Genomic DNA, 72,089 nt, shown 5'->3' with positions numbered 1-72,089 from the left:
GTAAATAAGGCTCAGGAAGACAGAAATTATTAATAATTTATGAGGGTTTGACCTGTGTTAACTCTGCAGACTAGAGACACTCAGAATCCTTTCAGCCAGATTCTGATTTGGCATTTCTGGTGATCAGAGGTCTTGTGGAAGTGTCAGAGGTACAATCTTTATGATGTGTAGTGGTCTTGTAGAAAATTCCTTGTCATACGTAATTAAGAATTGGTTCTTCCAGGGACAGACACGTCAGGGTCAGTCACTCAGTGCTTTGAGTCCCCATAATTGCTTTAGACGACCAGGTGGAGGAGCTGAAACATGTAATGGGAGTGATAGCCATTGGCAACACTCAAAAGAGGACATTTGATCTGCTACATTTCTCACTAGTATTCTCGCTTTGCTGACATTTCACCATGGGAAATAAATCATCCCAAACTGAAATAATAGGGGTACCGAAAAACTAATTTCTAGTCAACATTCCTGCAGGCTTCATGTATAACTCACACACAGCCTATTCTTGCAAGTACCTCCCTAGATGGAAGGGTTTAACTAAAAGAGATTTAATACTAAATTTACAAAAAATTGAATTCTTAAACATTAAAACATGCTGGGTTGGCTAGGCTTCCAGAAGCCTACATATTGTGGTCTGTTCTTATGCATATTTTAAATTGATGGTCAAATTACATCAAGAAAAACTTAGAGCTCCAATGATCAACCTGCAACTATAGAGCTAATATGTAGAGTCAGCCAGGTTCTCTGTCTAGCTATGTTTTCCCACTTCCTTTGATCTATTCACGTTTCTAATGGTGTTGAGTTAAAACTCATTGTTTACAGTATCACTAATTCAAGGCTCCTTGGAGATTTTTTGTTTTTCATACAATTCAGCCAGTTCTAGCTACAATGTAAACATTAAAAATTTAAACATAAGCTCATTTAAAATTGAATAAAAAAAGTAAAAGGGGTTTTAAAAATCAAATTTTTGTAGGAACAGTTTTAGCCAAAATTTTGATTCATGGCATTCAATAAATTTTCCATATGAGCAAGAAGAGTTTAGCCACATGAACAGTTCTCAATTTTATCAGACATAATTTGGATCCAACTGTTATTTATAAACAAATGAATTTATATTACTATTTTATGTCTGAAGCTCTAAAGTGAAAACTATTAGATCTTTGAGTGTGAGGGCATATGTGTTTACATGTTTACATACATGTACATATTTTGTGTTACATGCTGTTTTTACATGGTATCAAATTGACTTATACATTGTATTAGTCCATTTTCACACTGCTGATAAAAACATACCTGAGACTGGGCAATTTACCAACAAAGAGGTTTAATGGATTTACAGTTCCACAGAGCTAGGAATGCCTCATAATGATGGTGGAAGGTTAAAGGCACGTCTTACATGGCAGCAGACAAGAGAAGAGAGCTTGTTTGGGGCAACTCCCCTTTTTAAAACTATCAGATCTTATGAGACTTTTTTACTATCATGAGAACAGCACAGGAAAGACCTGTCCCCGTGATTCAGTTACCTCCCACTGAACCCATCCTATAACATATGAGAATTCAAGATGAGATTTGGGTGGGAACACAGCCAAACTGTATCTTACATAATGAGTATCTTACATAAATGAGTACTCATAAATAAGCGCAAATATTTCCTAGTTCTCATGACTTAAGTAAATTACTAATAAGTAATTTGGTTATAAAATTACTGGTAAAATAAAATAGAAGTGTCTTCAAACTTGTCAGCATGCATTTTTGCCTGTGTTTACTGTGTTTACTGGTCAGACAGTTTTATATGTCTGACACCTCAAAATATTTTGAGGTGTCAGGATTTGGCGCAAAATACCTAAAACTATAAGCCCAGCCCCAAACAAAATAAATTTTGTTAGTGTAATTTTTGATAAACATGACTAATTTATTATTGTTGATTTAATAAAAACAACAGTTGTATTTCTGAGTTACTGGCAAAATACCCATATATTTTACTTTAATTTTCTCATGTATGTAAACACCTGATATTCACCAGTTATAAAAACTGTTAAGGAAAATTTGAAATGATGACTAGGTTTGTCTAATATCACAGTTTTCATAACTAATGTAAGGAAATTGTTTAAAATAAAGTAGGGAAGTGTAAATGGAATAAATGCTTATAAATATAATTTTTATAGAATTTTAAATCTTAAGTTATGATAAATTAAATAATAGATAATAAATGTCCAAGTCATCGTCAATTTAGAAAAAGTTATGTTATAAGGAAAAGTGTTTTTAAAAATTATGAAATGGTTCTCGTCTGTAAAACATTGATATATGACAAATAATTCAATATCTTGCTTTTTAGGCTTTCACTAAAATTTAAGGTTACTAAGAGTTAAAATGTTTTAATTAATATATGTAATTCTATGTATAATGTGTACCCAAATTGATGTGTTTTTAGTGTAAAAAATTGTAATCATGATATAAAAATTTGTTCTTTATTGAGAAAATAATATTTTTGTCTAATTCAGAGGTTATTTAAGGGGTGTTTATTAAATAACAGAAATAATTCAGTAAGTAGGAGAAAGAGACGTAAAGAAAATTATGAATATGAAGATGCATTATTTATAAGATGTAAGCCACCCAGGTGCCGAGGCAGGAGATTGAAGGCACAAGCTGTTCCAGTATAATAAAGAAAATAATAAGAATGAGAATAGTTATACTAGAAATAGAATATATATGATTATATATGAATATCTCCAATCATTAGTTTGTAGCATAATTGTTTATTATATTAATCTTTGTTCTACATTTATTACCTGTTCCATAATTATTACCTAGGAAAAACCAGGCCGTACAGAGTTAGGAGCTGAAAGGACACAGTGAGAAGTGACCAGAAGGCAAGAGTATGAGCCCTCTGTTACGCCCGGGTAAGGACCACTAGAGGGCTCCTTGGTCTAGCGGTAATGCCAGTGCCTGGGAAGGCACCCGTTGCTTAGCAGACCGGAAAGGTAATCTCCCTTTCCCCGGGGGAGTTAGAGAACTCTCTGCTCCACCACCTCTTGTGGGAGGCCTGCCATCAGTCAGGCCTGCCCGCAGCCATCGGAGGCTTAATCGTCTCCCTGTGATGCTGTGCTTCAGCAGTCACGCTCCTGGTCCACTTTCGTGTTCCACTCTGCACACCTGGCTCCGCCTTCTAGATAGCAGTAGCAGAGTTAGTGAAAGTATTAAAGTCTTTGATCTATCTGATAACTGCATAGAAGAAATAGTGACGTAAGCTGTCCTGCCTCTCTCCAGCTTTGCCACCTCAAAGGGGAAGGACCCCTGTCCGGTGGCCCGGTGACTTGTGTGACTCTGTCGCTCATTGGAGATGACTCATATTCCTTACCCTGCCCCCCTGCCTTGTATACAATGAATAGCAGCGCTATTATATATATAATCTATATAATCTATATAATTATATATATCTAATTCATCTATATATTATACGATATATAATATATAATCTATCTCTATATTATATATGTTATATAGATTATATATAGTATATATATTATATAGATTATATAGATATATGTAGATTATCTAAAAGGGCTTCGAGAAAGTAGAAAAATTACACTTCAGGTTTTTCTTTTCCTCTTGGTAACTGGCCTAAAAACAAAGATTTCATGTTTTATCAAAATAATTTCCTCTGTTGTCTTTATTAGGTTTTTGATTAATTAGAAAACTGAGCTTTAAAGGGCTTGAGGTTTTCACATCTTTTACATCTATGTAACTTTCTCAATTGCTTTTGAAGTATTTTGATTACCACTCTGGACTCTGTTTAAATAATTGACTTTTTTTTTATACTGTGACATGTGATTGTGTTGGATCAAACATTTTAAACCTTTTGGCATCTTTTGAAGGTTTCCCCAGCATCAAAATTCTAAAGTATGTCTTTTTGGATTAAATGATTAGACTAACTTCGTAAATTGTATGAGAAATATTATCAAATAATAAATTATACTAGGTCTTTCAGTTAGATTTATGGGTATGTTATTGATATAAATGTCCCAAAATTATATAAATTCATAAAAATCAAATGTTAATTATAATTTTAATGGCTATGCTAAACTGTTTCTAAAATTATAGTTATATAGATATGCTATTAATGTAAATATTCTAAAAATTTTATAAAACATAAACATGTGTTGGTCTTAATGTGATGCTCTCAGTCATGATTCTGGTTATCTTAAAATGCTGCATGTGATAGAAATAACCAATTTCCTTGTCAATTGAAAACTTTCATCAAATTTTAACTGTGGCTATTGTAAGGTTTTGTCATCCAGAGTTTTGGTTAGAATTTTTCTCTAAAAATATTTACAATTTGTTTTAGCCCAAATCTATTTTTATGGGGAAGTCTCTCATAAGTATGGATATAAAAAGGGGTAAACAGTACAACTAATAAAAAATACAAATATATGTTCCAGTTATCATGTATTTTTTCCAATATGTAATTTTGATGATATTAAATATGTACTTCTATGTATAATCTATAGTATCGTTGCAATAGTCCTGTTGAGGTGTCATTTTGGGTGCAGAAATGACAACATCGGGGGGAAGAAAAGGTCATTCTAATAAAAATGGATGTGTAATTCAATGCATGTTTTCCAATGAATAGGCAAATATGCACCTGGTCCTCCTTCCTTACATCCGCAACTGAAGACTATGAACCTTCCTAGAAAACATCCTTCCTAGCTAATCAATGTTGGCTTTGTAAATATAACTGGGGGATTAATTCATGAGCAAAAGGAGAAACTTGTGAGACAAAGTAAGAAATGTAAAAAGCCATATTTGCTTATTGCTGCTTGCGAACAAAATTTTGTAGATCTCCTGAATTTGAGACAATGTGCAGCTCTCTGAAAATATGCTTTGAAGACAAAACAGGATTCAACACACAGTTCCGTGCATCTCTTGCCTTAATCAATATATTCCATATAACATAAGTAACCCTAGTCCTTGCCTTTTCCTACACATAACATAATGTCTGATTTGGTGAGTGGTTATGTCTCTGTAATCTATAACAGACCCAAACCTTGCTGTGATTCTGCTATATTGTAACTTCAGAGCAAGTTCTGTATCATATTGCATTTACTGAGCAAGTTCTGTATCATATTGCATTTACTGAGCAAGTTCTGTATTATATTGCATTTACTGAACTTCCACCACCTGCATATATGCAGGAGGCTGAAACACTGTGGCAGAACAGTCTGGAAGAACCTCTTGAAAGGGCTGTTGCCAGGCTAGAAACTTCAGTCTACAGTCCTCAGTAACACTTCCAATAAAACTTATTTTAATTACTTACAAATTTGATTTTTTCTTTAGTTGGTATTATTTACCAAATTTTTGGTGAATAAGTGAGTGATGGAGGTTGTAGTGGCTATCAGTTAGATCAAGGAATAAATATTTGCTAAGGAAAATTATAAGGAATACCTCCTATCACTGGGCAGTTCAAAAACAACAAGGACAAATATGGTGGGCTTGTGGAGAGCTTTTATACCACATTGTTTATTATGCATTTGTATAAGTATTGTGTATTAGTCAGGGTTCTCTAGAAGAACAGAACTAATAGGATATACATATATATATATATATATATGGGTTTATTAAGTGTTTATTAAGGAGTATTAACTCACACGATCACAAAGTCCCATAATGGGCCAACTGCAAGAAGCCAGTCCAAGTCCCAAAGCTGAAGAACTTGGAGTCTGATGTTTGAAGGCAGGAAACATCCAGCACAGGAGAAAGATGTAGGTTGGGAAGCTAAGCCAGTCTAGTCTTTTCACATTCTTCGTTTTATTCTTCTTTTTATTCTGCCTGCATGGGCAGCTGATTAGATTTTGCCCACCCAGATTAAGGGTGGATCTGCCTTCCCCAGCCTGCGGACTCAAATGTTAATCTCCTTTGGCAACACCCTGAAGATACACCCAGGATCAATACTTTGCATCCTTCAATCCAATCAAGTTGACACTCATATTAACCATCACATATTGTATGCCTTAAAAATACTTATTTGGAAATAAATTGTATTCGTCCATTCTATTCTTTTTTTCATATGATTATTCCAGTTTAGGGTGGCAAATTGCTGGAGCCTATCATGACTGCTCTGGGAAAAAGGCAGGAACCAACGCTGGCCATTCCATTTCCGGGCACACTCACACACCCACTCACACACTCAGAGGGGGAAAATTTAAACAAATTAATTTGCCTAAAAAGCACATCTTTTTGATGTATGAGGAAACTGGAAAATCCAGAGAAAACTTACACAGACATAAAGAAAACATGCAAACTCCACACAGATAGTAACCTTAGCCATCAGGAATCAAGTTGTTTCTTATCAATGTTATAATTAAACAATGTTGAATGAAACCACATTATTGGAAGATCTTATATATGTAAGTAATGGGGTTAAAAATTCAAATAAAATTCTCAGTGGGTATCTAATCAAAATATTTCGTGTGCCCCATAAATATGTACAACCATTATGTATCCATAATAATTAAAAATAAAAACTGTTTAAAAAGAAAATAAATAAATACGTTATATTTTATGAAATAAATGTATAAATAATTGATTCAAGAAAACTGGACAGGCTACTACAATGTGGTGTTTCTCTAACATGTTTTCAGCTTTATAATATGTGTGTTAAGATTCTATGGGTATTAAAGTTAGCCTCTCTTATGTCATTATGATACTAAGGTGTGAGACTGAGAAAAAGTTCCCACAGAGAAGATTTGAATTTCCAGGAAGTGCAAGCTCATGTGCCTTCTTATCTGCCTGTCTATATGTGGAGCCACAGGAGAACAGAGGTGAGGCCCAAAAAGAAGTCAGTGATATACATCAAAATAGAGGTCAGACTTTATTTTCTGGCATAAATAACTAAATGGGTATTGATATGGTTTGGCAGTGTCCCCACCCAAATCTCACCTTAAATTGTAATAATCTCCAAGTGTCAAGGGTGGGGCCAGGTGGAGATAATTGAATCATGGGGCCAGTTTCCCCCATATTGTTCTTGTAGCAGTAAATAACTCTCACAAGATCTGATGGTTTTATAAATGGGAGCTCCCATACACAAGCTCTCTCTTGCCTGCCACCATGTAAGGCATTTCTTGCTTTTCCATGATTGTGAGGCCTCCCAAGCCATGTGGAACTGTGAGTCAATGAAGCCTCTTTTCTTTATAAATCACCCAGTCTCGGGTATGTCTTTATTAGCAGCATGAGAATAGAAAAAATATAGGTATAAAGAAGGTTTTTTTGTCTTTGTTTGTTTGTTTTACAGAATAATTTCAGCTAATCAATGTAGAAGAGATGAGGGAAAAATAGAATCACCACTAGGTGAACATCAATAGTAGTAATAGTTATAAGGCAAAATGTAGCAATAGATCTAAAATCAGTGGGTAAAACTTTAAGAAGGAATAGAATATTGCATTCTTTCAAAGTACAAAAGCCAGAATAATATATTTAGGATGAAGAAATCTAGCAGTCACTATCAACCAAGCAATATGGGTTACCACAGATAAGGCATATCGAAATCAGGTACCATCTGATATGATACGCTAAGAGGAGAAGAATAAACATTATTTGCCAAAAATGAATAACCTCAAACTAATGATAATAAAATATCACACAAATAAAAAATGAGAGATATTCCAAACTTACCTGAACAGTATTTTTTAAATGTGTCAAAGTAATAAAAAAAAACTATCACAAGTTGAAGAAAATGAGAGACATTACCATTAAATGTATTGTGTGATCCTGGATTAAATTCTGGGTCAGAAAATCATATTAGTGAAAATCGTAATGGAATCCAAATATAAGTTTGTGGTTTAGAGGATAGTATTTTACCATTGCTCATTTCTTAGGTTTACAATTCTTACATGTGATATTAACATGAGAGGAAGAGGGATGAATGCCATTCAAGCACTTTCTGTAAAATTACTATAACTTTGCTATAAGTCTAAAATCCTTTCAAAATAAAATGGTAAAATATTTTTTAAAAAGCTGTACTAGCAATGTGTCCTTAAGTTAGTGCATAAACTTTATGTAGTAATAATGGTTAGGTTAGTAATAACTGATGATCAGGTTAGTAATAACTAACCTAATTTCCAATTCACTTAGTAAACAAAAATTATGTGAAAACTCACATACCCAAAGTACCAGTGATGCAAAGATTTGATTTTAGAAATGTTAACACTAAGGATTTTCATTTTCATCTTTGATTAACTATAACTTTCAGCTTTATTCTTCCTCAGGGAACTTGTCCCAATCCTTCAAACTGTGTTTTCCATATAAGCCTCCAATCCCACTACTTATCTGGACAATCTGGAGCATGAATGCCTATTTTATGATTCTATTTGAAAATAATGCCTGAGTGTGCTGAATGGTGCAGCTGATGTTACGGGGTCCTCTGTTACCAGTGTGGTGGGATCGACAAAACACTTACTTAAATATCTCTTTTCATAAATGGAAAAAATGAGAGTAGGGGGTTGCGACAGTCAGATAGAAAAATTACCATTCCTAAAAATTACTCAAATGAGTCATATTTACCAAGCACCTAGGATAAAAAAAAAAACTCATTGTGCTAACTGCTGTTTGAACAACCTAAGAACGTAAGAAAAGTTAAAAGTTGAATCTAGTAGTAATAACAAAATATATGTAGAAAGTGAATTATTATACACACACATACACACTCACACACACACACACACACAGAGCCAGCTTGAAATTTTATGTACTGTGAAGCTTACTAAGCAGTGAAGGTGACAAAGGGTTTAGAAGAATAAGTATTTGCAGATAAAGATGCTTAGGGAAGATTTCTCTCTCTCCCACTCTCTCTGTTCATCTTACCCACCTCCAACCCCGTACACACAGCACACACACATGTAAACAGAGGAGATTCACCGGACCCTTGAAGAATGTCAAGCAGGGCCTGTGACTCAAGAGAAAATGTTCAAAATGAGGAGTATCTTCTTATCATTCTGTAAGAGTTTGGGAAAGGTAGGCATTTCTTTGATAATGAAAGTCAGAGAACAATGGCATCTTAAAACACTAAGAAAGAAAATTAAATGGCATGGAGTGCTCTGCGAAAGCACTGGACTATTTGATTAGAAGAAATTAGAGTTTAAAGTAATTTCCACTCCAAAATAATTTAGTCACGTAATATGAGTCACATTGTTTCTAATTTCATCTCTTAACATGCAGGTATAAATGATGCTTGAGTTTGTTCTCTAAATGAAGAATTTGGGGAACATGTTTGAAGTAAATTTTGAAATACCGGATAGTTAGAAATCTGGCTCTTTATGTCTATTAGAAGTCTATTTATCAGATAAAATGTTTGCTTTTTAAAGGTAGTAAAATTAAAAATTAAGGACTTAACAGTATCCAGAATAAAAGAAAAGTTGCTACTTTCTTCGAGCTCCACTCTGATTGTGGCTGTTTCTTTCTCTCCAGACATGTTTTGCGACATATGGGAAAGATAAATAAATGGGTGACAAGAACACATATAATTTTATTGTTTATAAAAGTCAGAAATGTTGTGGGATACTAAATTGATAACAGCAACTTAAGTTACTCTTTCTATTTAAAAAGAAAAATTTGTGAAATGGATAAATTTTGTGTGAAATAACTATTCTTCCTTGTGCTAATGAACAATATATATCCAATAATACTAGTCTCTAACATTGTTATTTATTTTCTGAAAGCACCAATACAAATTAAACAGACCTATTTTAATTTCTGCAATAGGGTTTAGTCAACAGGAAAAATAAATGCTGCAGATAATTGCCTTTTCTTGTATAGTTTTGAAGGCGTTGAACTATATTATTGGGATCTGCATTGTTTTTAAAGTAACCCTCCATTTTGTGTATCCGTTTTCATGTGCTTAGACCACAGTGAGTCATTGACTTACTGACTTGTTACCTTAGACTTTCGTGAATAATTATGTTCATATTAACCTTTCTGTGGACTCTCATTTCTTAATTTATAAATCTGGCTTATTTCTGACCTGGTAATTGTTTGCAATTTCTGCCAGATTCATTCTGGGATGAGTAGACAAAAAGAACACGATCTTGACTATTACTCTCTAGCAAAGATTTAAAGCCTTTGCTTAACCATAATCACTATCACATACGTGAAATAACAATTTATGAATGTAGACATACGGGATTGTTAATAAATTTGACCCTTCCTCTTGGCAAGGGCAGTGATATTCTCTTGTACAAACAGTTAGATTTGCCAATGTGATTAGAAAACAGGCATAGTAAAAATATCCCTGGATAATTCTTCTGAGGTACAGAATGTCCATGGGGATTTGCTAATTGAATTGTTACAGGCATGATTGAACAAGGTAACTGCTGTGGTTCCATGTGTTCATGGATTAACTGTATTTCATTATGTCAGCCAAAACTGATTGCCAGAAGAGGAGTACGTGTCAGAGTGTAAAATATTTGGTCTCTCTGGGGGTTGGTCCAATGTTGGTGTACTGATAATTGAAGTTTACAGGCAAGGCCACTATGCTCTTGTCTTATTGGATAAATTCTACAATGATTGGGAAGCAAGAATGCTGCCATTTGTTTCTCTGACTGTTTAACTTTCCAAACAAACAAAACCAATTTATCATGAATAATATGTAATATTTTTGGTCCGTATTCATAAAGCAAACCCAGTACCTGAGGACCTAATACTAGAGAATAATCTTCTGTAGGAAACATAGGCCATTTTTGGTGAAAGTGGATCATATACAAGGAGTTTGAAAGTCACTAATTGAGTACCACTGGATACTTGGATTTAAACAAGCTGCTATACATCAGAACAAATATTTCTGGAAGAGACAACAGCAACTGGCAAACTACCATTCTGTAAATCGTACAACTGTTTTTATAATACTACATTTTTCAAGTAATCTAGGATTGAGTTCTTGTCTATGATGCTCAGTCTTCCTATAATATTAATCTATTTTTACTCGGTTTTATGTTACGTTGAGATTATATTTCTAAAATGAGTCAACAGTGTTTGGGCGTTGATATGTATTTACGTACCTGTGTGCATATAATAGTTGAGGTTTTATGTGCTATTTAGTTAAGATTCTTTGTTGTTTGTTGCTTATCTATATTTAAAGTCATTTTCCTTTTTGCTGTTCATCAGATAGCAATGTACTTGATCCTCCTTAATAATAATGTGTGCAACAATATTGATTAAGTCACATTTAAAATAAACTTCAATTATTATATTTTTATAAGATAGAATAATGGGGTAGAAACTTTATTTAAGAACCACTTTTATACATAAAAGTGAGTGGGTTTGAATGACTAATCTTACAGTATAACAACTGAATATGCCACTGGGCCTGGATGAAATATCTCAACATAAGACCTGATACTATGAAACTATGAGAAGAGAACATAGAAGAAAGGGTCCTGGATATTAGTCTTGACGATGGTTGTTGTTTTTTTTTTTTAATATCACACCAAAAAGTAAGACTAAAAAAGCAAACATAAATACATGAGACTACTAAATCAAACTAAAAATCTTCTGCACATCAAAGGAAACTATCATCAAAATGAAACTTCAGCCTATGGATTGGGAAAAAATGTTTGCAAACCATATATATTTGCTAAGGGGTTAACATCCAAAATATAGAAATAACTCATACATTTCAGTAGTGGAAAAACAAATTATCAATTAAAAATAGGCAAAAGACTATAATAAACATTTCTCCAAAGAAACATAAAAAGAATCCACTAGTATATGAAAAGGTACTCAACATCATTAATCACCAGAGAAATGTAAATCAAACTACTATGGAATACTACCTTGCACTTGTTAGGACGGATATTATCAAAGAGTCAAAAGATAACAAATGTTTCTTATGGTGTGGAGAAAAGGGACTCGTACACTTTTAATGGGAATATAGATCGGTGTCACCATTATAGAAAACAGTATGGAGGTTCTTGAAGATATTGAAAATAGAACTAACATGTGACCCAGTAATCCCTCTTCTGGGTCTATATCCAAAGAAAATAAAATTTAATTTAATTTTCATAAAAATTTCTGCCATCTTGTGCCCATTGCATCATTACTCGTAATAGCTAACATACAAAAACAACAGAAAAGTCTCTAGATGCATGAATTGATAAAAACATTTTGGTATACGGATACTATGGAATACATTGAAAACAAAAAAAAAGATATCCTGCTATTTGCCCTAACAAAGATGAATCAAATAGGCCAAACACAGAAAGAAAAATATTGTATGCTCTCATTTATCTATGGAATATTTAAAAAAGGTCAAATATACAGATATAGAGAATAAAATTGGTTACCAGGAGTAGGTGAAAGGTGCGGGAAATAGGGAAATGTAGATTAGAGGATGAAGGTAGCAGATACGTATAATGAACAAATATACAGATTTAATGTACAATATGAGGACTATAGTTTTTTTGTTTGTTTGTTTTTTGTTTTTTGAGATAGGGCCACACTCTGTCACCCAGGCTGGAGTGCAGTGGTGTGATCTCGGCTCACTGCAACCTCCACCTCTTGGGTTCAAGTGATTCTCCCACCTCAGCCTCCCGGGCAGTGGGGATTATAGGCATGTGCCACCATGCCCTGCTGATTTTTGTAATTTTAGTAGACAATGGAGTTTCACCATGTTGGCCAGGTTGTTCTCGAACTCCTGGCTTCAAGCAATCCACACGCCTCGGCCTCCCAAAGTGCTGGGACTACAAGAGTGAGCCACGGCGGCCAGCCAGGACTATAGATTTTTTAAAAACTGTACTATATTTGGGATTCCTGCTAAATAAGTAGATTTTAGTTGCTCTTGACACAAAAAACAAGCCAAAAAATGGGTAATGGTAACTATGTAAATGATGGATATGTTAATTTGTTTCACTGTAGTAACCATTTTAGTATCTATCTATTATCTATCTGTTACATAGCAACATGTATGTCTTAAATATACACAATAAAATTTATTTTAAAAAAAGTAAAAGAAGAAAAAGCTCTTTGTAGAAAGTTTCCTTGTTTGTTACAATTAAATTATCCTTCTCCATTACATCACAACGTATATTCCCAGCTGGAGATAGGTAGATGTGGGAGAATCAGGTGATGGGAGGGAAAAGGTGACAGTCTCTGTGGCAGATGCTGTTGGGGTCCTGCTTGTGTTGATCATAGGAAAATTGATGAATCAAATTGTGGCTCTCAAAGTTATGGAGAGTGAGAATGTATAAGTCCCCCAAATCCCTTGCCTTTCTAGTAAGATAAGTGAGGCATATTCTACACAGACTCCAGTGACGTCCAGAAGGATGAAGCCACAGCTGCTCTCACGAGGACCCTGCTTATTACCACATCTCATATTTCATCCCTTCCCTCTGCTACTTCCCATTCTTCTACCAGTGCTTCCCGGGATCCCTTCCTGAGCAAGCTACTTCCATATCATCATGAAGTAGCTTGAGTGTTGCATTTCCTAATGGGAATCAGGTCTTGAACAACACATTTACATTTAGTATTTTTTTTACAATAAATATCAGGAAAGAGCCTAGAATACTTGACACTTAGTGAGGAGCAAAATCACACTTTGGCATTACTTATTTTTATAACCAGTCCTCCTCCTGCTCTTTCTCTGCCCTCCACCCCCAAGCATATTATGTTTAGCTACATGGATTTAATATTTTCTGCTTCTTCTTTTCTGACTATCTTGTGTAGTCAGCAAAGAGAAGAGACTATAACATTAGGTTTCAGAGTCTCCGTTAGTTTTAGGGCAAGTTAGTGTTTCCTACTTTCCCTTTGACAGAGGAACAGTTTACGACTTAAAGGAAAAATCTAATTGCTTAATGTCTTTTTTATCACATGAGGTTTTATGTTACTTTGATTCTCAATGCCTTGAAGAGGAGCCCTATATATTTTAATACTCATTTTATATACATACCCATATACCTTTTATATATATATAAAATGTATATAGCTTACTCAGGAAGGGATCCCAGGAAGCACTTGTAGAAGAGTGGGAAGTAGCAGAGGGAAGGGATGAAATATGAGATGTGGTAATAAGCAGGGTCCTCGTGAGAGCAGCTGTGGCTTCATCCCTCTGGGCGCCACTGAGAGTCTGTGTAGAATATGCCTCAGTTATTTTACCAGAAAGGCAAGGGATTTGGGGGACTTATACATTCTCACTCTCCGTAACTTTGAGAGCCACAGTTTCATTCACCGGTTTTCCTATGAGATACACACACACACACACACACACACACACACACACACGTATTATGAATAGATCAATTTTTGACCTATCAACTATAACATTTTAATATATGCATTATGGCAGATATACCCTAAAATAAAATAAAAATTGTGTCTACTCAGTTTTTATTTTGCTAGCAACAATATGATGTAGAATTTATGTGTGTTAGCATGTAAGCCTGCTTGTCTAGTTTCAGAAACCTGGCAAGCTACTTAGTTACTAGATGAACTTAGGTAACTCTTAATTATTCTTAACCTGTATTTTTATTGCTGTTTATCTCACCTTTACCTACTAAGTTTTTTTTCTTGTACCAGAGGAAATTATTAATGAAAGTGGCAAAGCACCAATGAACCAAAATTTTGAATATGTTGAAATATAATGAAAAACAGAAAAAAGAAGTTAAAACTCCCAGATTTCAATTTCCATATGAATTAACATAATGCTATGTGAAAATGTCAATAGCAATCTACATTTTTATGTGAAAATAAAATTATGCGAAAATGTAGATTAAAATGCTAGCTAATTCATATGTTAGAAAGATTAAAGGAAATCCGCTGTGTAAAGTGATCACTTTTCTCTAAAATCTCTTGCTTGTTCATCTATTAAAATCATTTCATTGTTCTCAATAAAATTGTAGGCAGCATAATTACTGCTATTTGTTAAACTGAAAATACCAATGAGACCTACCTTTCCCTCACACATACACACCCTGGAAAGAACTTGCAGAAAGAATAAATGGTTTGTCATCTAATCACTTAAAATACTGAATTTTCATTTATTAAGATGTTTTAGGGAGGTTTCATGTTGAAGACTGCTTATATGCCTCAAATTTGGCTTGATCATTGCTGAGAAAATCAGGGTAGATTTTATTTCTGTAAAGTCACCTGTGGGAATGACCACACTGAATTCCAGAATAAATTTCTCCATTCTACATTCACAGTATTTTGCATATATAGAAGAAGCAGGATGCGTGAGACACATCCACATCTTCCATCAATAATCAACAGAAAAATCATACGTGCATGATAATAGGTGCATCATGCACCTGGAAATGTTACAGGTCCATCAGAGGTTTCACGATTTGGGAACATGCTTAATTGGAAACTTCCTAGACATCTCTTAAATCTTTGAGGATTAAATTTTTTTTTTAATTTAGTTTACTTGGAGCCCTAACTTTCTGTTTAAACTCTTCTTCAGAGTTAACAGGTTTACTACAGATTCTGAAAGGAAATAAAAATGGAATCTGAGAGCTCTTCAGTATACCGAGGTAGTCTATGGTTGCCATAGAGAATGCCTGTAACTGTCAACCTTGCACAAAGCTCCTAGGTAAGAAAACATAGGCACTACAGTATTTGAAGACTGATCAGCACATAGATATCTTTGTCATTTTACTGCTATTCTAATGGCCTCTAGGAGAGTAATAGATGAATTATGAAGTTGAGTCAGTCAACACTTCGAATTCCATTGCTGAAATCATTCTTGTAATTTGGATAAGCAAGCCCAGTCAGAAATATCTCTAATTACCTATGTGGCTTTCTTTCTCCCTGTTTCCTGATTATCTGGTCTCTGTCTCTTTCTGTCCTTCTTTGTCTTTCTTATTTTTTCAATATTTAATTAAATTACTTCCAATTTAAATCAGAAATATAAAAATATCCATTTCAGTGGAGCAAAGCATTGATGACAAAAGCTTTTATTTATATGAAAATATTTTACATGAAGGATAATTTGTTGGTTTTAAAATCTCATTTATGAACATTAGTAAAAACGATGCAGTTACCCTTTTCTTATGAAATAAAATAATGGGTTTTTTTGGAATTTATTTTTTATAATATTTTTTAAACAGAAAAATACTATAAAACAAAACTTGTAATACTTTCTTTCAAATGAAGAGCTATATCTAGACCCTTTTTATTTTAGCAATTTATATTTTTCTGAATCAGATTTATAAAAACAAAATGCAAATACTTTTGATATCTGCTCATAAATATGCATACTGAGTACTTGTATTTATTTATTTACCGGCAGGGCGTTAGCTGTATAATCAGACTGAAAAACAGAAAAACAACACGATATTTGATTGGACCAGATACAAGAAAACACACAAAGGAATCATTGAGGTTTACTGGTTTTTTTTTTTTTGGAAATTGTCTTATTTTAATTTCTACCCTTTCTCAAATACGTCTGTGATTAGGTCCACATTAGTTATGATATGACCAGGAAAAATGCACTGTTTGAAAAACAAATTGTTGATACAAAAATAATATTATTGTATTTGTGTATGCTCTTTAAAAACGTGTTTATTTTACTTTGAAATAAATAATGTTGATGTTTCTTCATTAGAATAACAACTTAATTATATTCATCATTCATTTTATTCACCTTTCTTGTGACTCGCATGTCAGTGAATACCACCACTGTGTGCTCTACAATGATTAAAAACACACAAAACATATATATACACAGCAAACACATATATACACAGCAAACACATATATACGCAGGCAAAAAAAAAAAAAAAGCAAACAAATGTAAAGAACACATAAAAAACTCTCTGAATTGGATACTTTTTTGCTCTAATTTTATTTTGATTAACTAAAACATTTTTGCTGGTCCTAATTGAGCTTGACTCATTTTCTGAACCCAGAGATCTTAATGCACATTTTTTTATTCATTAGTTCATTTATTCACTTATTCAGCCTATTCCTACCATGATAGAAAAGTGTAGAGAATAAAAATGATCCTTTAGCCTGTCTAAAGAAAGTGAGGTTTATCTAAGAAACAGATAATTATCACATAATAAAGCCAGGAAGAGCCACTGGGAAGATATGAGTGTCTCAGCACTGCTATTCATTCTTAAAATATGTTTTTATAGTTGAAGTTCAAAAACTTGAACTTCATTATGTGAAGGGTCAGTGTCAAGGTTAATCAGATTTCTTCATGACAGAAAAGTAAAATGAAACATGACTGAATAATTAAAAAAAAAAACAGGTTCTGCTAGTCTTTGGAAAGCATCTCACATAAAGGTATATGCCCCTGTGTGTGTATATGTGGATGTGTGTGTGCATGCATGTATGTGTGTGTTATGTATTTAATTTAATGTAATTGTATTCATATTGTACACATCCAAATCCACATGTATGTGACTGAAAGGGTGAATACGGAAACATCAACAATGAAATTCTAGGAAAGGGAAATTGCAACCAATATCCCATAGCCCTATGATGAAATGTCTGTTTTTGCTTTCTAGAGGGAAAAAAAAAGCTGTTCTTGAATCAAAGAAAATGCTAAGGAAGCCCCAGGCAACACCCTAGCAGACATCTTCTTTGTGAAATATAGTTATGTGATTATGCCTCATTCCAGTGCCAGATTGCCTTTTTCTAGCTAATCTAATCTTGTGGTGTGGTAATTTTTATAGATTCTAATAGTTTTTAGCTGCAAAGCACTTATAAATGTGGTTTCTTCCTCAAAAAAATATAAACAGAGCAATGATGATGTTGTAAATAAAATCTGTAAAAAATTGTTAATGCCTAGTAATAGTGGAAATAAAATGTTATTTATTAATTTGAGTTATATTTAAAGTCAGAATCACAGTAAAATCTACCAAATTAATACCATAATAATGCGGTAGGAAAACAGTTATCTACAAATTGTGGCAATGTTATCTCATTGAATTTTGTCACCAATAAATATGCATTGAATACTCATTCTGTAATTATCATGATGTTGGATTCCGACAGCAAGACCAGTGGGAAAGGAGGTTCACTTCAGAAATTACAGAAAGAACTATAAGGAATAAAGACTGTAGAACAAAAATGAGCAAATCATAACATATGTTCAACCAGATCTTTTGGATAGGTTGATTAAAAATAAAGTTAGAAGGATTAAACACAGGTTTAATTTTTAAAAATTTAATATAAAAACTAATAATGTTAATCTAGTTACACTTTCTCCAGTCCCAGGCTTGAAATAACATGCTTTGGAAAAAGAATATACTTCCACTGTAAAAAAAAAAAAATTGTACAATGTAAATATACTTCTTTTTTCCTCAAAGTACAGATGTATTCTACTAGAGACATTTGCAGTCTTAAAGGACTTTTATTTTAATCACTAGTAAGCAAGAGAATTTCCCTTATGGTTTATGACAAGGCAACATAAAAATGACAATCCTGATACTAGTATTTTTGTCTTCCAAAATATATAGCTATTAGATGAAATTCCATCTTTTGAGAAAATACTCACATGAATTTTAGCTTTACCAAGTATTTACAAATACTTCATAAAGGCAACCTTCCGTCTTCACGGGTTGTGAGGGATTCTGAGTTCAACTTCAATTGAGGCCACAATTACATTCAACAAAATCTGGATTTACTGTTTGGATGTGTGTTTGCGTTTGTGTTTGACAGGGTTGTTTTCTCCCTCTCTCTCTCTCTCTGCTGGTTATATTTTTGTGATACTTTTTGCTCCTATCAGGCATTTCATCACTCAAAGTAATAGTTATATTCATATAGTTGCTCAGACGATTCCATGTTGAAATATCCTGTGGGAAAATTGTCTTCAAGAAATTTCATTCTCAAATAGGGTGCCTTCACATCATTTGAGGTGTGAGTTGATAATATAGATAAAAATAAGTAGAAGAAAAAAATTCCGTAAACCTCAGAGTGAGTCAGATAGCATAGAAATTATTTTGCTTCATAGTTGGTTCTAGGCATAAATGCCCAAATGTAGTGGTGGTATTTCTGGAGACTTCTTTATCTTATATAAAGCTAACTTAAGTTTCAGGGTAAATAATATAAACAAATTATTCAAAAGTAACTGTAAACTTAGATTTCAATCACAACTAAAGGAAAATTTAGTGTTTGTCTCATATTCCAGGACCAGAGACAAGATTGACTTTAAAATATTTATGAAAGTAAGTGTGAATGGAGATGTGTGTGTGCGTGTGTGTGTGAGAGAGAGAGAGACAGAGAGAGAGAGAGGAGAGACGGAGAGAGAGAGAGAGAGAGAGAGAGAGAGAGATGAAGTGTTATTGATATTGTTTCTACCCCATCTTCCTGTATTCCATCATTAAGGCAGATAACTACCTCCCAGGGAAGGCGTTAGAATGACACCAAAGAAGAGAGGAAAATACACGGTAAGTTCTTAGCTTTTAAATCCATTGAAATATAAAATGAATTTAAAAGCTAATTCAAATACATATATATATATATATATATATATATATATATGTAGTGTGTGTGTGTGTGTGTGTGTGTGTGTGCATGTGTGTGCAGGAAGTTACAGCTTAGGTACTTGTTTTCATCTTCTCCTAACCTCATCTCCAGATTTAAATGATGCTATTTAAACTGGTAAAAATGAAGAGGGCTGAACAGTGTGTGTTGCCCTGGGCCCTCCCTTTTCCTTTGTGTGCAGACTCTTGGGTAAGAGAGTTAAATTAATCCCCTTTGAGAAATATGATGTTCAAGTAAACATTTTGTGCCATCCTTTCAGCATATAGCAGTGGATACAGCCAGTTCCTGAGAATATATGTCTCAAGGGTAAAACATGCCATACCAAAGTAAACATGGCAGCATGGTAGATTCAATCATGAGACAATAAAACAAAATATTACTACCAAAAGAAAATATTTATTAATCTGTCCTCATATAAGGGTGCTCCTACATCCAACTGCCACAACCTACACTTACTTCCAGCCTGCAAATGGTGGCAGAAAGCAGATAAAATTTTCCTGTCCCTGAAAGAGGTGTGCAGATGTGTTGAAGAGTGGCTGTGGATAAATGGGAAATTGTGGAGTAGAACAGGAAGAAATATAAACTGATATGAATCACATGTATGAAGGTTTCATGTGATATCAACAGGACAATCAAGGACATTGTACTAGTCTGTTCTCACACTGCTTAATAAAGACATGCCCAAGTGTGGGTAATTTATGAAGGAAAGAGGTTTAATTGACTCACAGTTCTACATGGCTAGGAAGGCCTCCCAATCATGGTGGAAGAAGAGGGAAGAGCAAAGGGACATCTTATATGGCAAGAGAGAGTGTGTGCAGGGGAACTCCCCTTTATAAAACCATCAGATCTCATGAGACTTATTCACTATCACCAGAACAGCACGGGGCAAACCTGCGGCGATGATTCAATTAACTCCCATTTGATTCTTCCCATGATGCATGGGGATTATTACAATTCAAGGTGAGATTTGAGTGGGGACACAGAGCCAAAGCATACTAGACATGGAACCCCAACAATGAAGTGGGACAAGTTCCACCTGAAGTAGAGCACAAAACATAACTGAGAGAGAGGTCAATTACCAAAACCCACAGATAACATCACTCTTTAGGGTGAAAGACTGAAATGTTTTCCCCTAAGTTTAGGAACAAGAAAGTGCTGTCCACGCTTGCCACTTGTCTTCAACATTTTAATGAATGTTTTACTCAGGGCAATTAGGTAAGAAAATGAAATGAAGGACATCAAGATAACAAAGAAAGAAGGAAAGCTCTTTCCACAAATGACATTGTCTTGTTTATAGAAAATCTCGGCCGGGCGCGGTGGCTGACGCCTGTAAACCCAGCACTTTGGGAGGCCAAGGTGGGCGGATCACAAGGTCAGGAGATCGTAGCCATCCTGGCTAACACGGTGAAACCCCATCTCTACTAAAAATACAAAAAGAAATTAGCCGGGCGTGGTGGTGGGCACCTGTAGTCCCAGCTACTTGGGAGGCTGAGGCAGGAGAATGGCGTGAACCCAGGAGGCCGAGCTTGTAGTGAGCCGAGATGGTGCCACTGCACTCCAGCCTGGGCAACAGAGTGAGACTCCATCTCAAAAAAAAAAAAAAAAAGAAAATCTCAGGGGATTTACATGTATAGGCAAAAAATAAATTAAAACTATTAAAGAAGTTTAGCAAGCATGCCAGAAACAAGATCAATATTCAAAAATAACTTGTGTAAACTATCAATGAAAAATCCAAAAGTAAAGTTTTAAAAAACGTGTTTACAATATAATTAAAAAGAAGAAATACTTAGGATAAACATGTACACTGGAAATTCCAAAGCATATTTGAAAGAAATTAAGGACCTGAATAAGTGAAGTGACATTCAATGTTTATGGATTGGAAATCTAATATTGCTAAAATGGCAATACTTTCCAAATTGATTCACAGATTCAATATAATTCCTATTAAAATCCTGGTTTGCTTATTTGAAGAAACTGATGAATTCATTAAAAAATTTATATGGATATCTAAAGACCAAGAAGAGCCAAGCCAATCTTCAAATGTGCTAAAATATAAAACTTTTAGACGAAACATAAGCATATCTATCAAAGAAGAAATATGAACAGCAATTAAGAGAAAAATTTAAAGAAAGCACTCTAAACTATCAAGCACACTTTTTTAAATTTTATTTCAGATATGGAGGAAAACATTAAACTACATAAAATCCTACAAAACACAGCAAAAAAATGAAAATTACACAGTTGAACTCATAGGATTAATAAACTAGCACTAGTGTTAAAGTAGCATATTATAACATTGATACATAAGCAAAAACTGTGGGTCTAACTTGCAAGTTTATGTGGAAAAAATAGAACACACCCAAATTAACTTTATTCTTTATTCCAACATTTTACATAGGAATTTCAATTACCAGCAAGATACCCCAACTCCAGGCTTTTGAGGAAGCCTAAAAGGTTGTCTTCCACTATAGCGTCTGCTTTTCCAGCCATGGTTCCTCCTCTGCCATTTCTTTGGGACTGATGAGTGATATTCTTGTCTCAAGGCTGCTCCAGTCCCAAGCACCAGTTATTCATCTCTAAGTAACTGATACTATCACTGCTTTGACACAAAGTATGACATGTGTTTACATGGCTTAATTGTGTGGCTAGAAACAGGTAGCTTTTTTTCTCCTGAGATACTTGGCTTAGTTGTGATAGCTGCAATGCTGTAATTAGATGGCCTGGGCCCTCACAGGGCGGAGTTTATGTGATGGTCTGTTGTATGGGGAGGAAAAATTGGGATTTGCTTTTTGGTTGACATAGATATAAGTGTCTCAAAAAGTGATGGTAGTGTCTCATTTTGTTATACAAAATAATTAAATAGTAATTTTGGTTTTTTAATCTATAATTCTTCATCTCTAGGATGTACACATATAGAGTGAAGACATGGTGTTCTGAATTTCTTCTCTCACCTAGTGACTACACAGGGTTTTTTCATGGGACAGGTTCTCATCCTATCTGCCCACGTTTTCACTTAAATTTTATTTTTATCAGATGTCTCTTAAAGCTCCATGTCATAGTCCATTTTTTGCTGCTACAAAAGAATATCTGAAACTGGATAATTTATTTAAAAAGCAGTGATTTATTTCTTACAGCTCGAGAGGCTGAGAAGTTCAAAGTCAAGGGGGCCTACATCTGGTTAGAGTCTTCTCACTGAGCCATCCCATGGTGAAAGACAGAAGAGCAAGAAACCACATATGCTTGTGTATGAGAGAGATCAAACTTGCAGCCTCAAGCCTTTTAACAATCAGTAATAATGCATTCATGTGGGTGGAGCCCTTATGACATAAACATCTTTTCTTACGCCCAACTTTCCAACACTGTTGCACTGGGGATTAAGTTTCCAACACATGCTTCTTAGGGGACACATTCAAGCCATAGCTCTCCACCACAGCCCCCAAAATTAATGTCTTTCTCACATGCAAAATACATTTATTTCACCTTAATAGTCCCCAAAATCTTAACACTTTCCAGCATCAACTAAGAGGTCCATAGTCCAAACAGTTATCTAAATCTGACATGAGAGAAGATTCAAAACATGATTCATCTTGACACAAATTTTCTCCAGCTGTGAGTCTGTAAAATTAAAACAAGTTGTCTTTCAAAAATACAATAGCAAAACACATTCCCATTTCAAAAGGGGAAAATTAGCAAGAAGAAAGAGGTAATAAGTCCTAAGCAAGTCCCAAATCCAATAAGCCAAACAGGATTGAATCATAAGTCTTCAGAATAATTTTCCTTGACTACATATCCCACATTCTGGGTAGACTCAAGAGAGTTTGGCCCCCAAAGCCTCAAGCAGGCTTACCCTTATGGCTCAGCCCATGCCACAGCTCTCTCTGAGTTGGAATCTCCTGCCAGCGGCTCTCTCTGGCTATCATTGCATGCTTGTAGCTCTACAGTTCTGGGGTCTTAGTGCTGGTCCCACTCCCACAGCCCCATTAGGAGCTGGAGGAGACTACTGGAGACTATGTTGGCCTGGTTCCCATGGATCCACTAGGCACTACTCTCTGTAGCAGCTCTGCTCCTGTGGCAAGTTTCTGCCTATGCCACCAGGCTGTCTGCAACATATGTTAAAATTTAGACGGAGACAGCTGGTCTGAGTACAGGGTTATTTACAACTAATTGACCACACCAACTTACAGATTTTTTTGTTCCTTGTCCACTTCTACTGCTTCACTTGAGTAGCCTTAACAAAAAGAAAGCAAGAAATGTAAGTGAAGACTGTCAAAGCCCCACAGCTCCCAAACTCTGTGTGCCTGCAGAATTAGCAACACTCTGATGCTGTCAAGGCTCCTTGCCTGCACCCTCTGGAGTGCCTGCCCAAGCTGCACCTGGGCCCACGTGAGCTGTGGCAATGGCAACTGAGGAGCATTGTGCCAATATGCAGGGAGCAGACACTGGAGGTGGTGCAGGGCAGCAAATGCTGAGGTCCCATGGGCACCTCTCTGGAAACCCTGACCTCAAGGTCACGCTTTGGGCCTGTGATGAGAGGCCTTGAAGATTTCTGAAATGCCTTTGAGATTTTTCCCTCATTGTTTTGATGAATATTATCTGGATCTCTTCGATCTGTGGCACTTTGGCAAAGGATTGCTTGGCCATACATAAAGTTTGTTATCCAAAATATGCCTTTTCATTCTTGACATGGCAATGCTAAACATTTCCAAAATTATTTCTTTCTAATTTTCTTTCAATTATCAATTCCATCTTTAAATCATGTCTTTCTTCTCTCATTTTACTTCAAGTGGACAAAACAGGCCAGGCAGCACCTTGGGTGCTTGGCTCTGTAGATATTTCTTCTACCAAATATCCTTGTACATCACTCTTAAGTTCTGCCTTCCATAACACCCTAGGGCAGGGACACAATCTCACCAAGTTCCTTGCAACTATATAATGATGGCTTTTATTCCAGTTTCCAATACCTTGTTCCTTGGTTCTAACTGAAACATCTTTAGAATGTCCTTTCCTATCTGTATTTCTACCAGCATTCTGATCATTACTACTTAATATCTAAGAAATTCCAGAATTTTCTTACATTTTTTCTCTTCTCCTGAGCTCTCACCAGAATCACCCTTACTGCTTCATTTGTGGCAGTCTAGGCTTTTTCTAGCCTGCTCCTCTAAATTCTTCTAGCCTCTATTCATTAGAGGCTAGAAGTTCCAATACCACTTCCGCGTATCTAGGTATTTGTTATACCAACAGCCTCATTGTTCAGTACCAATTTTCTGTCTCGGCCCATTTTGTGCTGTGATAGTATACCTGAGACTGGTTAATTTATTAAACAAACAAACAAACGTAAGGGTGCAGTAGCTCACACCTGTAATCCCAACACTTTGGGATGCAGAGGCTGGAGGCTGGCTTGAGCTCACGAGTTCAAGGCTAGTCTGGGCAACATGGTGAAACAGTTTTTACAAAAAATACAAAAATTAGCAAAGTGTGGTGTACATGCCTGTAGTCCTAAATACCTGGGGGGCTAAGGTGGGAGGATCGCTTGAGCCCAGAAGGTGGAGGCTGTAGTGGGCCTTGTTTGTGCCACTGCACTCCAGTCTGGGCGACAAAGTGAGACCCTGTCTTAAACAAACAAACAAACACACACACACACACACACACACACACACACACACACACACACACAAAAGAAGTAAAACCAGGGATTTACTTCTTACAGTTCTGGAGGTCGGGAGTAATAGGTCAAGAGGCCCACACTTGGTGAGGGCCTTCTTTGCTGCATCATCTCGTGGTAGAAAGAAGAAGGACAAGACAGAAGGAACACATGAGAGAAAGTGATTAAACTCAAAGACTTAAACCCTTTTAAAAGTAGTACTAATCCATTTATGAAGGTGGAGCTCTTATGACCTAGACATATTTCATTAGGCCAAATTCCAGATAGCATTGCATTGGGGATTAAGTTTCCAACACTTGCTTCTTGGGGGACACATTTCGGTCATAGTACTCCATATGCAAATAAGTTTCAGCAAATCCACCTTTGCATCCACCTTACAATTGAGGTTTAACTTGACAATTGAGGTTTAACCCACATTTCTTTCTACAGCATCAAATTAAGTTTATTTAAACAGTAAAAGTATAGAATTGCTTGAAAATATATATAATTCTACCATATGCAATTATATACATGCATTTATATATAAGTATATATATAAATATATACTTATATATAAATGCACATATATAATCTATCATAAGGTCATACAAATAAAAATTATATTCTATGTTTCATTATCTGACATAAGTTTATTATTTATTTTCTATCTTTTTCAACTAAAATCTAAGGTTCATGGTTATAGAAATTTGCATGGAATTTTTGCTTGGCACATAGTATGCTGGTAGGCAAATTAAGAAGATTAATTGTAGGTAAAGAATTGTGCCAAAAATACAAAAAGCACTCAATAAATACTGGTTCTGATTATGCTTAAATAATCGGACAACAAAAAACAAATAATTTTGGTTAAATGGGATTTTTAGATGATTTACTTTAAAAATGAGAAACTAGGTGGCATGTTGCTGAAAAGTATAGAGAATACAGCTTCTTCTTGGTGCATTGTTTCTGTTAAACACCAGTTCATTCAAAGCAGCTCCTCTAGCTTCAGCTATCATGATATTCCAGCCAGCCCAAAGGAAGAAATAAAAGAAGAGTTTATTCACTCCTTTGAAAGAGATAGAGAAATCAGAAGGAATAAGTAATTTAGGAAAGAGGATCATCAGTTTTGCTTAAGGCATTTTGAGTTCAGGGCGCTGGTAGAATATTTCAGTTACATACTCATGAATTAATCAGTAAATAAAATTTTAAAAGCCAGTTTTGTTGTGAAAAAATAGATTTCAGAGTTATTCATTTTTAACACTTAGAGTAGATAAAATTACCAAATAATTTTATAATTCCTGCTAGTTTTAAAACTATTATTGAAGAAGAAGGTATTTTATTTCACTTTATGCTATTCACAGTACACAGCGCCTTGTACTTAATGCATTCTAAAGATATGCAGAAATACATACATGCACATATGATGAATGAATAAAAGGAGGTTATTTTTAAGCAAGGAGATATTGATTAATACCAAGTAACAGAGTGCATCTCAAACTCATTGCACTTTAAATAAGCCATAGAGCATATAAAATATTCTAATGCCCAGATCACTCCCCTAGACCTATAAATCAGAATCTTTAGGAGTGGAAGACAGATATAATTAGAAAACCTCCATTAGCACCAACAATAAAAAATAAAATAAAATCTTTGATTATATTTTAAATGCTACAACCTTTTTTATATTAAAGAACATGGACTCAATGTTTATATTTTATATTATATATTTTATATAATATATTATATATCTTTATATAATATATTATGTAATATATATTATATATTATATTATATTATATTATATATATATTATATTATATTATTATATATTATATATTTATATATATTTATATAAATATATAATAATATATTATAACATATAATTATATATTATATTATACATATAATATATAATATATAATTATATGTTATATATATTATATATTATATTATATATTATATAATATATATAATATGTATATCTTTGGTGATATTTTAAATGCTACAACCTTCTTTATATTAAAGAACATAAACTCAATATTTATTTGGCATGAGGCTAAAATTTATCTGATTTGCAAAATGAATGAATTTGCACATTTCTTAAATATAATTTTATTATGGATGGGCTATATAATTTATTAAATATAATTTTGTTATGGATGGGCTATATAATTTCTATAGATTTAAAAAAGATTCATAAGAAATGATTAAAATATTGAATTATTGCCAGAAATTAAGTTTCTCATAGAAAAAGAAAAATTTGCTCTTTTAACACGATTTTCTAAAATTTAACTTTGCTAAATGACTGTCCAATGACATGTATCATGGCATAGCTTATTAACTAAGTTGCTTCTTAGTTTTTAAAATAAAATCTAATAAATTACTTGTGGGTTTTTTTTTGTTTTTTTTTTTTTTTTTTTCTGAGACAGAGTCTCGCTCTGTTGCCCAGGCTGGAGTGCAGTGTCACAATGTTGGCTCACTGCAAGATTCGCCTCCCGGGTTCACGCCATTCTCCTGCGTCAGCCTCCCGAGTAGCTGGATAAATTAATATTTTAAAAACATCCTCACCGAACAGATGAACTTCTCGTAATGTATTATTTTTTAGTCTACTTATTTTAAATGGCGTACATATATAATCCATTCTATTCCTTGTTAACTCAAATGAGAGATTTTTACATGTTATCCATATTTTTGTCGTCTTTTTTTCTAATTTTACTTTGGGGCAGAAGAAAAATACAATTTTTCAAATGTTAAAACATATAATTTGATTATATTCTACAAATAAATAACTTTGGTTTCTAAAATTACATTATGTTTGGAAATGGGAATCATCTCTGTGGTTTAACATAAATTATCACAAACTGTTATGACACATTTTATGAGGCTTTTTTGCATTTTATTTTTCCTGCTCACTTGAGAATCAGATGCATCTGGCAACTCATTTAAGTCAATGACATTTATTAATCACTTCTCATTATTTCAGTTATGATGTATGAAGGTTTTCACACTTGTGAGATTTCAAAAGTATCTAAAACTAATGATTCCCATTTCCTCATTTAAAACCTATTATGAAATGCTCTCCTGAGAAAACAGCCACCTGTGTCCAGTAAGCAGCTTATGGTCATCTAGAATTCCTGATTGTAAATCTGAAGTTTATTTACCTTCCACTCCTATGTATTCATTACAACTGTCTTCAAACAAATTGGCCTTATTTTTTGTTAATATTGCTTTTAATGTAATTTATCAATTAAGTAGATTAATCAAAAATCTACCTTTTCTGGATGTTAGTTCAATTTTTGAATTGGTTGACATCAAGGAACCAAGTAAAATGCATTGTGTCACAAACAGAATGCAGATATCCAAACATCCATAAGGAAATAAGCAAATAATATTTGTCATCAATTATGTCTTCAGGTTTGTATATTTAATAAAAAATTAATTTGAATAAGATAAATGTATAACTATAGGGAATATGTTAACTCATCTGATACTATATCATAAAAGAATATTATTTGAGATAGTTTATATGATTTTCTTGATTTTTTTAAGAAAAGTAAAATATAAATGAACAAAAAAGTCACTTAATCAATATTATCATCTTGCCCCCCAAAAACTGATGAATATGTTTTCACATACTTCTCTCACTTACTCTGGCTCTATGTATAGTTGAATGTATATATACCCATATATGTGTATATGTATTATATATGCAATGTATACATACACACATACGTGATATTGAATATTGATGAATGAATTAGCACATTTCTTAAATATAATTTTATTATGGTTGAGCTATAGAGTGATCAAAGCATTATATATGTGTTATATGTGTATATGTGTGTATATATACGCACTTGTATATATACATGTGCGTATATATACAATCAGCTATATATGTGTATATAGACATTCAGCTATATATATAATTAGAAGGGATTGATGATAGATAATTGACTGATTGAAGAAAATCTTTAAAAAATAAGAAATTTCTGTGTAATCTATTTTTAAAATTTTCATCACATAACAATCAAGTCCCCAGTTGATACATAACTAGTTGCAGCACTTTACAAGTTTCACATGTACAAAGTAAACATTTAGTGATTTTAGTAGACACTTAAGGATTGTAAATATTTGTAACAACAAATATGAGTAATGATTGTTTGAAAACTGAAATAGAAACACAAATATTCTTAAAATATGAGAAAATTATGAACACAAGAAAACTACAAATACATATAAAATGACATATAGTGTTTTGCATCAAAATTAAAAATGATCAAAGCATTAATATTTCAGGTTATTTACAGTTTACAGTTGACTAATAGACTTCATGTACCCCAGGTTTTTTTTAACAAAATGATTTGGGTAAAATAATATAACTTAAATAGTCCTCTTACACTGAGCAAATATGTAATTATAATAAACTTATTATCTTAAGCCTATATATAACTATATATTCAGAGTATTTTCAGTAGGGAGAACCAAGATGAGTATACTTAATTTTTATAAAGGTCAGAAAACTCTGACATCTAAAATTATTATTCAAGATAATTAGATGTGCTTAGCCATCTGGGCAAGGGATGGTTTGTAAATGAGATGGGAGTGCTTCATGAATACATTGACAGATAACATGATATACTTCAGGAAGGCATCAATTGCTATAATTAAATGATACAAAATATGCTGGGATCTATTTACTTGTAACCTTCTTGGCATGAAGTAAGGACATTTTGCTCCTGATTTATTTTCACATTTTCAAGGGATCAAATGGAGGGTCAGTTAATATAGGGATTGATCTGATCCACTCTGTATACTTAAGGCAGCATTAATATTGTTTCTTTTGTTGATGAAGTTTGAAATAAGTGGAAATGATGACTGAGTCGTACCTTCAATTATGCATTACATGTTCATCAGGATTTTGAATGGTAGTTATCTGAAACCTGAGAGTATAAGAAATAAGCCCCCACCACCACCAACCCATAACCTGAGGAAGTCTTTGTAAACCTCCCGTTAAATATGGTAGCCACTAGTCACTTGTAGCTATAGAGCCCTTGAAATGTGACTAGTCTAACTAAAGACTAGTAAGTTACACACTGTAAGTGTAAATTAAACACAAGAGAATGTAAAGTATATCATCAATAATGTTTCATATTGATTGAACGTGGGAATACAATACTTTAGGTATTATGAATTAAATAAAACAAATTTCTAAAATTAATTTCACTTAATTCTCTTTCAGTTTTTCATGTGACTAACAATTTTAAAATTACACATGTAACTTTCACTAAGTTCTATTGTACAGAAGTCTTCTAGACCCTCTAGACAGAATTTGCTAAAAGTAAGTTAATTGATATTCAAAATGACCTCAAGAGCCTATGTCAGAGGAAGATGAGACATTGGCAGAAATTCCCTGGAGAATAGAATTGGTTGAATTTGAAGAAGGTAATTGATAAGCTTAGGGGAAGAATGTTTTGAGATTTCCTTTTTCTCCCTTCCCCAAGCTAATGGAGAAATTTTTTTAAAAAAGTTTAGGAATGATTTCATGAAGGAGAGTTACAAAGACATTCAAGTCCAGCAAAGGGAAGCGTCATGAGGGTGTTATTGGTGAAGGTAGAGATTTTCCTCCTAGACTTTACAATATACATGAAACAATGAACAAAGCGACCAAAGCATAAATCCCCTTGCACAAAACAAAAACTGAGATTCCGGCTGGAGCAGATCACACCTGGCACAGCCATATTTTGTGAGCATTCTATGAGCCAGAGAATGGCAAAAGCAGGTGGGTTCAAGGTGTTTTAATGAAAAACTTCCCAAGAATCTTTGTTGACTCTTTTTGAAATTGAATTATACTTGAATTAAGAACAGGTCTTAGGCTTAAGATCAAATCCATAGGAGGTTTAAAAGAATATTTATGAATACATCACAGCAAGCCACCTCATAAAAACCTGCAGACCGGAAAAAACAAACCAAAGATCCTGTAAGTATCTTATGTGTGTATCTTGTAGGTTCACTTTGTTGAAGAGTAAGTCTCAGAATCCTGTCATTGTTGCAGGGAATCCATACTATCTTGAAGGCATGTGTGGGTTTTGCTTTTATTAAATAGAGTGAATGATAAATTGACATACATAAAGGTCAGAAATATTGTAAGGTGATCTCAGCTCAATGCAACCTCCGCCTCCCAAGCTCAAGTGAGTCTCCTGCCTCAGCGTCCTGAGTAGCTGGGATTACAGGTGCCTGCCACCATGACTTGCTAATTCTTGTATTTTTAGTAGAGACGGGGTTTCACCATGTTGCCCAGGCTGGTCTTACTTCAGGTGATCCACCTGCCTCAGCCTGTCAAAGTGCTGACTGAGATTACAGGCGTGAGCCATCGCGCCCAGCCAAGGCATGGATACCCTCCCCCCGCCCCCGACAGACTCTTGCTCTGTCACCAAGACTGGGGTGAAGTGGCGCAATCTTGGCTTACTGCAACCTCTGCCTCCTGGGTTCAAGCAATTCTCCTGTCTCAGCCTCCTGAGTAGCTGGGATTACAGGCGCCCACCACCATACCCGGCTAATTTCTGTATTATTATTATTATTATTATTATTATTATTATTATTATTGAGATGGAGTCTCGCTCTGTTGCCCAGGCCTGAGTGCAGGGGCGCGATCTCGACTCACTGCAAGCTCCGCCTCCCGGGTTCACGCCATTCTCCTGCCTCAACCTCCTGAGTAGCTGGGACTACAGGTACCTGCCACCACGCCCGGCTAACTTTTTGTATTTTTAGTAGAGATGGGGTTTCACCGTGTTAGCCAGGATAGTCTCAATCTCCTGACCTCCTGATCCGCCCGTCTCTGCCTCCCGAAGTGCTGGGGTTACAGGAGTGAGCCACCGCGCCCGGCCTAATTTCTGTATTTTTAGTAGAGACAGGGTTTTACCATGTTGGCCAGGCTGATCTCCAACTCCTGACCTCATGATCCTTCTGCCTCAGCCTCCGCAAGTGCTGGGATTACACGCGAGAGCCACCGCGCTCGGCCGGAGACATGTTTTTTAGCAGGAGAATTTATTAAAACGTATTTGGACATAAACAAAATGAATTACACTTGGAAGAGGGACAAAAGGGCAACTTGAGAGCTCCAAATCCGCTGTTCAACCGTTGACTTCAGGTTTTATATGTTGGCACGTTTTGGGGCGGGGGATTACCTCTCTCCTCCCTCGAATTTTCCTAGGGTTCACATGTGCAGTGGCCTGCTGGCAACTTGCAAAGGGGCACACACACAGTGTGTTTACTCAAGTTATGCACGTGCTCATTTGAGGCATTTTCACTTACCCAGTCAAGTGTTCCCAGAGGAAGGTCATATAACCAGTTAAACGCCAGCATTTTGCCCCTTAGTGCGCATGCTTGAGCCCACGTGTCCAGCTCCTGAGTTCTTATTGGGAAGGTGCTGATCACCAGCTTCCAGTATTTTCTAACTACTGGGAGACTGCCATTCCCTGGCGCTGGCTGTGACCCATTATTATTTAGAGAGACAGTTTAACAACCGCCTGACCATCACCTGATGGTTGCCTGACATTTATGGTGGGGGAGAGGGGTTGGGGGAGCTCTGCTGCCCTGCTCACATCTGCCTATCTTCCTACTCTAACAATAACACCTCTTAACATCTCTCATCTAAATTCGTTATATTAATAATTTTATGTCAATATCCTCTTTACAAGTGGTAATGTCTCTGTTCCTTTTGTCCAAGCTGAAACAATGCCTTACAATATTTCTGACCTTTATGTATATCCATTTATCATTCACTCGATTTAATAAAAGCAAAACCCACACATGCCTTCAAGATTGTACGAACTCCCTGCAACCAGTAACTGTTAGGATTCTGAGACTTACTGTTTTAAGAAAGTGAACCTACAAGATACATCTATAAGATACTTAGAGGATCTTTGGTTTGTTTTTTTCTGGTCTGCAGGTTTTTATGAGGTGGCTTGCTATGATGCATTCGTAAATACTCTTTTAAACCTCCTATGGATTTGATCTTAAGCCTGAGAGCTGTTCTTAATTTAAGTATAATTTTCCCTCTGGAGAGACTTGAAATGAGAAAGTGTTTTTATTTTTTTAATACAACAAATCCTGGCTCCATTAGTTTTAACTTTTCTTAGTTGATCTTTCTCCTGTCACATTTTTTTTTTACAGTCAGTCAAACATTAGGTATTATTTTCAGTAATCTTCCTGAAAATCCTCTTAGCTAGATCACCACATTTATTTTGTACATTTCTATTTTCTATTTATAGCTACTACCTACAAAGTGTTTCCTTTCCTCCAGATTCCATTTTCTTTTTTTACTTTCTGTTAAGCCATTACTGATAATTTTCTCAAGCCTTTTAGGCTTCTTTTAATACTAACCCCAAGGGTCTTCCAGCTTCTGCCTTTTTCTTTTTTCCAAAACCAATGTCTCTTGTATCATGTTTCCCCAGCTGCTTGGCACTCTCTTACAAAAGCAGTACTGCAGTAGTAAGCCTCCTTAAAACTTAGCCTATTTAAACAACAGAAAATATACACATATTTTAGTCCATGAATTTGAATTTAGGAAGAGCGCAAAGAAGATAATCTGTCTGTTCCATGAAACGTGAGCTGGGCAGCAGAGGACCATTTACAAAACCGTTCACCCACACATTGGCAGATTGGTATTGATTGACAGCTGGGAGTTAAGCTGGTGAGTTTTGTACAAATTCTCTTCATCAGGTTGGTGAAATTGCATTCTTTACCTAAATTGCTGCGATGTTTGTTTGTTTGCTTGCTTGGTTTTCTGAATGACTGCTGATTTTAGCCCCATGAGCAAGTGCAATAATGGTCCCAACATTCGAAGGGGCACTGCAGTCCATAAACATTTATAAAATATTTCCCTAATTCATCACATACTTTAAAATTATACTCACAGCTCACTGTAGACTCTACCTCCTGGGCCCAAGCAATCCTCCTGCCTCAGCCTCCCAACTAGCTGTGACTATAGGCACCTGCCACCATACACCAAAACATAATTATTTTATGTTTTGCAGAGATGGGGTCTCCCTATGTTGCTCAGGCTGGTCTCAAACGTGTGGGCTCTAAGCAATCCTCCCACCTTCGTCTCCCAAAGTGCTGGGATTGTAGGCATAAGCCACTGGACCTAGCCAAAAAGTATTTTTTATTTAATACTTCATTATTTGTTTTCTTACATCCTTTAGCCCCTCTCATTATTTCCACAAAATTGTTCACTGCTCATACATCTTTGTATAATCCTTTAAAATACATTCTTTTCAATTCTTCTATTTAAGGTAATTGTTTTGTTAACCTGATTAGTAATTAAATCATCTTGAATACAAAAATCTTAATTTTATAAAACATATTTTGTATTTTAGACAAGCCCTTGTTTTTTTAATTCAAATATCACTATTTTGCTACCTATTTGTTATCTATATTGTTATTATAAATTGATTCATTTCTTAGAAAGTATTTTTTTCTCAAATAGGAATAACTCACAATTGCATTTTCTCCTCTATTAAGTGGGTTCAGATGGAGATTAGACTATTTTGTGTCCAACTACACTCCATCAATATTGTCAAAAGAGGCTAAATTTATTTGAACTTATAGCAGAGACTCTGGTACAAAGAATATTTATAGTTTTCAAATATTTTACTGTGAATACAAATTGTCTCAATATATTAGTTTTCTAAACATACATTGTAAAATATAACAAATGTAAGGCTGTCTGGCCGGGCATGGTGGCTCACACCTGTAATCCCAGCACTTTGGGAAGCCGAGGCGGGAGGATCATGAGGTCAGGGGATCAAGACCATCCTGGCTAGCATGGTGAAACCCTGTCTCTACTAAAAATACAAAAAAATTAGCCAGGCGTAGGGTGGGTGCCTGTAATCCCAGCGACTCGGGAGGCTGAGGCAGGAGAATCGCTTGAACCCGGGAGGAGGTGGTTGCAGTGAGCCGAGATCGTGCCACTGCACTCCAGCTTGCGTGACAGAGGAGCAAGACTCAGTCTAAAAATAAAAGGAAGACTGTGATATAAGAGTAACATAAATTGTTTTTTATCCACAGACGTGTGTAGTCACCATTCAGGTTACACTATTATAAGTTGTGATATACATAATTACATAGTATTACTATTCCATGAACAGGGTGGTAGGAAGTATATATTATACTTAAGTATCTTATCTCATATGAATTAATAATCCTATATTTTCTATTTTATGTAATTTTTTTTGCATTTTCCCTCTGGGAATAGATTTTCGATAAATATTTTCTACATACTTTTCTACACTTTTCTACCTTATATGGGAACAATATTAGTAACTGTAAACTCATTAGGTGACTGATGATCATACTGCATTTGTATGAAAGATATAAATTTTAAAAATATATAAATGCTTTAAAAATATTATCGTTATTATTTCCTTATTTAATTTAGACTTTTCCTTTTGTTGTAGATTTTTCATATGTGTTAAAACTTCTTTTTGGCTGGGCATGGTGGCTTACACCTGTAATGCCAGCACTTTGGGAGGCTGAGGTCAGCAGATCACAAGGTCAAGAGATAGAGACCCAGTCTGGCCAACATGGTGAAACCCCATCTCTACTAAAAATACAAAAATTAGCTAGGCGTGGTGGCACATGCCTGTAATCCCAGCTACTAGGGAGACTGAGGCAGGAGAATCACTTGAACCCAGGAGGCAGAGGTTGCAGTGAGCCGAGATTTTGTCACTGCAGTCCAGCCTGGCAACAGAGCGAGAGAGACTCCATCTCAAAAAAAAAAAAAAAAAAAAAAAAAACTTATTTTCTACATCCTCTAATTTTTTTGCTCTAATTGTATTATCAGTAATATTTTTTAAAGTGTGCACACAATTCAAACTAATTCCAAAGCTATCACTCTTCCCCTATTTTAACCCATATTATTAAAGTGTTTATTTATTTATTTATTGAGGCAAATACTTCCCATCTGTTTCTCTAGTACCTGTAATTGGCACTTTCTGTCAAATCAGCCTGCTGGGTTAAGTGCTCAAACTTGAAGAGTCTTATTTAAAGTGCTCCCAGGAAATTCAGTTATTATAAGTAATCTACAGAATTCAAAAGGAGTGTATGACCAAATATAAAATAGACAACATCAGATTGCTGCAAAGTAGAATATGTTTGAAGAGAACATGCATAGTTGACTGAATTTTTTTTCTGTCTTTTTTTTTCCTGCCTAATAATTAGTTATTTGTTTCCTTTATAATTTTCCTCTGGTACACATGACAGTGAACAAGAGTGAAAACAAATCACAAACAAGATTATAGTAAAATAATGAAAATTGCCCCAATCCTGTTTGCATTTTCTCTGAGTCTTTAATCAGGTTTATTTCATATGGCTTCTTAAATGAACTATGGGATGTTGTTCAATGCAATGTGTGGCTGTGAAATATAAACAGCAAATGATACAAATGAACTGTCTTTCTTAATCTTTTTGACATGCCCAACTAGGAGGGTTATGATGGAAAATAGAACTAATGCAATAAACATAAGGAAATAAAAAGAAAGGAAACAAAACAGAAACAATAAATTCAAAGTGAATCAGACATGTGCTCATAAAGTGCCTCCTGGCAATTTCACTGCTAGTCATCAGAATATCTGAGGAGCAGCAAAAAGTTGGGTGTTGGGATTCTTGCTTTGTGGCCTCACTATGAAAATTAATGCTAGTGAAACCAAGCTCAAAGGATTTTCTTTAATTGCCAGGTACTTTCGGAATTTTTAAGAAAATCAGAAGCCAATATAAATTACCAGTTATATTGCTAGTATTGGAAGAATTTTTTTTTCTTTTTTTTTTTGAGACGGAGTCTTGCTCTGTCGCCCAGGCTGGAGTGCAGTGGTGTGATCTTGGCTCACTGCAAGCTCCACCTCCCAGGTTCACGCCATTCTCCTGCCTCAGCCTCCCAAGTAGCTGGGACTACAGGCGCCCGCCCCCACACCCAGCTAAATTTTTTGTATTTTTAGTAAAGACAGGGTTTCACTGTGCTAGCCAGGATGGTCTTGATCTCCTGACCTCATGATCCGCCCACCTCGGCCTCCCAAAGTGCTGGGATTACAGGTGTGAGCCACCGCACCTGGCCTGGAAGAATATTAAATTCATTTGTTCATTGTAATGTCTCTTTACTAACATAATCTCAAGACTGAATAAAAGTATTTCAGAATGATAAATAGCATAAAAATGTAAATATAAATTAATGAAAAAATTTATGTATTTATCAATTGTTCAGCCCACAATATTGTGGTAATTATTATGTTAAATGATAATTAAAAATACTATGATATTGCCATTATCAGAAGAGCAATCATTAGATCCATTACCTATAATAACCATCAGATACTTGGTTGATACATTGAAGGTAATTGGTTTTATGAACATGAATATTAAAGTCATAATTAGATAATTATCTTCATCTTAAGGCAATAGTCAATGTCTCTTTTCCATTCCAGAATCTTAAAATAGATAATATTTTAAAATATTTATATAATCTGTATGATAAAGTAAAATATTTGTGCCAACCATCTGAAAAGTTTACTAAATTCTATGTGGTTTAATAATTTATAAGGAGAATTGATGTTTTTCTCATATTTAAGTATCACTGCATATAATATTCAGAATATTGTATATCATATTTAAAGCTGTGCGTGAAAACCTGACTCAAGTGTGCCAGAAAACTGTTGACACTCTTACCTTCCTGCATTGGTTTAGTTTTTGCTAAACTGTTGATACGTTTATACAAGTAACTCCATAAATCAATACAGATGACAAATTCAAGCATCGTTGATACTTCCTGTTCTCACTCTGTTTATTTTCTTATATTTGACTCATGCTTACTATAATATTGGGAGCTGTTTTGATATAAAGTCTTATTTATTGCTAAGTCTGTGATCTTAATATAGGAATACAAAGAACTAAAGTGAATTATAACATCTACAAAACCCTCAGGCAGTATAGCACATTTTGAAGTCATGTTCAATACAATAATAAATTCATCAAATGTTTCATTTAAAAATCATTCAGTAACTGACTTCTTTGGCATTGCCAGTGAAGTACTTACTTCAATGTTTAGAATATGTTAGTATTCCAGTTCTTACAGGAAAATCTTCCTATTGCAGCTGGAGAGGCTCAAAAATAACCCTTTCTATGTTTCTCATAAAATATTAAAGTTTTAAAATATTTTCTCACCTGGTTTCAATTTGGGAAAAAAGTAAAAATGGATATCTTACAAGAAATAATAAGAAATATGGAGATTGTTATTTGTGCAAACTCAATTGAGATCTAGTTGTAAAGGTAAAACTGCAAGGCTGTCAATTAAAAACAATAAACATATTCAAATGTACATAAGTATGGAGAACCCACTTTAGAGGTTTAGATTAAAGAAGAATGAAGAACGTGTGGTAGCTAAGAGTATATAAGAGTTTGAGTGAGGTCTTTTTTAACCATTCTAGAACTTATTAGCTATCTGATCTTACTTCTACTTAATCTTTTCTCTGATTAGAGGCCTTTAAGAAAAAAAATAGGCATTTCTCCAGTTCATCTCTGAGCTCTACGATGTATTCTACAGTAAAACACATTTTTCATTTCCTTCAAATACTACTGCTAATGCAACATATCAAAATATAACTTAAGTATTTGATTAGCACTGTATTGGTTGCCTATTGCTGCTGTGAAATTTGTCACAAATTTAGTAGCTTAACACAAATCATTATCTTACAGTTCTGGAGACCTGAAGTCCAACAGGCATCTCACAGGGTTAAAATCAAGGTGTGAGCAGGGTCATGTTCCCACTGGAGATTCAATGAAGAATATGCTTACGTTTTTCAGGGGTGGCACCTTCTACCCCTTCGCTTTATGGCCCTTTTAGGCAGCAACAGCATCACTAAGACCTCTGCTCTGTCTTTGTTATCTCCTTTTCTGATTTCCTATTTCTCTCATAAAGACTTTTGTGATTACATTGGTCCTATCCAGATAGTCCAGAATATTCTCCCCATCTCAGGATCTTTATATTAATCATTCCTGTACATTCCCTTTTGCTGGAGATTAAGTATTAAACATCTTTGCAGAAATTAACACTATTCTTACTACCAGTGAATGATATGTTCAGTTTTATTTACTAAATCAATGTAAGGCGTCAATGGCTTGTACTCAACAGATCACACCCAACCTTGTCTTTTTTTAAAATTTTTTCAGAGATAGGGTCTCACTCTGTCACGCAGGCTATGATCATGGCTTACTACATGAATTACAGCCTGGAATTCCTGGTCTCAAGGAATCGTCCCGCCTTAGCCTCCCACAGCCTGCCATTTTTCCCCCCTACATTTTAAAAAAATAAGTATTTCATAAACTTTGCCTTTTCACTAAATTTCTGCTTTTAAGATGAGAGGCTTGGCAGAGTTAAGCTATTAACCAATTAAGCTATTCTTCAGGGTTAAAAAGAGTGACAGAAAAATTAATGATTATTTATCAAGATTATTTTAACCTCAAAAAACTAGCTGTTTAACTATTAAAGTCATTTCAGAATGTTCCCTTAGTTCTCTTTCTTCTCTCTGTTTTTCTCTCTCTGTCCTCTGAGAAAATTAGCTTTTACCAAATTTTGTAGATACAGAGGCAATACATATAATTAGAAACAATGTTATATATTTTTATGATTATATCATTCACATAAACTATAAATTGTGAATAAAATAATTGCATTGGTAAAGAAATTAATCTAAATAAAAGAACAAGGATTCACAATGATATTGTCATTACTCCTTCCTATTCCTTCCTCTCCAGAAAATGAGAATTGCTTTTGATCAGACCCTATCACTTGCATTTTCTTGCCCTTCCGTGTTTGTCTTTCCTCCAACGCCCTCTTCCAGCATCTCAGTAACTAATACAGAAAGGACTATGAGCAATCCTGAATCCAACAGAGTACATCTCTTCATTTCAGGCATGTTGCATTTAAATAATTATAACTTGTCCATAGTAACTCCCTAAAACTAAAAGAGCCACCTCAATATTCCGCATCTTTTAAAGAGCAGAACAAGTCCTATTTCCTTGAAAAAAAATTTCACACAGCTTGTAAACTGCATCAGTCTCCGCTTTCTTGAGTCTCCTTCAGAAACACAAGTTATCTTTTCCTATTTACGTACTCTCTCATACTATATTATTACTGCTATGACTCTTTCTCTAAGCTCTGTGAGGCCTGAGCTCTTAAATTGTGCTTTTTAAAATCTGACCTAACATCAGTCAAAAAGTTAGGCATATAGAAAACCAAAAAATCTCATTCCATATGGTAAGGAAATAGACCTCATTAATTTATAGTTATACATAATGTTATTTTCTCTCCAAATATTTTTCTATGGTGTTGAGTAAAACACTATCAAAAACAACTTTTCTGGAAGTAATTTAATTGCCTCTAGTTGATTAATGTTTATTTTTAATAAATGTATTACTCATATTCTGAACACAAAATATTTTAACACAATCATATTCCTATCAATATTTTTAAAGACAATAATCCTTTAGTTTCTACTAAAATTGCCATTTTATAAGTTAATATTAATATTTTAAAAATATTGTTCCATAAAACTTAAAACTGACATCTCTTTAGATGAAAGTAACAAGAAACATCTACCCATTAGCGTATAGAAAATGTCAATCACTATTTCTAAAGATATTTTAAGTAAACAACTATTTTATAGGTAGGTTTGGGAGACTTTCTTATAATTTAGGTAAAATCCTCCTACACGTTTCTTTTATTGCTTTCTTTAGATGAATGCTAGAAATGTGCAGATCTAATGCTAATATATTAAATTATTATTCATTTAAGACATTCCAAATATTGTAGGTTTTCTTTTTAGCAAAGTCTGTAGTTGAGGCATTAACATTTATTACAGGTAGTCACCTATGTAATGGCACTCAGTTTGAAAAACATCAAGTTAATTCTTGATTGTTAGAGGTGACTCAGTATCTCTAATATATTTTAAAAGATGACCTCAATTCAAGAAAAATGTCAACATAGCCATTTAAAGAATTTTGCAAAATATGTAAAAAAGTTTTAATCAGGATTGAATTTTTCCAATAATGTAGTCAAAGCACTGCTCAAATCTGGTAGGAGAAACAGCAGTAACATCTCTTTAGTTTTTGTTCTGTGAAATCCGTGGCCAAGATAAGACTTTTTCCCTTGTCACTTTTCGTCATATTCTGAAAAGATTGTGGCCAGACTATGTTCAAGCCTAAATTCAATAAAATATATTAAATATATGATGCTTATACTTTTGCGAATGTTGATCATTTTTTGTTATTTGAGATCATTCACATATATACAAATTAATCAAAGTATTTTAAGGTGAAAAAACTATTTTTGTAGTAAAAGACAATTTGTGAAACAACATGCTTACATTTCTCAGATTTCAGTTTAATAGTAATTGAATTCTGATTCCATTCCCAGGAAACCACATTATTTTAAGACATTGCTTATGCCACTTTTCACCATTTTTGCAGGTACTGCTCTGAAGTCGCCATGACCTCTAACCTAGATGGCTACAATACCTACTACGACTTCTCCTTGCCTCCAGGTTTGCCTCTCTACATTCTATTCTCAACAAAGCAACCAGGGTGATTCACCTGAAACATACAAGTCACATCACGTCACCTCATGTTACTGTAATAGATTTTCATCTTCTCAGGATGGAAGTGAAGAGTTATTAGAATACCATAAAGAGACTATGTTATGTGTTCCCCAAATGCCACCCCCCTACTATACTGGCTTCATATTATACTCTCACCCTTTCTCTTTCTGCTCTGAGCTGTTAGTTGTCTTGTTGTGTCTCCACCATAATATATATGTTGCTAACTCATGGCCTTTATGCATATGGTTCTGATAATTTTCTTCCTCAGATAAAGTTTCACACTCACTTTATCCTTCAGGTGTTTCTCCTATATGTCACCTATCAGTGAAATCTACACTGGCTACCATGTAGCATGCCCCCATCCTCCAACCATGCCTTGACACCATCTCCCCAATTTATTGCTTTAATTTTCCTCATACAATTTATTGCCACTTGACTTGACACATATTTACTCATTATCTGTTTATTGCCAGTCCATCACCAGAATATTTAATGAATACAGAATAAATACGTGTTAAATGAATGAATAAATTAATACCTAAAAGACAGGAGTTGAGTTTTACTTCTATACCAGAGGCAGATAATCTAAAGCCCTCAGACTAAATCTAGCCAGCCATTTGTTTTCTATAAGTACATAAAATTTTATTGAAAAGAGTCCTCCAAATTTGTTAACATATTGTTTATGGCAACTTTCGCACAATGGCAGAGTTGAATAGTTGTGACAGAATGGGAAGTTAGCAAAGACAAAAATATTAAGTGCCTCCTTAAAGAAAAGGTTTGCTCACCTTTTAACTTTTGTTAAATCTTCATATAAATGACTTTTATTCTACTCTTCACTTTCAAATGGGCAAGAGTAGCTGTTTTTGTATCATTCAATGTTTTCAGCAAGTGATTGAAATAAGATTTTGGTAATTTGTGGGAACCAAGATTTACCTTAGGTAAGAGAACGTAGTTTTGGAATCAGAATTTTCACATGAAAATTGGTGACTGCATAATGAGAAGTTTCATATTTCTGTAACCATTCTCTGGGAAATATTCCCTAACTATTATACTGATGAAACTGATAGAAAAATACCACAGGCTAGCCATTTAATGAAAGATGTTTAAGAGATCATTTGAAAAATAAAAGGGAAGCAATTTGGATGTGAGAGATGACATTTTACTCAGATATGTTGCTTTATCTTTCATCTTCCTCAACTTACATGGACAAGGACATGTGATGTTTAGTTCCACTGAGCAATTAAATATTTAATGAGAAAGAACACTAATTGGTAGGTAATGCTCTCATTGATTGTTTCCTAACCAGTTAGTAATTGCATATAAAAGTCATGTATTAGGGACTTAATTAACAATACAAATTACTCTGCCAAAAATGGAATATCATTAGCACAGAATTTATGTTGAAGCTGTCTTCATTTTCCCCTATGGTTTTGAAACCTTAGTAGAAGAGAGGACACTAAATTTAAGTTGACTATTTCCTTGTTTTTTTGTTTTTTTTTCTAAATCCATTTGATTGTTCAATTGCTAAAGCCATGTATTCTTTAAGATCTGTGCTTATATGTAGAATATCTTGAGGGAATATGATTTACTGCCCCAGTTTCTGGAAAATGAACTAATATGATAAATGAAGTAGGATGAAGTTCTTGGATGGAAAAAATCAAATTGTCAATAATTTTACATTTAGTCTTAAGAAACCTATGCCATTATTAACAAATCTAACAAAAGAAAGAATACAATAAAAGAACTTTTATCTTAAAATTGATGATTTTGAATTTTGTGATAATTCAGTTAAACAACTACCTCTGAATTTTCTTTATTTGGCTTAGTGTATTATTGTAAGTTGCCCTTACTTGTGTTCCCTGTATAGGGTAAGAAATATAACTTTCCCACCCATTCCAAAAGACTCCCTTTGTGGCCCAGACCACTAAATGCTCTTTATCTCAATAGTTAACCACTATCCTGATACATAATCAAGTCCTTGAATTTCTTTATGTTTTGTCAAGCAAATGTGTATCCTGAGACACCAGAATACAGTTTTCCCCATTTTCGCTGTGTCTAAATCTCCATCCTTTTCTTTTCCTTTTACTTCTTTTTTTTTTAAAAAAAAAAAAACTGTAAAGTTTACCTTGGAAAGTTTTCCTGAATCTGAGTCAGGCTGATTATAAACTCATGGTACACTTTAATATATTTCAGAAAAAGATTTGATTAAAGTCTTTAGATGATTTCCTTTAACAAGAGGCTCAGTATATCTGCCTTCTGGCTTTTATTTTTATTTTTCTCCCAGCTATTTATTGCCTGCTAGTTGTTCATTTCATCTTCCATTTGGTGTTAAAAAGTGGTTGCAATTTAATTCTATCATTTTATTTTTTCAGGTGTAATAATTTTGCAAAGGAATACTACCTTTCATCTACTATTTGATTATCCAATGATACAGTTCATACAGGAAAGGTGGAAAAATCATCTCGATCCTTTCTGTCATTTAATCAGTTTTCCAAAAGTGATTTGGATCACTGTTTTTTCAGCAGTTGATCAATTATTAGTTTTCACATTTATATAAACTCATGGATTTATGATGAGTTTCAATTCATTGTGCCTCTTATCCTTATTGAAGTTCAATTTGTCTCATCTATGATGAGCAAAACATCAGCAGGTTGGCTCTTGAATTCTTCAGGCATGATCCTAGCGGTCATTGATAGCTTCCTTGCTGTCTGTTTTATCAAGATGGTCTATACTCAATCTTGTACATTTTCTTCTATAGGCATGAACACTTCCATTTCTCCACAAAACACATTATCTTTTAAATTGGACAGTACTACAATCTGAGTTTATTATATTTTCTAGTTCTTTTCAGGGGATTTAGGATTAATAGATAAAGACAAAGTTACACAGATAAAGGCTTGTGAGGCCATACTGATATTTCCATCTTCATTTCCAATTCAAAATTATAAGATTTTTGCAAGACTTCTTCTATATTACCTCTTTGTTGCAATTCATATGCCTTTATAATTCTGGCTCTCAAAATACAAGAGATGATAGAATGAGAATAACCTGTAATTACTCATTTGCTTGATTTCTCATTGTACATACAACTGTCTCAGAATAACAATACTAATACTATCATCTCAATTATGATTACTAACAAGAGTTTTGTTATTTTGTTTTGCATTTCTCTGTTCTCCAATTTATATTATTTCTACATTGATGATTTGTATCTTCTTTCCTTGTTCCTGATCAGTCTGACTAGAAGATTATAAATTGTATTAATCTTCTCAAAGTATACATTTTGGGTAAATTGATTAATCAATTTATCTATTGTTTGTAGGGTCAAATATTCTAAGTGTGACACGTAGATCAGTGTGGCTTTCTCTCATGCTTTCCTGTCAGCCTTGCTGACTTTATTTTATTTTTGTTTTCTAGGCTTTCAGCTATTCATCCATTAAAGGTCAAACAAAAATTGCTCCTCAATGTCTTCCCATCTATTTTTAAGGTGGTTTTAAAATAAAATATATTCCTTATTTTAAAAGATTTTACTCATTTATGATTACAAGTTAATTGCCAAGTGAACTTAAATATGGCTTGAATATTTCTCAACAGATAGCTTTAAGTAGGTAAGTTTACCAATGGTTCATTAAAAAAAAAAAAAGATTTAGTTATAATCCTGAACTGTAATGATATAATTAACTAACACTTTAGAACAGTGCCTAGTACATGGTAGGAGCTCAAGAAATGTTAGCTAATATTATTTTCATCTTTTTTAAACTAAAAATGTTCATGTGTGTGATGCTGTTTGTGAAATACTTGTCATGTGTATTGTAAACTTTTTTTTGGAAATAAATAGCTCAGATGAGGTAATCGTAAAGTTTTCATTAATGTGACTTCCAAGCCAGTTTTATACTACAGTCACTGAAAATAATAGGTATGTGACAGATTTTGCTTAGAAAACATTTCTAAATTAATAGAATAAAATAGAGAACCACTTGAAATTATTTTTAATAGAAATCTGCGAGGTTGGGATTTATGTTAATGTGGTCCCCCATTGTAGCCCCAAGGGTTCCACGTAGAAGCTGAGAATTAGCTATATTAGAAAGAAATAATTTCATAGTGACTATTTTTAAAAACAATAATTTCAAGTTTCATGAAACTATGCAGGAGTTTTGAAAGTGTTTCCCAAGTTAGAGCTCAAAATATTTTTCTTTTAAAAGTGAAATAAAAATGTTTGATATAATAAAAAATTAAATAAGTCCAATGTTTGACCTTTTAAAATTAAGACAATGATAAGAAAGAAAAGGTTATCGAAAAATATAGAGACAGAGTTGAAGGAAAAAATCATTTATGAAAAAAAGAAAACTGATACAAAAATGGGTATTAACAAACTATAATGTACCATACAGTGTAATGTTTGGAAATAAAGTTAATAATAAATTCATTGAAATAGTATGGAAGTTTATACATTTTCATTGTATTTATGAAAGAGAAACACCTATTCATTGTCATCTTTTTACTACATTTAAACAGTATGTTACATTATGTGTCCACTGCTACTGACAGCCATAAATTAATTAGTTTAAGATGACATTTCAAAACTTAATACCCAAGTTTTGTCACCATTATGTAAAGGTTAAAATGATATGTCAATGCCTTCTTGGAGCAACTGAAAGGCTAGCAATAAGCAATAGTTCAAACCTCATGACAGTTGACACCAGATTTCCTTGTGATCCCCTTCAAAACTACCAGAACGTTATATTACTTCCAACTACAGTTGTATTTTTCATATACATTTCATGACTTCAACATTTTGTCTTAATCATAATCTTTTATAGCTAGACTTATTTAACTTCACATTAGTTTTACCTTGATCATTTTTATGTGCAAATTCTAAAGGGGATGTTTAAATATAAATATTACTGAGTGCATTACTTACCTTGACTCTTAGCTTGTTGGGATCGGTCATTGGACCCGTTATCTGCTCCTGTCGCTTTAGCCTCCTAACTCTTAGCCACTATGTGTGAGTGCATCTCCATCCACATTGGCCAGCCTGGTGTCCAGACTGGCAGCTCCAGCTGGTAACTCTACTGCCTGGAACATGGCATCCAGCACCATGGCCAGATGCCAAGTGACAAGACAAGACAATTTGAGGGGGAGATGACTCCTTTAACACCTTCTTCAGTGAGACAGGCACTGAAAAGCATGTGCCCAGGACCATGTTTGTAGATCTGGAACCCACAGTTATTAACACAGTTTACCCTGACACCTACTAGCCACCTCTTCCACCCTGAGAAGCTCATCCCAGCCAAGGAAGATGCTGCCAATGGCTATGCATGAGGCCACTACATCATTGACAAGGAGATCGTTGACCTCATCTTGGACTGAGTTCACAAGCTGGCTGATCAGTGCACAGGTCTTTAGGGCTTCTTAGTTTTCCACAGTTTTGGTGAACAGACTGGTTCTGGGTTCAACTCCCTGCTGATGGTATGTCTTTCTGTTGATTATAACAAGAAGTCCAAGCTGCAGTTCTCCATTTACTCAGCAACCCCCCATCCTCCAAGTTTCCACAGCAGTAGTTGAGCTCTACGACTCCATTCTCACCACCCACACCACCCTGGAGCACTCAGATTGTGCCTTCATAGTAGACAGTGAGGCCATCTATGACATCTACCATTTGGTTATCCAATGATATAGTTCATATAGGAAAGGTTGAAAAATCACCTTGACCCTTTCTATCATTTAATCAGTTTTCCAAAAGTGATTTGGATGACTTTTGGAAAGCTCAATATTGAGTGTCCAAACTACACTAACCTTAACCATCTCATTGGCCATATTGTGTCCTCTATCACTGCTTCCCTCAGATTTGATGGAGCCCTGAATATTGATCTGACAGAATTCCAGACCAATCTAGTGCCATATACCCACATCCACTTCCCTCTGGCCATGTGTGCCCCTGTCATCTCTGCTGAAAAAGCCTACCATGAACGGTTTTCTGTAGTAGAGATCACCAATGCTTATTTTGAGCCAGCCAACCAGATGGTAAGATGTGATCCACACCATGGTAAATACATAACTTGCAGCCTATTGTACCCTGGTGACGTGGTTCCCAAAGACTTCAGTGCTGCCACTGACACCATCAAAAACAAATGCAGCATCCAGTTTGTGGATTGCTGTCCCTCTAGCTTCAAGGTTGGCATTAGTTACCAACTTCCCACTGTGGTACCTGTTGGAGACCCAGCCAAAGGACAGAGAGCTGTGTGCATACTGAGCAACATCACAGCCATTGCTGAGGTGTGGGCTCACCTGGACCGCAAGTTTTACCTGATGTATGCCAAGTTCCTTTGTTCAGTATTCCGTGGGTGAACGGGTGGAGGAAGGAGAGTTTTCCGAGGCCCACCAGGACATGGTTGTCCTTAAGAAGGATTATGAAGTGGTTAGTGTGGATTCTGTTGAAGAAGAGGGTGAGAAGGAAGGAGAGGAATTCTAATTATCCATTGCCTTCAGCCCTCCAGCATGTTATACCCCCAGAATTTCAGCTTCAACATCAGCTGACAGGCATTCAGACTTTTTGGTTAGATCGTTTTCACTCAGCAGTGATCATGTCTTTTCCATGTGTACCTGTACAATTTTTTCTTCATGTCTCAAAGTAAAGGCTTTAGAATAAAAAAATGAATAAAATAAATAAATATGAATATTATTCAATTACACAGGATATGTTTTAGTTTCATGAAGAGATTAATGTAGCCCCTATAAGTAATGAGAATTCATACCACCGTTCACTGGATTTGAATATATAGTTATTTTATGTTTTGGCAAACATAAAATATGAGAAAGATCAGAATAGAAGATGAATGTATATTAATAAGGATAGTATTTTATGAGTACATAGGATCTGTTATATATCCCTATCCATTATGTAACTCAATCTATCATTTATATCCGGGTCTGCAAACAACATCCTCTAGGCCAAATCTGGCTTGCTGCCTGTTTTCATAAATAAAGCTTTACTGAAACACCGCCATGCTCTTTTGTTTACACATTATCCATGATTGCTTACCTATTACAGTGGCAAAGTTGAGCAGTTATGACAAATCCACAAGCCATTTAAAATACATATAGCTGGTCAGGAATGGTGGCTCATGCCTGTAATCTCAACACTTCGGGAGCTCAAGGCAGGCAGATCAATGAGGCCAGGAACTTGAGACCAGACAGACCAACATGGCAAAACCCCATCTCTACTGAAAAAGTACAAAAATTAGCCAGGTGTGTAGTTACAGCCGGGCACACACCTGTACTCTGGAGGCTGAGGCAAGAGAATCACCTGAGCCTGGGAGGCGGAAGCTGCAGTGAGCCGAGATAACATCACTGCACTCCAGCCTGGGCATAAGACTGAGACCCTGTCTCAAATAAATAAATAAATAATAAAATAAAATACATATAGTCCTTTGCAGGAAAAAGTTTTCTTATGTCTAATCTGTAACATCAATATTAATATATGTATCTAATCATCTATCTAATCTCTTAATATATATGTATACATACATACACAAATATGTATGCATACGTATATATGTGTGCCTGAATGTATTTATACATGTGTATATATTACTCTGAATACATTCATTCTTCCAAAATGGGCTTCTGATGGCACACACATTTGAAACAGAAATACCCCTATAAAATAGAAGCAAGACAACAACAAAAATAACAAAAACCAAAAAGAGCAATATTTTAAAAATGATGATTTGTTCAATTTGAGCATTATTTTGGTCTGAGATTTCTGGCAGATATGACAATAAACAAAATATTGAGCTACATTGTTCTAATTAGAAAATGTGGTAAATTAAAGCAAATTCAAAAGAACACAAGAGTAATTTCCTTCTTACATTCTTCTGTAGATTTACGGATCACAGTCAAGTTGACCATAGAAATATAATCTCTCTCTGTTTTTATGAAGACTTGAGTTTTAATACAGAATGCCTTATAAAGCATATTTCCTGAGGGCTTTATCAATCAACAAATATACAATAAACTGAAGTTCACTTTATGTGATAGGAAAAAATCTATAATAATATAAGGAGACATATAATTTAATTGTGAAAATTAACATTTTTACATTTTCAGTAATAAAGGAAAATATTTGTAGTAACCTGTTTAAATGGGATAAGTAAATATATATTTTGAGTGTCTTTTTTATTTTCTATTTTTTTATGCCTGAATGCTAAAGTTAACATGTATTTTCCCACAAGAAACTCTAATATGAAAGGTTTATATAAATGAGTTTAGTATTATTTTGACTCCATTTAGCTCAGAAAAATGTTGTCTTAAATTGTAAGGGTGAAAATAATACAAAAACTAAGAACTGTTGATTGATAGTGCCCTAATCTTTCCCTCGTAAGAAGGAAAATCAATGCACTTATAATTTCTTATTGAGTTGCAATATTCTACAATAATATATTAACATAATTTTGGTCATGATGTTGACAACTCATGGATTAAAGTTGACTTTATGTGATGTGATTGTTATAAATATTAGATTTTTATTTTCTCCATATTGCAATATATAATCATGTATTAAGTAGATTAACTAGGAGAAAAATATGTTTTTCGTTATTTCATATAGAGAAGTTGGTAAGCTTTATACACTTGTTATTTGTTGTTAAAATATAAAGATGCAGCTAAGTGAAGAGAATAGAATTTTTTTCTTCAAGAAACTATGGCTATTATTATTAAATAATTATCTGGCTAAGTATAGTAATGCAGCAAAAAGATTTTTTAATGTACTCTTAATACTTAAGGGGAATAATAGAAAAAAAATATTGCCTCACTTCTTAAAAATGTCAACAGATATTTTACTACTGTTGTTAAAAACTCTCTTTGGAGCCAGCCACAGTGGCTCATACATGTAATTCCCACACTTTGGGAGGCTCTGGCGGCTGAATCATTTGGCCAGGAGTTTGAGACCAGCCTGGCCAACATGGTGAAACCCTGTCTCTACTAAAAATACGGGAAAATTAGCCAGGCATGGGGGCATACACCTGTAATCCCATCTACTTGGGAGGCTGAGACACGAGAATTGCTTGAACTCAGGAGGCAGAAGTTGTGGAAGCTGAGACTGCACACTGCACTTCAGCCTGGGTGACAGAGCAAGAATTTGTCAAAAGACAAAACAAAACTCTTTGGCCAATTTGGCAGTACAACTGTGTCTACCACTGTCACATACTTTGTGAAAACATCACAGAGACCCGAATGTCAGTTTTCACAAGTGAGAAAGGAGATTCAGGGTGATATGTTTACATATTGAATGGAGAAATGTTTTTTGTTTGTTTGTTTGTTTTGGCTTTGGTTTTTTGTTTGTTTGTTTTGTTTGTTTGTTTGTTTGTTTGTTTGTTGGAGACGGAGTCTCTCTCTGTCACCCAGGCTGGAGTGCAGTGACATGATCTCAGCTCACTGCAGCCTCTGCCTCCTAGGTTCAAGCGATTCTCTGCCTCAGCCTCTCAAGTAGCTGGGACTACAGGCATGTGCCACCACGCCTGGCTAATTTTTTGTATTTTGGTAGAGACAGGGTTTCACTGTGTTGCCCAGGCTGGTCTCGAACTTCTGAGCTCAGGCAATCTGCCCGCCTTGGCCTCCCAAAGTGCTAGGATTACAGGCGTGAGGCACCGCACCTGGCCAAGAAATGGTTTTTCATATAATCTCCATTGGTCTGTCATGACAACAATAGCCCTTTTCCTTTTTGGAGGGAATGTTGTTATTTTATGATTACTCTCCTTTTTAGGAAATGATACATGATCTACTTTCTCATGCCTGCTCCCTCTGTCACATTTATACGCTCAATAAAAAAAAAAAAAAAAGGAAAAAGAAAAGTAAATAGTTTTGACAAGTTAGGCAACTGTCACATCAAGTTTGCCAAGACTTTGATTTTAAACAGATAGACTTTGACTAATAAGAAGTACATTTAGGGGGAATATTTTATTTTCTCGGAAGTAAAAATAAATTGCATAAAGTTATTACTAGACTTAAAGAGGCATGTTTTCATGTTTTCCTTTTGTTTATTGTTTTGATAAATCTTTAAGGAAATAATAGTAACGGAAACAACAATAAGTAACGATAATAGTTGGCTTCACTTAATTGAACTCTTATTCTGTACAAAACTCTCTTCTAAATACATTATATGCACTATCACAAGGAGGTATTTACTAATTATATTCCCATTTTCCCAACAAGGAAAGAAGACACAGAAATACGTATTAACATGACCAAGTTCACACCATTAGTGAGAGGATGAGCCAGAATTCTAACTGAGGTAGTCAGGTTCCAGAGAAGCCGCATCACTTCTCACTAAACGAAATGTCTTTTTTGAAAATTCTAAATTCACTATTGTGAGTCAATGACTATATTAATTACACTGAAAGCTACATAGCAGAAGGTAAGCTTTTTTTGCTTAATTTGCTTAAATAAATAAAACTTTTACAACCGTGGCAAGATAGACATTAAAATTATTTTATAAGTAATTCATGTCAAGTAGAAAGTATGATCTAATTCTATCCTTTTAGAAAATAACCTGATTCTGTTTAACAGATATTGTAAGATACAATAGCTAATGCGTATAGAATGTTTACCATGTGTCAAACACTTGTTTCAGTAAGTGAAAAGTGAAACACTCTCTATTGTGTCACTGTTTTATCAAGCAAATGTAATCTTTCAGAGTCCATTATAAACAGCACATTCTGATCCATGCTTAAACTATGAAAAAATCCTTTTGAAACACTCAAAAGGAAAGGTTTTGGTTATGAATGTTTGCAAGTCTAAAATTGCATTCAATGCTAGCAAAAGATAATTTATAGCTCGTGTTTCACTTATAATATTGTCTATCCTTTTTCCTGCCAAAATCCAGGTCATTCATAATAGCAAGTTATGCATTTTATGGGACATTAATCAGGCAATCAGCTGTTGCAGGATATTAAAAAGGGCCTTGCTATAGAAGAAGAGTGAGTGGAAGATTTCTTAGGCAAACTCAATTATAGATACAGCAGTTCATTTGCTTCAGTTCCGATTTTTATCATACTCTTTTGTTGTGTGCCATACTTTATGTTTGTGCACATATATAGTCAAATGCCAAATCTGATTCCCTAAAATACAAGTCAATTATATATTTAAGTAACCATTTTCCTCTGAATTTAATTTGCAAATGGTTTTCAAGAAAATTAAAGTGATCTGTAGTTTGTTAGTGGTGTCCTTGTTCCCATGGTGAAGACTAACAATATAGCCTATTGGATTTAAAATTCATTTTGATTCAAGCTAGTCTCTTATTTAAATTTTGACTTATTAAAACTCTGTACATTCCTTAGCTTTTTGTTGTACCTTTAATACCTTTACTCCTTTATTTCATAACAATATGATTTTTCTCATGTTTCATAGCTGTTCACAGCTGTCCAATGTTTATTACAGTTAGGGTGGATATACTGCTAGCATCTAGGCAACGATTGAGGAGAGGAGATGTATGTCACCGTAGGCTGGCCCTTAGTAAGAAAGATGTGTCATCCTTCTCTTTTTCTCCTTTATTAAAAGCTGGAATGTTGGCTTAGTGGCTAGGTATCCTCATCTAAACAGGTAATCCATCCTAGGGATAGTACAGCTAGACATGGGGGGAACCTGGGTCTTCAACACCTCAACATTTTGATGTTTGCCTTTAAAAAAAACTATTTAGATTATTACAGAAGGAAAACATGAACTCTGATTTTGGAGTTCCTTGCTGAAGTCACCTATTAATTATTATATCCAAGAGAAATATTGGTACAAACATGTGTTAACATACTACAAAAACAAAACCAAAAAACAATAAACAATCCAAAATCTAAATGACATCCCCACTAGTAGATTAAAGATTAGGTAGGAAAAAGGACTTAGATATTACTCAGATCCTTGTTAAGTTATGGTAAGAATGTTCCTTGGGATATATATACATATATATATATATATATATGTATATATATATATATGTATATATATATACACATATATATATACATATATATATATATGTGTGTGTATATATATATATATATATATATATATATATGTGTATATATATATTTGAGACGGAGTTTCGCTCTGTCGCCCAGGCAGGTGTGCAGTGGCGCGATCTCGGCTCACTGTAAGCTCCACCTCCCGGGTTCACGCCATTCTCCTGCCTCAGCCTCCCTAGTAGCTGGGACTACAGGCGCCCGCTACCACACCCGGCTAATTTTTTTGTGTGTTTTTAGTAGAGACAGGGTTTCACCATGTTAGCCAGGATGGTCTCGATCTTCTGACCTCGAGATCCGCCCACCTCGGCCTCCCAAAGTGCTGCCCTGGGATATTTTGAAAGACAAAGCATGTGCAAATTGAGCTTGAAAATTTACTAGAACTGGATGGAAAAAGCAACAACACGAGAAAAAATATTGTGTGATTGTGTTTATTGCTTCTGTAATCAAAGTTCTACCATAGATGAACTAATACTAGTTGTAAAAATGACCCTGCTCTATAGAGGACTTGGAGACAAAGCTGGCTCTCTAATCCTTTCCGCAACACCTTGTATGAAGATTTCTGGGTCAGGTGTGGGAGCTAACCAATAGCAAATATTAAGTCATGCAAATTATTTTCTTCTCAGCCTAGTACTTCAGATGACCTCAAGGTGGCATGATGCGACTAAGTTTGGGCCAATGAAATATAAGCAGAATATTTGCAGAATAATTTACTTCAAAGAATATGAGTTTTCCCTCTCTTTCTTTTTTTTTTTTTTTTTTTTTTTAATTTTAACCTCATGGCTGGATGTCACCAAGCAATAGCATGTGGGAATGTGGGAATGGCAAAACTCAAAAATGGATGGAGACTTCGTTTCTGACACCATCAAGCCCACCAGATCAGCCATATTGTTAAGTGAGAGATAAAACTAGATTAAAATATTGTGTTTGGGGAGTCTCTTTTATAGCTGCTTCACCCATACCCAATTATGTATTTTACCAGATTAACAAATACTAAACTATCGGGCAATGAATCTAAAACCTTGTAAATAAGAAGTACATTTTATTAATTATGGTTTTCCTATATTCGTCTAATAAATTCTTTTCTTTTTTTTTTTTTTGAGACAGAGTCATACTCTGACACCCAGGTTGCAGTGCAGTGGCATGATACTGGCTCACTGCAACCTCCGCCTCCTGGGTTCAAGCGATTCTCCTGCCTCAGCCTCCCAAGTAGCTGGGACTACAGGCACATGCCACCACACCTGGCTAATTTTTTGTATTTTTAGTAGAGACAGGGTTTTACCATGTTAGCAAGTATGGTCGCGGTCTCCTGACCTCATGATCTGCCCGCCTCAGCCTCCCAAAGTGCTGGGATTACAAGTGTGAGCCACCGAGCCTGGCATCTGTTAATGATTTGTATACTCCAATTTACCTTTTATTATTTTGTCTACGTATCTATCATAACCATGCTTACATAAATATATTTATAGTGGTCACTGAATCACCATATTTGTGTCTTTTGTATGTGAGTTAAAAGTTTTGCATGTCTTATGAGTCTGTAAATAATTTTACATAGAGCATGTTTTATGATCTAGATATATATATTGTTTTTATTACTATTCCAAACCCAACCATATGAGAAAAATAGAATACATGGAAAAAATAGAAATTGGCTCTCTGCAGTGATATGGTTTGGCTGTGTCCCCAACCCAAATCTCATCTTGAATTGTAGCTCCTGTAATTCCCACGTGTCATGGAGGGACCACACGGGAGGTAACTGAATCATGGTGATGGGTCTTTCCTGTGCTGTTCTCCTGATAGTGAATAAGCCTTACGAAATCTGATGGTTTCATAAAGGAGAGTTCCCCTCCACAAGCTCTCTTGCCTGCCACCATGTAAGACGTGACTTTGCTCCTCAATCGCTTTCTGTCTTAATTGTAAGGCCTCCCCAGCTTTGTGGAACTGTTAGTCAATTAAACCTTTTTCCTTTGTAAATTACTCAGTTTCAGGATATGTCTTTATTAAGAGCATGAGAACAAACTAATACATGCAGAAACAAATTACACAAAAGAAGACGATTTCTCTCCTCTTGAAATTCAAAGTTCTGATGTAGTGCTGATAGGTCTCTGTGTATTAAATAATAAAACCCATGTTTTCTGCTTTTCCAGTACTTGTGTCTCCCACTAAGTTTGGGGTTTGATTTTGGTTTTATGCTCCTTTTAACAGCTTTTGCAAAGATGTACTTATTATGTAGCACTTAACTAGCTCAGTTTAGGGGATGTGATGCTTAGCAGAGATAAACAGGGTATGTGGGGTGAATGGTCTAAATATCCAGGTTGACAGTGTTATACATAACGGTCATTAAATGAATATTTTGTAAGATTGTAAAACATTAAGTACTTGTCTCTTATCATCTAGCTCCCTCCTATAATAATATCAGATGGCTTTATAGAAATCATGTATTTCATTTAATACAATGCAAATGTGTTAGGGAGTTGAAAGAAAACGAATAGTAAATATATGCCATGCTTGTTTTGTTTTGTCCTTTTTTTAACTTTTCTCTTAAATAGTAAAACAAAATATGTGTTTAAAAATATATTATGAAAATCCTACTTTAAATTATTTATTAATAAATTGTAGAGCAAAAAAGACACTAAAACAGTGTTGCAACTAAAACTATAAAATATTAAATGTAAAATATTAAATGTAATAAAATTAATTCTCATGTTTATGCAATTGATATGTTCTGAACAGGCTTGCAAAATTTTAATGTTGCATTGTCAAAATAGCATTTTGCTATCACTGTAGATAATAGAAGTGCATAGTAAAAAATTACATATCACCACTGAAACTATTTTACAGCTGGATTAGTCTAACTGAACTCTTAAATGTTTACTAGGACCACAAATTTACAAATTGGTGTTGAAGGTAAATTGGTGAACAAAACAAAATTATTTCCTCTTGGAACTTGTATTCCAGCTGTAGGTTGCAATTGTTAAATATATATGTCATCTTGGATGGGTGCTTTAAAGCAGGAAACAGAGCTGCTGGGGTGAGAATGTACTTTAAGCGGAGTAATCAAGGAAAGATTATCTGCTGTGGTGACATTTGAACAGTGGCCATAAGGAAAAAAGAGAGCATATGGTACAGGATCTAAGGGGAGAATGTTGGAGCCAGACAGATGAGGAGGTGGAAGCACCTAAAACTAATTACCCTTATTGTGGAAAAACCATAAGGATGAGGCCAGCATGGGAGGTGTGGAGAGAGCAGGGGGTGGCAGTGATGGGAAATGAAGTCAGAAAGGGAACCAGGGGGGTAATTTTGCTCTGAGTTAGGTATAACATTTTTAGAACAACAACACAAGAAAAAATATTCTGTGATTGTGTTTATTGCTTCTGTAATCAAAATTCTACCATAGATTAACTAACACTGGTTGTAAAAATGACCCTGCTCTATAGAGGACTTGGAGACAAGGCTGGCTCTCTAATCCTTTCCCCAACACCTTGTATGAAGATTTCTGGGTCAGAAATCTTAGACTGGCCACATGATGTAGGCTGACAATAACCCGTCTTGCTGGCAGGGACTAAGAGAGGGTGTTCTCACTTGGTCACAAAAGCCAAGCTCTCAAGTCATACAAAAGGACAAAGGGGAACTTCATCCACTATTGTTTCTCAGGGACTCACAGCACAGTTTGTCTAAACCAACACCTATGTGATGTGAATCCAAAACTCAACAGTCTCTGGGCCCAGCTTGAGCAACGTGCTTCTAAGGGTTTTAAGTCTGTGTCTTATAGTTCCCTTCTTTATGACAAATAACATAGACAGAGACAAAGAAAAACAGAGACCATTTTCAGGAGGAGAAGCTTGAACAAATTCAAAAATTAAGTAGCACATACAATTGCACTACAAAACTCATAAAATACTTTTAGGTGTAAATCTTCCAACATATGTGCAATGTCTATGTTGTAAACTATAAAACAAAATATTTCATGTTTGTTGATTAGCAGACATCATTATTATTAAGATGTCAATTCTCAATGTCATCTACAAAATCACCGCAACTAAAAAACCAACAAAAAAAGTACTAGAAGGATATTTTTAGTGTTGGAGAAGCTGATTTTAAATTTCAGGTAGAAACACAGATGAAGATGAAGAACAAAGTTAGGTTTCTTACATTTTCTGACTTCAAGACAAATCATTATCAGATTGCAAAACTACAGTAACCAAGATAGCATGATATTGAAGAATTTATGGACATGCAAATTTGTAGAAGAGAAGAGCGAGTCAAGCAATAGAAATGCTAAATATAGTCAGTGATTTTCAACAAATATGCAAAAATAATTAAGCATAAAAAACAAAATGTTTCAACAAATTGTGCTGAAACTAATGGATAACCATATATATAAAGGGATATTTTTATTATAGAATATATGTTATATGTGAAATATTGTATATGTTGTATATTCACATATAGCTACATATTTAACATTTATATAATTATATATAACTATAAGTCAACATATAACATATAATTATATAAAAGTTATTTAAATATATAACATTATAATTATATAAAAGTTATATAAATATATTAACTATATATACAACATATACAATATGTCATTTATAACATATTCTATAATAAATACATGTTGATTATACATATTTGTATATATAGTTATATATTTATATGCAACTTATATACACACAAATGTTTTTATATTTGTATATATAAAGATATGTTTTAATCTATATATACATATATACAACAGCCTCTTTTTATACCCCATATATACCTCATTTATACCTCACTTCCTATAAAAAACTTGAAACCAATTTTAGACCTAATGTAAGACAATATTTTTAAGCTTAAAATCTTGTAGAATTAAGCATACAAGAAAGTCTTTGGGACCTTGGCATAAGCAATGATTCCTTAGACATGATACCAAAAGCATATATTATAAGAGAAAGAAATTGATAAATTGGTCTTTATAAAAATTTAAAACTTCTGTTATCTGAAATATAGTGTTAGGAGAAAGGAGGGGGAAACTACATTTTGGGAAGAAATATTTGCAAATTATATAAAGGATCTGTATCCAGAATAAAAAACAAAAACTAAAACCTGCAAGCAATATGAAAACAAACAACCCATTTAAACAATGGATAAAAATCTGGGCCGAGCACGGTGGCTCACGCCTGTAATCCCAGCACTTTGTGAGGCTGAGGTGTGTGGATCAGGAGGTCAGGAGTTCGAGACCAGTCTGGCCAACATAGTGAAACCCCATCTCTACTAAAAATACAAAAAAATAGCTGGGAGTGGTGGCACATGCCTGTAGTCCCAGCTACTCAGGAGGCTGAGGCAGGAGGATTGCTTGAACCTGGGAGATGGAGGTTACAGTGAGCCAAGATTGCAGCATTGCACTCCAGCCTCGGGGACGGTGTGAGACTCCATCTCAAAAAAAAAAAAATCTGAACAAGTACTTCATCAGATAAGATATGCAGATGGCAAATAAGTACAAGAATAGATGTTCAACATCATTTGTCATAAGGTATCCCAAAAGAAAAACTGGACAAATGTATCAAAAGACCCCTATTAAAACGTCTAAACAAACAAATTCACAATGAGAAGTGTTGATAGGAACACAAAGTTCAGAAATTCTCATGCACTATTACTGAATATGCAGAATGTTACAGTTATTTTGAAAAGTAATTTGGAAGTCTTCTTAGAGCATCAAGCATACACTTGCGATATGACTCTATAATCCCACTCCTAGATACCTCTCCAAGTGAAACAAAATACTAAGCTTACTAAGAAACCTATATCAGAATATTTATACCATATTTATTTTTAATATACCAATACTGGAAGCAAAACAAATGTACCTCAACTGAGAAATAAAAACAAACAAACAAACAAAAAATGGTATTTGCTTACAATAGAATACTACTAAATGACAAAAAGTACAAACTATTGATATACACAACATCATAATGCATAAATAAGTGATACCCAAATCTTTTGTAACATGTGATTTTATTTATATGGTCTCTGTAAAATTATTGGGGCCTGAAACAATGAATGCTGGGTTAATGAAGAGGCTGGCCACAGCCACAAAGGACATTTAGAGAAATCTCTCCAATGATGGAACTGGTGTATATTGTTGATTATTGTGGTGATTATCTGACTGCACTCATTTGCCAAAACTCATGAAACTGTAAACTAAAACTGGTGAAATTTATTGGATATACATTAAACCATAATAACACCAATGGAAAAATTCCTACATGATATAGTTACAATTGGTACTTAAACAGTCACCTGTTAAAATTTTCCTTTCTGATGCACATCCTTCTTGCTGTAATATATTTCAATTTGGATCATTTTCCTTCCTTAGTATTTCCTGTAGAGTAAATCTTCTGAGTGTTTCTTTTTATTTTTCTTCTTGTCTTTGAGATGAGGTCTTACTCTGTTGCCCAGTCTGGAGTGCAGTGGTGCAATCATGGCTCACCGCAGCCTCAAACTCCCTGGCTCAGGTGATTCTCCTACCTCAGCATCTCCAACAGTGGGACCACAGGTGTGCATTACCATGCCTGGCTATTTTTTAAAATTATTTATAGAGATTAGGTCTCCCAATGTTGCCCAGGCTGATCTTGAGCTCCTGACCTCAAATGATCCTCTTGCCTTGACCTCCCAAAGTGCTTGTACTACAGGTGTGAGCCACCATGTCTTTCAAAAATGTCTCAAATTCACTTTCTTTTTTTAAAGAAGGTTTTTGCTGGTATAGAATTCTGGATTGCTGTTTCATTGCCTTTTGTTGTTGTTTAACATATTCGGGATGTCATTCAATTATTTTCTTGCATTTATGACTTTATTATGAATGGGTCCAGGCAGGTAAGTAGATCTCTGAAAGCCAGATTCACTTTACATATAATCACTTGCTTCTGGTAGACTAAAATATGAGGCAAAATGAAGCCCAGAGCAATACTGCAAGTTGGAGAATTGCTGAAAGAATATCTTCTTGGAAGAAGGATTTTGGACTTTTTTTTCACTTTCGTTTCTTACAGCAAGTTTTGTATAAAACTGAGCATGGAAATTCTCAGTATGGTTGCATAAATTACATATATGCAGATTGCTTTATTTAATTTTTTAGCTGAATACCATTTATATACAACACCCATAGTTTCTACTCAGGATTCAAACATCCGACACTTAGTATGACCCTACACTCACACCATATATAGAGGATATAAAACTTTGTAGAAAGGGTATAAATTCTGATAAATGGAAGCTATGTCCTAAAAGATAATAAATATAATCAATGTAATGTAACAAATATGTGCTGTATATAACCTAATACATTCTGAAGTGTAACTTTAGCCTATCAAATTTGTGATATTTCAGCTATATAAAATGACTTAAAGGCATATATCCTCATTCTATTGCACATTAATTTAATGTGTAATGGACTTGTGTTGGAAGCGATAGATGGCAGTATTGGTTCATTATTAAAGATAATTTATAATTATCTCATTTACCCATTATCCATCTAACCCTATTATTTTTCTATAGTTTTATAGGTAAGTGTGTGAAGATATTTTAAAAAATTAATTTAAAGACAGCTGCAATACAAAAAACCTAGGTAACTTTGATTTGCATTTTCTCTCTGTAAAAAACATTAACCGAGGAATGACAAAAGTAGGGAACAAAATGCTTTATTCTTTTCTTTTATGTGTGGTTCAGAATAGATTACTCACAAAGTCAGTTAAAAATTATCACAGTGTGCTGCTATGGGATCATCCATCCTCTTCATCTTTAGTTCATTGAGAACATTTGTTTCTAGTAAGCTTTCCAGAGCACTTTCCATAATACCTCCTTAGCCTTCGAAATCACTTTGATTATAACATATTATTTAATTCTGAAGCTAAATCAAATACAATAAGAAATATCTATTTTCCCAAAATAGGTTTTCTGTTGTTCTGGAGAAAAAAAATTAAATTTTAAGTGAACAATGAAAAACTGAATATTCTATAGACAAGAAAGAAAATTATTAATTTTAAACAGTATCAGGAATATGACTAAGGGGCATGCATAAAAAATTATTGCCATGGTAAGATAACATTACAATGAATTAGTCATATATTGCAGAAGAAACCAAAAAAGACAGTATATTTTGGGTCACCTAGTTAATATTCTTTACTAAATGTTTCTAATATTATAAAGGTAACTGCAATGACCTATTAAGCTTATCTTGAGGTGACTGTTGGTGATTGTTTGATAGCTGAATAATGTATGTCACTCATGAATCCATTTCTGTTGTGTGAGTGTGTTAGATTTCAAGGAGTGTGTTAGATTTCAAAACAAAATACGATTTTAAAGTTATACTTTATTTTCTTCTTTATAAAGAGATCAAATATCAATTCAAGTCAATAGCTAGAGTAAGAAGGTAACAATTTAACATCATCAAATTCTCATGAAGGCTTTCGGCAATAAGAATACAATGTCATGGAGCCACACTAAAGTGCTCCGTCCTTCACCTGCAAAATAACATTTCACACTTTTGTTTTGCACCATAAATAGCAACTGATATGGGAGCAAGTTGAACTTGTTTGTAAAATTCACAAAATAATCAAGATACCATTGTAATTCTTCCTTTTGAATTAACCAAATTTGAAAAGATAACTCAAAATTATTGGTCTTAATTTTTTCTTTGTATTTTGACACCCACTTTTTATCTCCTGCTGTTTCAATATCAGACAAATGACAGCAAACCTTCCCTTGATTTAACCTGTGCTAATTATTACTCTTTTTAAAGTTTTCAATGTGTCTTTTTATTGTGGAAAAAAACTCTCTTTAAGATAATTAGGTATAATTTCCAAATGCCAGTTATTGATTTAGAAAAATGATAACTCCGTGTAAATAAGTAAATTGCCTGAGGTCAAATAGCAAATCACTGAAGGAGGCTTGGAATGAAGAATTCTGATGATCTCTGCTCCTCAATCTTTCTGCTACCTCATGCACCTTCCAATTTGAAAATTGTTCTTTTACAGATTCAAAGGTTTTTGAAAATGTTTTAAATTAATTCTCAAAACCACAGATTCATGGTCTAAAGGGAGATATTCCAGAATATTCTAGGTACAAAGTAACCGTATTTAATGAGCATAAGAATTGTATTAATAATGGACTGGATTCCAAAGGTAAAAACTGGCGTGGATGATGAAGACATATTTCAAGGTTACTCTCATTTGGTTTATAGCTTTATTAGCCAAAAAGCAGTGCAAAGGAAGACATAAAACAGAAAAGACAACACGTGACTTTATCTGGATTTCTGTTGCCATTGTTATACAAACCTGCCCGCATTTGAATAGAATTAGTTCAGACAGTAAAGAATGGCAATCAGTGAAGGAGCTACTGCCTTAAGTTACATTAGACTTGTAGAAGACCATGTCAGCAATCAACAGCCCACCTCCTACCAGGTAAGGAGGTTCTTCATATTTCATAGCTGTATACTTCACCTTATTTTTTTTTTACTAGGCCTTTGGTCCAATAGCAGTGGTAACTATAGAATTGTAAAAGCAGTAACCTAAATTATTTTTCTATAAATTATATCCACAGTGTTAATTTCACCACGTTGTTGCTTGGAAGTCAAGCAAAATAATGTATAGATGGCATATCAAGTACACAAAAATAAAATCAACAATGACTATCAGCGAACATTGGTACAATGTATGAGTGTAGCTCTACATGGTGCAATCACACGTGTAGGCTGGTGTAAACATCACCACAGTCAAGCCATAGAACTCTCCCATTATCATGAACATTCCCCTCGTGCTATTTCTTTACAGTCCCGTTCACCATCTTCTCATAGGCCCTAACTCTACCTTTCAGCAACCACTAATTTGTTTTTTCTTTTCTATGATTTGGCCACTTTTTATGGTTATGTAAGAAGTTTTACATACTATGTGACCTTTTTAAGATTAGCTGTTTTCAGTCAGCGTGATAGCCTCAAGATTCATTCAAGCTGTTGATTGCATCAGCAGTCGGTTACTATTTGTTGCTAAATCATACTCTATTATATGGATGTACCAAGTTTATTTAAGCACTTGTCCATAAGGGAGCACTTTGGTTGTTTCCAGTTTGGTGCTGTTATAAATAAAGGTACTATAAATATTTGTGTAGAGATATTTGCATAGACACACATTTTCAGCTCCCTGGCTTAAATGGCTAGGAGTGCAATTGCTGGATCATATGATAAGCATATGTTTAGTTTTTTTACAAAATTTCCAAACCACTTTTTAAGCTACTGCTAAAAGCGGCTGTTCCATTTTACATTTCTACCAACAGTATATCAGGGATTCAGTTTCTTTGTATCCTCACCAACATTTGGTATTGTCACGTCAATTTTTTAAAATTTTTGCTGTTCTAATAGGTGTGTAGTAATATCACTTTGTAGTCTTAATTTGCATTTCCCTAATTGCTAGTGATGTTGGATATCTTTTGATGTGCTTATTTATCATACGAATGTTGTTTTCAGTGAAATGCCTCTATGTATCTTTGGACATTTTGTAATTGGATTTTTTATTGTTGCATTTTGAGAGTTCTTTACATATTCCAGATATAAGTCCTTTTTTGGATATGTGCTTTTACAATACTTTCTCCGTCTGTAGCTTGTCTTTTCATTCTCTTTACAAAATAATGCACGCACAAAAATATTTTAATTTTGATGAAGTCAATTTATCTTTTTTTATTAACTGATCTTGTTCCTGGTGTTATATATAAAAACTTTTTAAAAAACTGTAGATTGTAAAGGTTTTTCCCTATGTTATATCCTAAAAGTCTAATAGTAAATTTTTTCTCATTAAACTTTTTTAATGGGTCTCAAAATTCTGTGATAAATTTTTGGTCAAATTGTTTCCATTAAAAAGTACTGATTTTAAAAACTAATACTTTAAACCTGCCACACCCAAAAAAGAAAACCAAAGTGGTCCACAAAACATTCTCCTTTCCTTCTGAAGGTTTCACGATGCATCGTTATCATTAACCAGTCTTTTACTACTGAACTTAAATGGCCAATTGAAACAAACAGTTCTGAGGCTGTTCTTCCAGCACTGATTAAGACCGGGGTGGCAGGTATTACGCATAATATTCATTTATCCTTCTGAGCTTTCTGTGCAGACTTGGTGACCTTGCCAGCTCCAGCAGCCTTCTTGTCCAATGCTTTGATGACACCCATGGCAACTGTCTGTCTCATATCATGAACAGCAAAGTGACCCAGAGGTGGATAGTCTGAGAAGCTCTCAACACACATGTGCTCGCCAAGAACCATATCAACGATGGCAGCATCACCAGACTTCAAGAATTTAGGGTCATCTTCCAGCTTTTTACCAGAACAGATATCAATCTTTTCCTTCAGCTCAGCAAAGTTGCATGCAATGTGAGCTGTGTGGCAATCCAGCACAGGGGCATAGCCAGTGCTGAACTGGCCCGGATGGTTCAGGATAAGCACCTGAGCGGTGAAACCAGCTGCTTCCACTGGTGGGTCGTTTTTTCTGTCACCAGCAACGTTGCCAGGACGAGCATCCTTGACAGACACTTTCTTGATATTGAGGCCCACATTGTCCCTAGGAAGAGCTTCACTCAAAGCTTCATGGTGCATTTCGACAGATTTTACTTCAGTTGTAACACTGACCGGAGCAAAGGTGACCAGCATACCAGGTTTGAGAACACCAGTCTCCACTTGGCCAACAGGAAAAGTACCAATACCACCAAGGGCTTGTCAGTTGGACAAGTTTGTGGTAGGATGCAGTCCAGAGCCTCAAGCAGCTTGGTTCCACTGGCATTGCCATCCTTACTGTGACTTTCTATCCCTTGAACCAAGGCATATTTAATATTTAAGTCTATGATTGATTTTTATGTAATATTAATGTAGGGTGTGGTTTTTTATTTCCCTTATAAATTGCCAGTGGCTTCAGCACCTTCGTTAAAAGTACCATCCTTACTCCAGGAATTGTTTTGTACCTTTATGAAAACTCGGGTGGCTGTCCTTGTTTGGAAGTTATTTCTGGGTACTCCATTCTGTTTTGTTTATCTTTGTTGTATCTCTACCTCTCAAAACCATACCGTCATGAGTATAGTAGCTACATATTTAAGTTTTCGTATTGACTAGAGTGAGTCTACTCATTTTATTATCTATAGTGTTGCTTTAGCTATTTTCATTTCCTCTTATTTCTATATAACTTTTACAATAAAACTTTTACAATACTAACTTTTGTCTGGAAAAGTATTACAGGCATTTTCAGAGGAATTGCAATGAACATTTCTCTCAATTTGGGTAGAATTTACATCTTCACCATAATTCTTCCAATGTATAAACTTTGTGGTGCTATTTATTTATATTTTTTTTAATATTGCAATATTCAGTATACAAGTACACTTACATATATTTTTATTTTGTCTACTGAATTTTTCAGTTTTAAAGTTTCCACATTTTTAATCTTCTATTTTTTTATGTGTCTTTCTATTTCTGTGCCATACTTTCTTTTTCTTTCCATTTGTTTCAAATGTATTTGTAATTGCTTGTTGAAACAGTTAATAATGGCTGTGTTAAATTTCTTTTGTGATCATTTAAATATTTCTGTCATCTTAGTTTTAGTATCTGTTGATTTTCTCATTTTATTTAACATGAGATCTTATAGATTCTTGCTATAATGAGTAACTTTCAATTAAAATCTTGACATTTTGATAGTATGTGGTGAAACATTTGACCTTATTTAAGATTTGAATTTTAGCAGGCATCCACTGACATTGTTCCAGCAGCTGAAAGGTGGCATCAACTCCTTACTGCTGCATTGGAATATGAATTTATTATGCCAACGTTAGAATTAGGCTTTTGAAACACACTCTACTTCTCACATAACCTAAGTAATATTGAATTTCTGGGTTCACTAATAACTATCTTAGATCTTTTTTAAAATGATGATGTTCATGACACAGTATTTTAATCACTGCAGTTTTTATAATAGATTGATAACTAGAATGACAGGCCACCCTGCTTACTCTTCCTCAGGAGTGTCTTGGTAGCATTATTATTTTGCTTTTCTATAACCTTCAGGTTCAGCTTGTCAATGTTCTTTATAAGTAAACACCATGTAAAAATTTTTAAATTGCATTCAATTTATCAATTAACAGAGAATTGATACCTTTACAGTAATGGGTCTTTCACACCCATAAGCAAATTATCTTTACATAACTAGATCTTTTCTAATAATCTTCATTGAGAATTAAAATTTTCTCTGGGTAAATTTTATATCATTGTTATATTCATATCTAAATATCCTTGTTTCTGTTTACATGTTTAACTTTAATATATTTTAATTATATTTTTTAATTTTACTGACAGATATACAAATGTAATTGAGGTTCTTTTTTCAGGCCTAAACTAAGCAAATTGAGTTTAGATACCTTGTTTATTTGTATTGCTGTTTTTCAGAAAACCTTTTGTGTTCTATGCAGGTAATCAAATTATTTTGAAAAATAAAAGTTTATTTTTTTCCATCAAAATTCGAATATTTCCTCCTTATATAATACTACTTAACCTTATATTTTCTTGATATAATGCAATGGTTTTGAGTTTCAGTACCATAATAAATAAAAGTGTTATAGCAGTCATCTTTGTTTAATCTATGATCCCAAATGATAAGCATTCAATATTTTTTATTAATGTGTTTTATTTACTCCTCACATTGTTTGTGTTTCTGTCTGTAAATAGTCTTTGAGAGAGTATCCCTGCTCTTTTCTTGTTTGAGAAGGTTTATATTAATGGACAGATGCTACATTTTTTATTTTAGATTTTAGATTTTTTTCTGCATCTAATAAGATCATGCTATTTTTTTTTTTTTTTACCTTTTTGTTTTGATAATGTGGTTGAAAGTTTATCTACCACTGCACTCCTACATAAATCCTGGTCAATATAATACATTTTTGTTTGGTTTCTCTATTGGTTTTTTATGTTGTAGGAGTTGATTTTCTAAAAATTTTGTTCCCCATGACCAAGGGGGAAAAAAATGGAAAATTTTCGACAGTACTAGCAGGTTTTAATTGTTTATTTACAAATAAATAACAGGCAGGATCTCAACAGCCTAGTTGTGTCCACGTTAATACCACAGCTCCTATTCACTAATTATCTATACTTAATATTCTATTAGGAATATACATGAAATAAAGTTTAGGCATTGTTTGATTTTTCAACTGGAATTTACCTACTATTGATTGAAAATTTGAATTTTTAAAAATAAAAGTTAAAACCATTGTTTCTAACTGGGAAAAAAATTATAATACAAAAGGAAAATATCCAACATAGAAACAAAAGCATAAAACTTAAAAAATGACTATCATTTAAATCGTTCAGTATGTAATATTGCCTACTGTTTTAATTGATGCATGATATGGTCAGATGAAACAATGCTAACATATATTAACCTATGTGATGAATCATAAGAAGTCTTCTGTTCTGAAGTCACTGAGAGTAAAAAAAAATATCCAATTCGATGTAGAAATAACTGGAAACTGTGGCTGGCATATAAGTTCAGAATTGGAGTAGGTGAAATTTTAGACTCAGCAGTAACTTTCACTTTCTAGAAAAATTTTATGTCGTCTCAGTTTCCTGGTACTTGGTTTGAGAATCATTCCAATTTGTCAGTACAAAGTTTAGAATGAACTGATCCTTTTTTTTTTTTTTTTGAGATGGAGTCCCGCTCTGTGGCCCAGGCTGGAGTGCAGTGGTGTGATCTCGGCTCACTGCAAGCTCCGCCTCCCGGGTTCACACCATTCTCCTGCCTCAGACTCCCAAGTAGCGGGGACTACAGCCACCCGCCACCATACCCGGCTAATTTTTTGTATTTTTAGTAGAGACGGGGTTTCACCGTGTTAGCCAGGATGGTCTCGATCTCCTGACCTCATGGTCCGCCCACGTCAGCCTCCTGAAGTGCTGGGATTAGAGGCGTGAGCCACGGCGCTCGGCCGAATGAACTGATTCTTAAATCCTTATAAATAAATTATCAAATAAAGCTATCTAGATTCTAGCTGCTAGTGATGACTCTTGCCATTTTATAAGTGTTTAAGTAGGTACTCTAACAGAACATTTGTACAAAATCTTGATAAACTAAGCCAGATACTGGGATGAACAAAGGATAGTAGATATCCTTGTAGCTTCTGATGCCATCTTCTATATTTCTGTGATCAAACATGGTCCATGTTGCTCCTATCACTTAATGATTATCAAGAAGTTTTTCACTACATTCAGCCAGTAGTCTAATCAGCCATCAGACTTGTTCTTGCCTTGAATTAATCATCTTAATTTCTCTTTGGATCATCTCCATTGAAAAGCACATTTTGTTTTAGATTAACATGATTTTCTTGTCTAGAAGCAATAGATCAATTCATTTCCAATAATTTCCTAGAAAAATGATGCTTTATAGCTTTTTATCCATTCCAGTAAGGGAACAAAGCAATGGATGATCCGATTAGTCAATAAAACTCCTCAGAAAAATTAGTTCTGAAACAGAACCTTCCCAATATTCCATTTGGGTCAGGATGATATCACAATGATTTTGATTTAATGGATAATGTAGAGTGTTCTGTAATATTATACATGTTAATTCCGAGACCAAACATGTTTCTTCCTCTGGCAAACTCTTCAGCCCATATTGTCCATCACATTCAATGTATGAAGAAAACTGGACTCTTCTGTACTTGAGAAATGAAAAGTTTATTTATTTCTAAAGGCATCAACATGAAAGTTGGATCTGAGATTAGGATTGCTAAAATGAATTCAAACACTAAAGTTCTGTTCTTGCAGATCCAGAGATGTATGCACATGAAGCCTCCTTATAACTGAGAGGAAAAAGATCTAGTCTGGTAAAGAATCAAATTACAAACAAACAAAAGTAGACAACATTAGCTATGTTTCGACAATAAAATAAAGATGTATACTCATGTTATGGTTTCCTGATTCACGAAGCTGAAAAACTTGCCGTCTGTATTTTATCCCATCCTAAATTATTCATATGAAAGTACTTTATGCTACTACATGTTTTCAAATATTTTCGAAGCTGATAAAGGACAGATGTTCTCATTTGAGTGTAGGTAGAAAACCCAGAATATTTCCTGGTCATAGCCTCCCCTTTTACCATCTGATCATTGAGGATATTCCCTAAGGAGTTACTTGGGAGTTAGGAGGAATCCCAGAACAACTATTTGAAAGTCAGGTATCTCACTGATAGAGAAGGATTAAAAAATAAAAATGATTAAAGGAGTCGTCCTAAGATGTTTCCTAAAACAAGACAATCCATATTCTTCAGTAGAATAAAAACTGATAAAAAATAAAAATTAATAATACTTACAAGATGAATATTTTTCTTTATTTCAATTTCTCTTTTATTTAGACCCATAAAATAGTTTTTGTTTACGTTAAATAGACTAATCTTTTGCTGAAGATTCCATTGTTTTTGATTGTGGAAGTGTTTACCATGTTTCTTCATAGGCAAAATTTTAAGTATCTTGATATACTAACCTGGGATTAAAAAAAAAAATCCTTCTCAAAATGGTGCAGAAGTTAAATGTGGAACGTGAAGTAATTTGTTCATATTTTAAGAGAAATTGAATTATGTTTAATAAATATTTTGCTGCGTACACCTTTTATGTCTCATCTAAGTAGCAATTGCCTAACTAAAGATGTAAACACTTACTGCTACATGTCTTGTAAAAGATTTAGTGTTTTCACCCTTAGATTTAATTCTTTGAAATATTGAGAGTTAAATTTATATATGATTTGAGATAGGATTACAACTTTATTCTTTTCCATGTGATACCCAGTTTTCACAGCACAATTTTTTGAAAAGATACTTTTTTTCCCTACCAAAATGCTTTGATACCCTTGTTAAAAATTAACTGACCTTAAATGGAAGGTTTTATATCATTACACATTAAGTGTAATTAATATTAAGTGTTAACTTGTTTGGATTGAAGGATGCAAAATATTGTTTCTGGGTGTTGCCAGAAGGGATTAACATTTGAGTCAGTGGACTCGGAGAGGAAAACCCACACTCAGAAAGACGCATTCACAATGTGGGTGGGCACCATCCAATAGGCCACCAGCTGGCTAGAAAAAGCAGGCAGAAGGTGGAAGAAGCAGAGTGGGGGGTCTTCCTGCTTTTGTGTTTCTCCTGTGCTGGATGCTTCCTGCCTTTAAACATCAGACCCCAGGTTCTTTGTCCTTTGCACTCTTTGAACTTACACCAGCGGTTTGCAAGGGGCTCTTGGGCCTTTGGCCACAGACTGAAGGCTGCACTGACCATTTTCCTACTTTTGAGGTTTTGGGACTTGGACTGAGCCGCTACTGGCTTCCTTGCTCTTCAACTTGCAGACAGCCTGTAGTGGGACTTCACCTTGTGATCATGTGAGTCAATTCTCCTTAATAAAATCCCTTTCACATATACATATTTCCTATTCTGTCCCTCTAGAGAACCCTGACTAATACAAACACACACACACATTTATGGAACAACAACAAAAAAAGATACTGGAATTTTGGTAAGAATTTTGGCATATTAATTTGGGAACTACTGCCATTTTAACAAATTTTTTTCTGATACATAAACACGGATTACTTTTCATATATTTAAGTCTGCTTTAATATTTTCAGTAATATTTTGTGGTTCTCAGTTTACAAGTCTTACACCCACAAGACTTGTAAAATTTACTCCCAAGTGTTTTATTTTTTTTCAACTGTAAAACGTCCAAAATACCCACAGTGATCTGCAGAGTCAATGCAATTCCTTTCAAAATTCTAATGACATTTTTCACAGAAATGAAATTGTATTCTTAATTTTATTTTGGATTGTTAATTGCTAGAATATAGTAAAGCAATTTATTTTTGTATATAGATCATGTGGCTACAGCCTTATTGAACTCATTTGTCATTTCTAATAAATACTGTGCAAATATTGTTGGTTTTTGTCCAATATTGTTTTTAAATACAGAGATGATCATATGATTTTTCTCCTTTATTCTATTAACATAAGGTATTACACTCATTGATTTTTAAATGTTAAATTAACATTGCATTCTTAGTATAATTTGTGGTCACAGGGCACGATTCTTTTCATATATTGCCGAGTTTGATTTGCTAGTTTTTTCTTGATAATTTGGGAGTGTGTATCCATAAATGTGTTGTGTAATTTTCATTTCTTGTGAAGCCTGTCTGGTTTAGGCAACAGAGTAATTTTGGCCTCATAAAATGAGTTACAAAGTAGTCAATTCTCTTCTATATTCAGTTAAGTTTGTGGAGAATTG

The 72,089-nt window shown here is 34.3% G+C and overlaps 3 long non-coding RNA genes and 2 pseudogenes across 6 annotated transcripts in view; 3 read left to right on the top strand and 2 right to left on the bottom strand.

Annotated features, from left to right (window-relative positions):
- Positions 1–22,568: 22,568 nt before the first annotated feature.
- Positions 22,569–46,754, bottom strand: LOC105372747 (uncharacterized). 3 transcript variants are annotated; one of them, XR_937607.3, is made up of 4 exons: positions 46,673–46,754; positions 33,491–33,620; positions 23,650–23,695; positions 22,569–23,082 (listed from the first exon to the last, which is right to left on the bottom strand). It is a non-coding gene; the product is annotated as an uncharacterized LOC105372747 (long non-coding RNA). The 3 variants fall into 3 exon arrangements; XR_937608.3 differs by lacking the exon at positions 33,491–33,620 and having other exon boundaries at positions 46,673–46,751; XR_937606.4 differs by lacking the exons at positions 33,491–33,620; positions 46,673–46,754 and adding an exon at positions 32,420–32,478.
- LOC107985512 (uncharacterized) lies at positions 32,205–41,988 on the top strand. Of its 2 annotated transcripts, none has more exons than XR_001754981.1 (3): positions 32,205–32,255; positions 33,675–33,800; positions 41,624–41,988. It is a non-coding gene; the product is annotated as an uncharacterized LOC107985512 (long non-coding RNA). The 2 variants fall into 2 exon arrangements; XR_001754980.1 differs by lacking the exon at positions 32,205–32,255 and adding an exon at positions 32,625–32,668.
- Positions 46,659–48,389, top strand: TUBAP1 (tubulin alpha pseudogene 1; annotated as a pseudogene).
- On the bottom strand, positions 64,590–65,623 carry EEF1A1P1 (eukaryotic translation elongation factor 1 alpha 1 pseudogene 1; annotated as a pseudogene).
- Positions 71,046–72,089, top strand: part of D21S2088E — a 23,732-nt gene continuing 22,688 nt past the window's right edge. The window contains exon 1 of the long non-coding RNA NR_040254.1: positions 71,046–71,193. This is a non-coding gene — a long non-coding RNA (D21S2088E). The remainder of the gene's footprint in view (positions 71,194–72,089) is intronic.

The sequence above is a fragment of the Homo sapiens genome, chromosome 21 (genome assembly GCF_000001405.40).
Source record: "Homo sapiens chromosome 21, GRCh38.p14 Primary Assembly".
In the NCBI taxonomy this organism is placed as follows: Eukaryota; Metazoa; Chordata; class Mammalia; order Primates; family Hominidae; genus Homo; species Homo sapiens.
Note: the sequence above shows the minus strand (reverse complement) of the source record. Positions and strands in the feature narration are given on the sequence as shown.